This window comes from Miniopterus natalensis, chromosome 11 (assembly GCF_054644295.1).
Source record: "Miniopterus natalensis isolate mMinNat1 chromosome 11, mMinNat1.hap1, whole genome shotgun sequence".
Classification (NCBI taxonomy): domain Eukaryota; kingdom Metazoa; phylum Chordata; class Mammalia; order Chiroptera; family Miniopteridae; genus Miniopterus; species Miniopterus natalensis.
In genome coordinates, this window is record NC_142091.1 from 4,934,786 (window position 1) to 5,004,932 (window position 70,147).

Sequence of the window (70,147 nt, forward strand, 5' to 3'; positions counted from 1 at the left end):
CTTCCTTCCTTCGCGGGAGTGAGAGGACTGCAAAGTGGGGCGCATGCCTCTGTCACTCTCACTAAGGGGAAATGTTTGGGTTTGGGAGCTGGGATATCTGCTTCACTGATTAATCGTTGAGTGACTGAGGGCAAGTTGCTCAACTTAGTCTAAATTTCTTCATCAGTAAGATGAGGGTGATGCTGTCTGACTGGTTTGTATTGAGGTCTGGATGGCATAGATGGACTGCCCAGGGCTGAGTCCCAGGTCTGCTGTGTGACCTTGGGCAAGTTGCTTCACCTCTCTGGGCCTCTGCTTCCTGTTTTCCCATCTGTACCATGTACCAGGAAGAGTTGTAGAATTAGGGATAATCTATGTAATCTGTCTGGCAGAGGGTGCACCCTCAATTCAGAATAGTGGTTGCAATTGTTATCCCTGTGATGACGATGGTGATCATGGGGAAGATGCTCAGGAGCGCGGCCGTCTGCATGCGCCTTGGAAGAGAGCACCAGCTACTGTAGCCTCAGGGCAGGATGTGCATCTTATGTTTCTTACTGTCTTCCTGCGATGTAAGCACAACCTGAACCTGGGCAGGGTTCATGATCGATCTTTGGAGGGGGTGGGGAAGGAAGGCGCCTTCTGAAGTTTTAAGAGCAAGCCGAGAGCAAGGCCTGCTCTCCGTGAGGCAGCCCACCTCACCCTGCCACCCTGTGGCTCAAGCTTATCCACCCTGGTGACTGCCGCACCCCCCCCCCCCATCTACTCTCAGTTGCTTTCTCTTTCCCCCTAGTTTTCTGGGGAAAATAGTTTCTAGAATTCAAACAGCAGAGAGGAAAGCCGGGGGTGGTCTGATTCATTCCTACTACCTGGCAGGCCTGTAAACCACCCCCATGTTCTCTAAAGGAGTAGGTGTTATCTCACGTGGGACAGATGCCCCCATCTAACTTCAGTCCCCCTGGCTGCACTTTAGTGGGTTCACTCCTGTTGGGAGCAGGGGCTTAGGCCTGTAGACAGGTAACCCTGCCAAGAGGAAGAGTGTCTCCGGGCCAAATAACCCCAGTGCCTTTAACTCTTTCCTCTCAGGTTTTGTTTTCCAAGTCTCTAATTATTTTCATGGCCTTCTCTATATTTTAGGATGCAACCCTATAATCATAGAATTTCAGAGCTGGAAGGTACTGGAGCTGCGTGGAGCGGAGGAGAGCCAGAGGCCCAGGGCTGAGGCCGCCCCACCCGCTCCAGAAGGCGGGGCTGTCAGGGGCGTCCCGCCCTCCCGCTCCCCTTCCAGCAGAGGCAGGCGCGTTCTTCCTAAAGCGAAGCAGGAAACAAGCTCCTACTGAGCTGTTCTTGTGAGCCGTGTGCTGTCTAGGGATTTTCACCATCCTTACCTCCTTAATCCCTCAATAGTCCTGCCAGGGAGCTAGGATTAGCCTCATTTTGTAGGCAAGGAAACTGGATCTGAGAGATTAAGAAACTTGCCCAAATTTACACACCAAGAAAGTACCAGGGTTCTTCCTCCCAAATTCTCCTTACTCACTACGCTCACCCCAGTTCCAGCTGTACCCACAGAAAGCCAGTCCCCACAGGTCCTAGGGAAGGTCCCCTCTCACTGAGGAAGTCTGCCGGAGGTCCAGGGGGCCAGAGCTGGGCTGCGGAGGAATCAATCAGGATTTCATAGAGAAACAGAACCAAAAGCACATATGACTTATATAAAAGAATTGGCTCGTGCAGTTGTGGGGGCTGTTAAGTTTGAAATCCGACGGCAGGCTGCCAGTTTGGGAGCTCAGGCAGGCATCGATGGTACAGTTTTGAGGCAGAATTGTCTTCTCCAGGAAACCTCAGCTGTCAGTCTTCAGGCCCTTCAGCTGACTCGACAAGGCCCACCCACACCACAGAGGGTTCTCCTCTACCTACAGGCCAGTATGCGATGCTTCCCATATCCCAGAGCACCTCACAGCACCACCTGGGTTAGTATCTGATTGAATCTCGAGGTGCTGCAGCACTGCCTGACACACAAAGCTACCATCACACGTCCCTTATGGGTGCTGACGGGTAGCCCCAGGAGTCAGCCTGACCTACTGGATATGTTCCCCAGAGGCCTAGGTCAGGGTCAGGAAAGTGCCAGGCCAGGGGCTGCAGAGCCTCTGCTGACCTCTCCTAGAAGATGTCCTGGGTCAGGGTTGTCCCACCAGATCCAGATCTGATTACTGTTCGCTGGGGAGGCTCCACCTTTCTTCTGTTTACTGAGAGTTAGGGTTCAGACCTCATGCCTTTCCGGAGGCAGGAAGCTTGGAGAGATCAGAGGGCACCCATTAGAAGAAGCGTATGAGAACTGTTGCTTGAATCTGGAGGGACCCAGGAGGATGAGAGCCCTTGAGGGTGGAGACTGTGTCTATCTTCTCTGTAGCCAAGGGCTGGGACTGTGGCCCACTGGAGATTTGCTAAAAATGTTTGTTCCTCTCCTTTCCATTGCCCTCCCAGGCAGGTGCCTAAAACCTTCTAGGCAGGTAGAAATCAGTCCTGTTTTAAAAGTTCTTCCAAGAAGGGAATTTAGCAGGAACAGAACTTCTCAATTTAGAGAGTTCTTTTTAATATGTAATTGAAACCCCTCTAATTTCAGGATAAACTCTGTAATATTAGAATAACAGAAATGAGAAAATTGGACTTCAGAAATTTTATTATTGCTATAAGGTTTTGAACCACCATGGCCTTCTTGCTGCTGTCCATATCTAGAAGCACATCAAATAGGCAAAAATACCCAGAAGTCAAAAGAACCATTTAAGTGTTAAGATTGGGCCAGAGCCCTCGCCTCCCCTTTGCAGGACCAAAGCCTCAGTTCCCCAACTCCAGCTCCATCATTTACAGTGTTTAACTCAGACCCAAAGAAGACCTTACTGCAGTGAAGTGTCCTAAAGCTTAAACTGGAGAAGGGGGGGGGAGGGGAGGGATCTTTTTCTTTACAAGTATTTTATTTAAGCTTTAAAAATACATTTTGCTGAATCTTAAAAGTAAGGAAAGATTCCTTTTTTTTTTTAAGGCTGAGAAAGATTTCATTGTATACCACTTCTTTTTTATCCAATTGTTTATTGATGGACACTGAGGTTGCTTCTGTATCTTGGATATTGTAAACAATGCTGCAATGAACATAGGGTGCATATATCTTTTTGATGTAGTGTTTTGGGTTTCTTTGGATAAATACCCAAAAGTAGGGTTGCTGGGTCATATGCAGTTGTATTTTTAATTTTTTGAGGAAACTGTATACTGTTTTCCACAGTGGCTGCACCAATCTGCAATCCCACCAATGGCGCACAGGAATATAACCCGGGTTTTGAACCCTGCACCTGGTAGGTCGCTTGTCTCCATTTTGTACAATTCCTTTCCTGGAGTTTTGTCCTGTCTTTCCTTTGGGACTTGCTTCTTTGTCTCCTCATTTTGGCAGCCTCCCTGTGTGTTTCTGTGTATTAGGTAGAGCTGCCACACCTCCCAGGATTGGCGGGGTGGTCGTGCGGGCCCAGCGGTGCAGTTTCCCTGGTCACCCGAGCTGGATGCTCCAGGGATATCCCTTATGTGGGTTGTGTGCCCTTCTGTTATAGTTGAGCCTTGATTGCTGTTGGCACATCAGTGGGTGGGACTGACCCTCATATTGACTGGCTGTGAGGATTGCCTGTGGACAAGCTATTGTGTGTGGGCTGACCCCACAGAGCAGGATTTGCTTCAGCGGGCTCTCGTGCCTGCCAAATCCATCCTTTGTGAGTAGCATTTGTGGAGCTAATTTGGTGGTTGTATTGGTTCTGAGGCCTGTTGGGAGGGTCTCTGATGCAGGCCCAGGTCAGCCTCTGCCTGTGCCTTACCTAGGGGCCCCTGGTAGGAGCTATGAAGTGGTTGGTAGCTGCTGTGCTGGCCTTGGAGGGCCCTGGGAAAGGCTATGCTAGGAACTGAGGCTGGCTGACACTAGTGCCAGGCTTGAGGACACTTAGCAAGGGGTATGGGTCATGCCAAGGCCAGCTGCTGCTTGTTGGGGGTTTGTGGACCTTTGAGAGATTTTAGGAAAGACCACAGTGCAGGCAAGATCTGTGGCTTATGTGGAACAGCCACTGAAAATGCTTGGACCAGGCAGGTGAGTTGGGTGGAGCCAGGTCTTAAGGGATCAGCAGGGCGGGGGTGAGCGGCGTTAACCAGGTTAATGGAGACTCAGGTTTGGCCCCTGCCTGCACCTGCTGGCTGTGTGGGGGAGGGCTCAACAAAGGGACAAGGGTGCCAGCCAGCCAGGACTTCAGTCCTGCCCCTCCAGCCCTTGCCCTGAAGCCAGAGGATTTGGTTTCTGTCCATGTGTCCCTGGCACTTTTTGAGCTGCTGCCCCTTCACTGGAGCCTATGGCCAGTGTTTGGGAGCGAGTGAGCCTATGCTCGGGCCCTTTAAGAGAGGCCGGGGTCGACTGCAGCCCTCCCATCACCTGGGAGGAATCCCCATGGTTTTCACAGCCAGGTAATGTGGAACTCCCCCTCTCGGCTCCGGTGCTCCAGGCTGGGGAGCCTGGTGTGGTGTGGGGCTGGAGCCTTGCTCTGAAGTGGAGACATCCCTCCTGATTCCTAGCTGCCAGGGGTGGAGCGGTTTCCAGCCTCCATCCCTCCTGCCAGTCTCGACATGGTGTCTTTTGTGTATCCTTAGTTTGGGGAACTCTGTCCAGTTAGACAGTGGGTGGTTCTCAGTGATGGTTGTTCTATAATTTAGTTGAAATTTGATGTGGGCATGGAGGAGGTAAGCACTGCACTTACTCTGCCGTCTTCACCCCAAGTCTAACCTCTTTGCAAGTCTTTTAAAAGACATTTGTAAATGTAGTCCAGCTAGGAGGCACGGGGCGGACTGGCAGCTGTGCCCCCAACCCTAGATTCCAAGGAAGCTAAGGCGTTTTCTCTTTTCAAGGGGTTTCCTCTTTCCTCTGAAGGTGATTGCTGGGAGAATCACCAGGCCACAGCAGAGGGTGGGTGAGGCTACTGCACCTGCCGGGTCAGGAGGGAACTGCTTTCAGGTGCTTCAGGAGAGAAGCCTGGGAGGAGGCTTGAGGTTGGCTGACAGGTGGGCGGCTAGCCAGCAGGCAAGCCTCATCTAAAGAGGAAGAATTCACCCAGATCCATAAGGATCCTTCTCTTCACTCACACTGCCAGATCTCCTCACCTCCTAAACCTTGCAAGGGATGGGGCAGGGACTACAGTAAGTCAAACCCACCATCACCTCGGGTAGGGAGCAGTGCTGCAGGAGGAAGGCTTAAAGCTGCACTAGGAGAACAGGATGAGATAGAAGGTGAGTGACTGAGAGGTCCCTGGGATCCCTTTCTTTCAAGGCCTTTAAAATTGACGAGGTTCCTCTGCTTCCAGGCACCATCCCCCTCCCAGCCACAGTGCTGGATGGATGGCCTTTGGGGTCTTTTTGCCAGTTAGTGTGTGACACATAGGCTCTGCAGATCATCAGGGAATGTCCTTTTGTGGAACCTGTGCAACTGGATTTGGGGTTGGAGAGGGCCAGGCCCAAGTTGATGGGATTAAGCATAGTTAGGCCCTTGGATGGCCACAAGTGGCAGGGCTGGAGCAAGCTGCCTGGAGGAGCCCTTGGAGCAATCACTTTCCCATAGATGGTCCTCAGTGCCCTCAGTATTAGAGCAGGTAGAAACCTTGCTCTTCGGTTCAGCCCCAGGGCTGTGAGGCTGCAGCCATCCTCAAAGAACAATTATTCTGTGGCTTCCCCTGAGAGGGTCTTCTCAGGCCTTGCGCTCTGAGGATCCCTAGGAGCTCTACCATCCACCGGGCATTTGGAAGGATCAGTGTGCCCCCAAGGGAGGAAGGGGTCTGGGACCCCTGCCCTGGAAGATCAAAGACCAGTGAACCAGCATTCAACCAAATAAATATCTGCTGAGTCAAATCCCAGGTCACCTTTGTCTGGCTGGGGAGGATGCTTCTGTGCCTGGGAAGGGAGCCCTGCTCAGCCTGGTTGAAGGGAGAGGCCTCTCTCAGCCTGCCCCGGGCTCTTTCTCCTCTAGGCAGCCCAAGCCCCTCACATAGGGGTCTCTCCTTCACTGTTCACGCCAAATTCAAATAATTGACTCACTGGTTTGTTTTCCCACTGGACTGTGAGCTCTCCAGCTCATTCATGCCTGTGCGATCTGTCCCTTGTTTAGAGCCTGGCACACAGTATGATGCTGAAGAAATCTGTGTCAGCAAGTAATCACACAACAATATTGAGTGGTCTGAGCTCAACGCCTCTGAGTGGGACAGGCAGGGATGCTAGAGGGGTTCAAAGGAAGGTGCCCTCACGGCCGGCTTGGGTCAGAGGGACAGCCTTGTGGAAGACAAAGATTCGCCTTGATTTTGCTGCCTTGAAATCACTTAAACCTGTTTTCCTCCCTCAGGACAACTGAGGGCAGCGTTCTCCAGAATCCATATGTCTGTTCTCCCCCTATAATCTATTAATCTACCTCAGTTACCCGCCAGTCTTCTGTGATATGCTGGAGCTGGCTCCCAGTGGCTCCAGAGAGCCAATTGTGTGCATCTCTTCCCCACACATCTTGCATTGGTAGCTTGAAGTTGGCACGCTACAAACCAGTGCTTTTTCACCCTGGAAGAGCCAGTTGCTAAACTTGTATCAGCACACTCACCTCCTGCTACCTATTCATCTCCTTCCATCCTTTCTCTTCCCTCCTCTTAACCCTCACCTTCCCACTTATTTCTTCCTCTCTCCATTCTTGCCTTTTCTCGTCCTTTTTTCAGTTATTTTTCCATTTGCCAACTATGTACTCACCATCCATCCATCCATCCATCCATCCATCCGTCCATCCGTCCATTTGTCCATCTATCATTTCTCATGTCTATTATCTATCCATTTCCCCACTCAGATTCATCTACCTTTTATTTATTTCTCCCACCCACCCTTCCACCCATCCACAAGTGTTTCCTGAGTATCTGCTCTGTGTCGGCCTACTCCCAAGGCTCAGACTCGTTCCCCAGACCTCTGGAAGACAGGTGCATGATCTCTGAGGATTTGCAGAGGCCCCCCAGTGCAGCACCTCGGGCTCAGCCAGCATTGACACTGGATCCATAACCAGGATCCTTTGGTTTCCCTCTTCTGCTCCTCCTTGGCTTCCCTGCTCTTTTCTCCTTATAGCCTGTTCTCACAGGTTTGGGGAGACACTATCAGAAGAGGGGGCATACCCCTACCCAGCAGACCAGCACAGCACTGCTCTTCCTCTCCCTCTCCCTCCATGCCCAGTGGAGCTGTGCCTGGGTTTTGGAGAAAGTGTTCCCCACCCTAGGAGGCCCCATGAGCTCTTGGCCAACTTACCAGTAAGTTCAAACAAGAGGTGGCTCCTGTGGGGTCTGAGAACAGAGGCATCAGGTAAGAGGGAATTCCCATTATTAAGCCAGCACTCTCCACCCCAACACCACCCCACACCTCTTAAAACTCTGGCTGGTTTGTGAACTGCTTGTCTCTGCTGTTGTTCCCAAGGATGTTATTGCAAAAGATTAGCTGCTTAGCCTGGTGAGCCAAAGGGGTGGAGACTCGAGCTTGACCTGGATTCAAGGGGAGGGAGGGAAACCCACTTTCCTCCATGCACACCACCCAGAACCTGCCACCCCAGCCATACCCATCTTCTGTCTGTCCCACCCAGCCCAGCCTGGGAGAGGCACAGTTATGTACTCGATGGGGGAGGCTCCCAGGACCATGGCCATGGGTCATGGCTTTGAAATGACCAGGTGGCATATCCTGGTAAGTGTTCCTGCAGGTGGTCCAAAAGGGGCCTTGGCTGGAGTAGTTTTTCTCACTTTCTTCCTGAACTCTGTACTTAATGATAATCACACTTGAACACTCACTTCTGAAATAATCTTATTTCCACACTTCACTGGCCTCCTTTTGGAGGCCTGGCTCAGAGAAGGTGGGCAGATTTTTCTTTCAGTCATGAGCAAACCTACTGTGGAGACAGATGAGAATTAAGTATTTGGGCCCAGCCACCTGGCCTGGCATTGCTTGCATTCCCCTCATTACTGTTTTTCTGTCTTTTAGATCCAAGCAAGTTCTGACCTGCTCTTATAGAAATAATGTAAGGTCTGTATGCATCTTGTTAGGGCCACTGGGACAGCCATGATTTTCAGAAGCCATATCCCATTGAGATATTTAGGTGGCTCTATGACACCTTAGCTGGAGAAAGAACTTGAGCATCTCAAAGGCCTCGGGTTCAAATGTCGGTTCTCTCAGTTGGCTTAGGTCAGTGAGTTATCTTCTTAGAGCTTCAGTTTTCTTATCTATTAAATGGGGATCGTCGAACAGGTTGTTGTATTGATGATTACGGAGGACAGAGCCTGGAAGTTGGCAAGGTGAGTTAAATAATTGGTAGCTGCTTTGTTCCAAATCCTAAAATCCCTGGAACCCATTCCTTAAGATGAGAAACTTCACTGTCCCAGGCAGGGAGTCTCTCTCCTGAAACTCAGGCCCACAGATCACAAGGCTGTTTGGCTTGTACGACCCAATTAATAGCCCTCTATCCTGTGGGCCTCTTTGGACACCTAAGCTTTTGCCCCACCTGTGAGGACAAAGGCTCCCCACTTTCCTGATGAGAAAAAAGGTGCATCAAAAGGAAGCAGCCCAACTGGTTGCTGAGCTGTAGAAAATTATTAAACTGGGGGAGAAAAAAACGCTTCTTTAAAAAATGAGGTTAGGTATGAATGTGCAGGGTGTGGCCCCGTATAATTAGCGGCTCTGCTGGGAAGGCTGCCTAGTGTCAGGCTCGCGCCGGCTGTCCCTCCCCTCTGCGCCGCCTCCTCCCTGCGCCCACAGGTGTGTCCCAGGCCGGCAGCTGCCTGTCCCACTCCTAGCTCAGACGGCCACCAGAGAGGTCACCACCCTGCAGCCCAGGGAGCCGAGACAGCCAGCCCAGTGCCTGCCATGGAAGCCGCAGATGCCCCCCAGAGCAACGGGGCTGGCCCTGAAGCCAGGGAAGCTGGTAGCCCTCCAGGCCCCGCAAGCAGCCTGGAGAACGGGGCCAAGGCTGACGGCAGAGAGGCCCAGGCCACCAACGGGCATGCTGGGGAGGTAGCTGAGGGCAAGAGCCTGGGCGGCGGCGCGAAACTGGCTGAGGGGAAGAGCTCCCTGTTCCTGGGGGGCGACTGGCGGCGGCCCATCATCCAGTTTGTGGAGTCCGTGGACGACAAGGGCCCCAACTACTTCAGCATGGACTCCGGGGAAGGCAGGAGGTCCCCCTACGCCGGCCTCCAGCTGGGGGCTGCCAAGAAGCCACCCGTCACCTTTGCGGAGAAGGGGGAGCTGCGCAAGACCGTCTTCTCGGAGCCCCGGAGGCCCGCCGCGCCCTTGCCCGCGCCCGCTCCGGAGCCCGGCGACAGCCGCAGGGCCAGCTACCCCCGGGCGGACCTGGGCCCCCTCCTGCGGGCCAGGCCAGGCTCTGAGGAGGTCCTGTGCGACTCCTGCATCGGCAACAAGCAGAAGGCTGTCAAGTCCTGCCTGGTGTGCCAGGCCTCCTTCTGCGAGCTGCACCTCAAGCCCCACCTGGAGGGCGCTGCCTTCCGTGATCACCAGCTGCTGGAGCCCATCGGGGACTTCGAGGCCCGCAAGTGCCCCCTGCATGGCAAGACGATGGAGCTCTTCTGCCAGACGGACCAGACCTGCATCTGCTACCTTTGCATGTTCCAGGAGCACAAGAATCACAGCACCGTGACCGTGGAGGAGGCCAAGGCGGAGAAGGAGGTAACTTACGGGGCCTCTGCAGGCCCCCAGGCCTTCCCGCCCTCACGGGTGTCGCCCCACCTGATCTCCACTGGGGGTTTCTAAGATTTGGGGCTTAAATCTCCTCTGTCTCTGACTCTCCTTTGCCCCTGCACACCTCCAGGCTGGGGGTCAGAAGCAGCTCCCCAATCCTACAAGGCCTCAGGAGATGAGCAAATAGAGGCTCAGAAAAGACTGGGAGCTTTGCAGGGATCTGGGGATAAATTCAAGTCAGATCAGAGAATCAGCTGGGCTCTGTGACTGGGCTGTTTCTTCTTTTTTTATTTAAGGGAGAGAGAATTCTTAAATTCTCTCTAAGCAGGACTGGCCCCTGGGGAATGGGTCATGGGTGAGGAGGGAATTTGGACCTTTAAATGTCCTTTATTTCTGGCTTTAGAGTTTACATTTGCAGACGGTGACTTCTTGGTGCTCTGCCTGATCCCCTCAGCCCATCTCTTGCCTCCCTCGCTGGCCTCCCTTACTTCCTCCCAGTTGGGCCTGTGCGCCCTGTGTGGTTGCATGTGTAACGTGCCCGTGCCTATAGGTGGACTGGTAGTAAGGGTTGGCGTCTGTGTGTGGGTAGGTATCCATACATGTGTGCATGTTTTATGTGCATGCGGGTGCCTGTGTGCATACGTGGGTGTTTGCATACATTGGTGTATGTGATGTGTGCATGTGTTTGCATGAGTTCCGCTTGTGATTGCACCTGTGCTTCTATGGGCAGAGCAGAGGCGTGTGAGGCTTGTGAGTGTGTAAACTTAGAGAAGGTTCTCTGGTTTAAGGCTCAGCTTCAGCAGGGGCTCCTTGCCCCGCAGATGCTGGGCCTGCTCTGCAGCAGCCACACAGCTTCCTGCCATGGGCGCCTCCTGCTGGGGGCACCTCCTGGTGGTCACAGCAGGGGCTGGCTCTCCTCAGAGCTCCTTCACCCCTTAGGACCCCTCCATGCCCAGCCTTCCTGGCCAGCTTGACTACTCTCTCCCCACACCCCTTGCCCATACCCCTGGGCAGGGAGGGACACACGAGATGGGAAATCCTCAAAGATGCTTTCCAGAAGCCTCATTTGGCCCAGGAAGAAAGTGTTCCCAGTCCCCCCTACTTTCCCACCCCAGCCTGACTTCAAGCTTCACATGGGAGACAGAGATGGGACAGGGCCATGGAACCCATCTTCAGGCTCTTACTTGGGAAATAGAACAGAATAAGGGGCTTCATCTTCATCCAGGGCAACCAAAATATTGCACAACCTCTGACTGGGGTTAGGAGACCTGACTGAGTTCTGTTCTGGTTTTGACTCTAATCAGCTGTGGCCGGCTCCCTTCCACTCTCTCAGTCTTGGTTTTCCTATATGTGAAACCAAGGGCTTGGACTAGATTGGTTTTCAAATTACCCCATGGAGTCCTAGGAGTGTTGAAAATGTCTTCAGGCCTTGGGACAAGGAGGGAGGAAGGTGCTGCCAAGAAGCCAAGGCTCCAGGCTCCCCCCACATCTACTACACGCAGCACACACTCTTATTGATCAGTTTTATATGCAGGGCTTGGCCCTAAATCTCATCTGAAACAAAGGTGTCACCACTGAAGAAAAGCCCTGGCGCCCTGAGGACAGAATGGTCCCAGGCAGCTCTCCCTGGAAGCACCAGGAGCTCAGAGTTCACGTTCTGGTCCTGGGGCCTCTGGAGCACTCAGAGGTGCAGTCTTGGTCCTGGAGGGCTCACGGTGTAGGTCAGGAGGCAGAGCTCAAACACACCAACAAGTCTGGGGAGCATCTGCCCAGCTACACAGCAGCTGCTGTAGGTGAACATCAAGTTACAGATCACAGAGTGAGTGCCAATCTCGTCCTCTCCTCTTCTCCTTGCAGGTGAGGAACAGGCCAGAGAAAGGAGGGGGTCTGTCCAAGCCTGTAGAGTTTGGGGAACAATCCCCATAAGTTCTCTTCCAGGATTTGAAAGCAACTTAGAAGAAAAGCTTTGCGGGGGTAGGATTCAGGCTACGTGTGCTTCATGGGAGCTTCAGGGAAAATGTCTAATCCCCTGAAGTGACTTTGATGGTGTGAGCTTCATGTAGCGTGTGTGCAGTCAAGTCATGTGTGTGTGTGGTGTGCCAGCAGGCATAGGGTAGGCAGGAAGGCATGCTGGCCACCAGCCAGGAGACTGAGGGGGAGCAGAGCAGCTTGTCTAGGCCTGACTCTGCTGAAACCTCAGACGGGGGGGACATTGGCACAGAGTGGAGTTAATGAATCAAAATGAAGCACATCAATCCTGGCATCTTTCGGAAGCATCCCCTTCGGACCCAAACACCAGCCCCCACACAGCTTTTTACAAGGACTCTGCCCAGAACCTGTTATACAGGCTGGCTGGTGAAAGCCCAGGTGAGGTCATCTCAGACTGATCTTGGCTAGCCCCAGGAGGCTGTAGACAGCACAGCTGTGGGCGTTCACAGGCTGGGCCTCAGCTCTATCCACAGACTCCGAGCAGAGGCAGTGCTGGGCAGGCACACTTGGTATGGCAACATGACAGTCCTGGGGGACCAGAGTCAGAATGCTTTCAGTTCCACTCTAAATGTCATAGGGGGTCACACAGATACCCACCACCTCTGCCTCTGGACACTCCCAGGCTAGGTGGGGCTGATGGGATTACAGTGTGCATGTGCATCTTTCCTGTGTCTCAATGCCCTTCCTTCTGTCTATCCCAAGTCCCACTGGCTCTGGGACAGCCTACCTGGCTTCTGCACCCACCTGTTTTGGGCCCGGTGGGGCTCTGGGTTGGCAGCACAGTGGGCTTGTGCAGAGGAGCACTCAGCTGGCGTCACTCTGGAGGCATGAGCTCCAAGGTCCTCAGTGCAGACCAGACTCCGCATCTCAGGGCCTCAGCACCTTGGCCACTCTTCCAACTCAGTCATTCGGCTCAGTTTGTTTCCCTCACCATGCCTCATAGCTTTGCTTCTCACCTCATTGCCCAATTCTTATGTGAAGGCTGAGCTGCCAGGCTGCTAGGCATGGGCAGTCACAGGTCTCAGCCGGGAACACTGAGGTGGAGGCGAGAGCTCTCTGGGTAGGTAATGGTGACTGGGCTTCAGGAAGAGAAGCCAGGCTCAAGGCCTGGGGCGTGATGGAGGGGCTGGGACCACTGTCCAGGAGATCTTGGGGGAACTCCTGCTCTGGGACAGGGTGGGTAAGAAAAGGAGGTAGGGTAATCTCTGTGGGTGCTGAGGGGGAAACTACAAAATAAAAGAGGTTTAGAGACAGGAGGCAGGGAGGAAAGTAACAGGCAAAAGGGCAGGGACACACCAGTCTTTATGGAGCACATCTACGTGCCAGGCACCGGCCTTGGCACTTACATGGTTACTCCTGACAACAGTCCCACCTGGTGGGGGTTACTGCACTGATTTTATAGACAAAGAAATAGGCTTGCCTTGGCCAGTGTGGCTCAGTGGTAGAGCATCAGCACACACACCTAAGGGTCCTGTGTTCAATTCCTGGGCATGTGTGGGAATTGGTGTGTCCCTCTCACATCAATGTTTTTCCCTCTCTCTTTCCCCCTCCCTCTCTTCCACACTCTCTAAAAATCAATGGAAAATATATCCTCCAGTGAGGATCAACAAAACAAAACAAAAAAGAAATAGGCCCAGAGATGTCAAGAGACTTGCCCAGTGCTACAGTCCTGGGGAGTGGCAGTGCTGGGCCTGACCCCAGTGGGCTGCAGCCCAGGCTGCTTCCTCCCCACTTTAAGCTTTGTTTTTGTAGGACTGGTGGGCTCTCCTCGGAGTCGGGAGTCCAGTGGCTTCTAAATGCCGGCCTCTGACCTGAATTGCCTGAGGAGTCGTTAAGACAGATTCCTGGGCTTTGCCTCAAGAGGTTCTGAGTCAGGGGGTCAGAGCCTGGGGTCTTTATTTTTAAGATTCCCATAAGCATTCTAATATGTTGCCAGGCTGGGAATCAGGGATCTAGTTCAATTTTGCCAGGAGGAAACCAAGGCCCGGGGAAGTGGGGTGACTTGCTCAAGGACCAAAGCTGGTCATCTAGAGATGACCTGGGGGGTGTTTTTCCCACCCCACCTGCACCCTCCCCTGTCCTAACACTGAGGAAGCAGAGGGAAGGGTGAGCCCCAGTCAAGAAGACTAATGATGGGCCATTGACACGTGAGTGGAAATGGGGAGCTCTATCTAGCATTTCAGATTCTTATCCAGATAATTAACCATTTGTCTGACAGTTCAAATTTGGCAATTAACTGGTTCATTTGGCAAATGTCACAGCCAATGTCCCGTGTGGTTAATTTGGCCAGAGGAAGACTATGGCCTGATCTCCACTCTCCCTTCCCTGAGGGCAGTGTTCAGGTGTGCCTGCTCCTGGAGGCCCCATCCAGGCTGAGGTGCCACCAGCTGCTGTGCCACTCTGCTCTCAAGGGAACCTCTGCTCCCCAGGCTGGGAAGATTTCAAGGCCAGGTGGCCTCTGCAGGCCCATCCCAGGCATCAGAGCAAGAGGCAGCTGGAGGGTGTGGAAGGGGGAACGAAGGAGGCCTCGAGGGCAGGCCTGGGCAGGGCAGAGGAGGAAAGGGGTAGGAGGGAGTCGGGGGAGGGGTACGGGGAGCCCTGGGGAGAGGGGCCGCAGGCGGCTGGGACTTTGATCACCTACCGAGGGGCGAGGGAGGGAGGAGAGAGAAAGCCGGGCCTTGGCAACAGGAGGGGAGAAAAGGGCGGGCAGGAGAGAGCAGGGCCACCCCTGAGGCGCAGACGCCTGGTGGGCTGAGGTAGCAGGGGTGAGGGGAGACCACGCCCTCGAAGACGCGGACACTAGCCTAGAGGTTAAGAGGTCTCGCAATAGCCACCGGCCTGGCTCAGTGGTTGAGCATCGACCCATAAACCAGGAGATCACAGTTCGATTCTGTCCGGGCTCGATCCCCAGCAGGGAGCGTGCAGGAGGCAGCCGATCAATGGCTCTCATCATTGGTGTTTCTCTCTCGCTTTCCCTTTCCTTTCCTCTCTCTGAAATCAATAAAAACTTTTTTTTTAAGAGACCACAGGACGGACTCTGAGTGTTGTTGCCTCTTGGCTTTGCCACTTTCCAGCTGTGAGAACCCAGGCGAACTGCACCAGCTTTCTAGGCCTTGGTTTCTGCATCTTTAAAATGGAGACGACACCACTTGCCTTCATGACGGGCTTGCAGATTAAGGAAGGGAGAGATGCCTGGCATGCAGTAGGTGCTCAGTAATACATTTAGGGCCCCTTCTTCCCAGTGTCGCAGGAGAACCCAGTGTCTTTGGAGCCTCCTATGTTATACTGTTTTCCACATCCTGCCTTTCACAGAAGGGGTATTGACAAGAGGTAAACAGATCTGAATACATCTCCAGAGGTCTCACGAACCCTCCTCATCCCAGAGGTGTGAAAGGATCGTTCTAGCAGCAGTTTGCAGTAAGGGAGCAGTAAGGTCCCTTCCAAGGTCCCACTGTGTCCTGCGAGTCTGCCCTTCCAGGATGTGCTGGGAGCAAAGCCCTCCCAGCCCATGTCCAAAGAAACAGGACTAGTCCTACACAACGGATTCTCTGCCCACTGCTGCAGACCATATGTCCCTACCTTTGACTCTGCCCTCACATGGTTCTGGCCCCTCTCCTCCTCCCCTGGTCACTGGCAGACGCCTCTCCACCCCTCAGCTAGCTGCGCAGTCCTCCTGTCTCCCTTGTTCACAGATGGGCTCCCAGGGGCTGACTCCCTCTGCCCTTGGCCTAGGCTTTCTAAAAATTTTCTAAGCCTCATTGGATTCTCCTTCTCTGTGCTCAGTGCCTTTTTCCTTCCTCTTGGCCAGTGGATCCTGCTCATCTAGGTAAGACCTTTCCTTCACCTGCAGGCTCATCCCCCATCACTCCCAGGAGGCCCCCCGAGCACCTCTGCTTACTCCAGACACTGGACTCCGGGCCTTTACCTTCTCTGGTCAAATCTCCCACTCACAGGTGGTTAGTCCACCCTCACCCCCCTTTCCTACCTCCACTCTGGTTTCCCCAATACCCTCCAAGCTTCAATTATCCACGATGAGAGCCTCTATTTTGCATCTTTCATCTAGTCTTGACCTCCCCGGCCTTTCTGTGCACACTTCACTATGTATCCTGTGTACACACTATAGCCGGACCCCAAACAACGATACACACTGTGCTCACCACTAAATGAGATTTGAGCTGCTCTCACTGGCCCACTCTCCTCTCTTGCCTGTGCCCTGCTGGCTTGCCTGGCACTCTGCACTCACCCGCCAAGCCTGGTCCATGGAAGGTGCCGCAGTAGTGACACCGCGACCACCAGCCAGCTCTTTCTCTGTGCCAAGCACCTTCTGAAAGCTTCACTTTCCTGGTCCCAGCTAATCCAATGACCTCCCTGAGAGGCAGGTGGAGTGAATGAGGCACAGAGAATCGCGGAGGCCACCTGCCTGGAGGAGATGGTGACAGGATGGTGATTAGATTCCCTGTCCTGTGCTCTGGGCGGGCTCCTGGATCCCCCACTCATTTTGTTGAAGGGCTATCCTTCCCTTACCCCCCAGGCGCGAGGGGGAGTGTGCACTGCATGCGCTTTTACCCTCCGCTTTCCTCTCTGTCAGACCTTCTTTGGGGGATGGTAGGTGGGGGGAGAAACTCAAGTGCTGGTTCTTCCATTCCGCAGCCAGGTGAGGAAGTCACAGCTGCAGCGGGGGAGGCCTCAGCTGTCCCATCAAACTGAGGCCAAGCAAGAGATCTCTAGGGGTGGAGAGGCTGGGACAGACCCACTGTCCAGCCTCTGGTCCCTTCCTCACAGCTCAGAGCTACCTTTCAGGCCCAGACTTCTTGGGGCCTCACAGGCCACTGGCTCTGCCAGCCTCTGTTCTGGGCCCCCGAGCTCCGCGTGCTCAGAGCGTGGGAGGGCTGGGCCTCTGCTGCCCACTGTGGGCTCTGTCTCCCACTGCGGAGCCTGCTGGCAGCTGGCCTCTCCTCCGCCCTTCCCCAGGGACCAGGCCAACCCCGCCCCCCTTTGTTCTCTTCTCCCAATGCCCATTTTCTACCGCTGGTGACACCGCTTTCCGTGGTGTGGGGTTCCTGGCCCATTGCTGGTAGGTGGTGAGGGCGATGCTTTCTGAGAAGAACCTAGTCTCCTGGCTGGAAAGCCCAGAAGTGTGGGTGGGGCAGGGGAGGGGAAGCAGGGGCTCCTGTTGGGGGCTCTGCAGCCCCTGCCCCAGCTCGTGCCCACCTTCTCCACTCGCTCCACAGCTCTCCGGGCACCTTTCCCAGACAATCCAGGGCCACTCTCTCCACCATCAAGCCACTTCCCTGGGTGTCTGCAGCAGCTCCCCAGCAGCACCCGCCAGGCTAGGTGAAGTGGTGAGAAGGTGTGACGTGTGGTGAGGTGTGTGCCCAGCTGCCCAGCACCCCTTGCCAACCGAGCTTTCGTTCCTGGTTGTGGCTTCCTCAGCCTGACTTTTGTGGGTTCCTAGCAGAGATGGCTGGTGAAAGGACTGGGCTCTGCATTTAAAGCCCCATGTAGCAGGGAGATCGGTCGCCCCAAGGCTCTCTCAGATGCCTGCTCTCTCTGCCTGCCAGGTGGAGACCACCCACCTGTCTTCCAAGCTGGAAGGTGCTTTGAGAGCATCAATGGGGAGCCCAGCAGAACCAAAGAGATACCCCTTTGTTTGCCTGAATTGGATTGGCCTTAACTCATGCCTCCCCGGCCTTCCTGTGTACACTTTGACTCTGTTGTAGCTGCTTTTCAGAGTAAGACATTTTTCCAAAGGGAAGGCAAGTATGGGTATGAGAGTTCATGCCCCAGCACATTCCTGACAATTCCTCTCCCCAACTCGCCCAGACCTCAACAGCCTGTGCTCTCCCCCTGGTCAGGGGTTCCTAGCCTGCCTGTCCTTCTCTCATCCACCCATCACTGCCTCATTCGCTAACTTCTTTCCTGCCCTGAATCAAGTTTCTGTCCTGTCCAAACTTCAGACTACATTCCCCCCTTTTTAAAATATATCTTTATCGATTTGAGAGAAAGGAAGGGAGAGAGAGAAACATCAATGATAAGAGAGTCATTGATTGACTGCCTCCTGCATGCCCCCGGCTGGGGATGGAGCCCGCCACCCGGGCATGTGCCCTGACCAGGAATCGAACCACAATCTCCTGGATCTTAGGCTGACGCTCAACCGCTGAGCCACGCCCGGCTGGGCTACATTCCCTTTTCCATAAACAGGTTTACAGCTGTGCCTGCCCAGACAGAGTCCCCGCCAGCAGCAAGCCTGGCTCCAACTTGCAATGCAGCCCTGTGTCATGCCATAGAAATGTTCCACACTGTTTCTGCCAGGGGACACTCCCTGGGCTGGGCTGGGCCGGGCTGGGCTGGGTCCCCTCCCTCCCCTTAGCAAGAAAGGGCAGGAGCTTTCGTCCCCCTTCCCAATGGCCCCAGGTAAGGAGTGGGAACTCGGTAAATGGGCCTCCCTCCTGCTCACAGTGGGTGGAAGGGCCTTGCAGAGGTTGAGCCTTGGAAATATGTGGCTGGGATGTCCAACCCCAGGGGTCCAAGTTTACAGTGAGATGGTGTTTTTGGGTCCTTGGCAACTGGCGTGGTGCCTGTCCTGTCTGAGGTCCCGACGAGTGCTTGTCGAATGAAGGACTGAATGGGAGAGTGAGCCCTGTCAAGCTTGCTCCCCGGATGGGCTCCCTGATTCTTCCCCTCCTTCCCCGATTTCTCCAACCCCGGTCTCTTCCCTGCAGACCGAGCTGTCACTGCAGAAGGAGCAGCTGCAGCTCAAGATCATTGAGATTGAGGATGAAGCTGAGAAGTGGCAGAAGGAGAAGGACCGCATCAAGGTAGGCGGCCCCTTCCTGGGGCCCTGCGTGAGGTCTCAGGCACACACTTAGATCCCACACTTGTCTTTTTCTGGGTTGTCCCACTCGCTTTGGCAGTCTTACCAATTCCTCTTCTAAGTCAGCCAGGCATCCAGGTGGGATCTCATTTTACGTCCCGCCAGGACATAAAGGCTCTAGGACAGCCTGCCTCCCAGGGTCCTCATTGTCTGCTCGGCACACCCGACACCCAGCCACTGAACACTCGCCATTTCCCCTTGACTTTGCCAGTGTGGCCAGGTGCATGTCTGCATGGCTTATCATTGCAAACCATGATCTGAAGTTATTGACCTATGACTCTGGCCACATAATCACACATCGGTTCACTTTCTGAGTGATGTTTGGTCCTGGTTGAGGTCTCGGTGAGCACCCTGACTTCTGAGCAGCAGAGTTGCCCAAGGGTAGGGTGACGGCGGGAGGGGCCACAGACAAGTAGGGAAAGGTGGGCTGTAAAACACCTGGTTATCTCTATCAAAAATGGCATTTCCCAAGGATTCCCTGAGTGGGATTCTTGGCCGCACCGGCTTTCTGGGCTGGAAAAGCCTGACTCTGTGTTGGAAACTAAAGGTACAAAGGGCATAATCCAAAAACGCGAGGAGGTTTCCACATTACCGACCCCCCTTCCCCTGTCCCCTCGCTCCGGACCTAGAGTTTCACCACCAACGAGAAGGCCATCTTGGAGCAGAGCTTCCGCGACCTGGTGCGGGACCTGGAGAAGCAGAAGGAGGAGGTGCGGGCCGGCCTGGAGCAGCGGGAGCAGGACGCTGTGGGCCAGGTGAAGGTGATTGTGGATGCCCTGGAGCAGAGGGCCAAGGTGCTGCACGAGGACAAGCAGACCCGGGAGCAGCTGCACAGCATCAGCGACTCGGTGCTGTTTCTACAGGTGGCAGCCCTCTCTCGGTCCTCGGTCCTCTTGCCCCTTTCTCAGCCCCTCACCCTGCACCCTTCCTCCCATGCATCTGTCGTTCACCCATCCACGCCCCACTCCCTCTCTCCATGCAATGTTTCTATCCAAGCCATTCCTGCCCAGTGCAGAGATGGCACACAAATGTCACCTGGCACCAACTCCAAGAGAGGCACTGAAGTGCTCCAGGCACAGCAGGAAGGGTTCTGTGGTTGATCAGTGGTGCCTGTGTGGCTAAGGGATGGTGGCAGATAAGGGTGCATATTTGTTCTCCTCTGTCTTGTCCGTTTGTCTATCTATCCTTCTGTCTGCTAGAGGGTTTTGGATACTGCTGTATGCCTCGTACTCTTATTGGGTGTCATGGTTTTTGTCCCCATGGTGCTGCATGTAACTGGGAAGATGAGACCTGCACAAGCAGAGAATAGTATACACACGTCTGATTAAGTGTCAGGACGTGGTTTGGGAGATGAGTGCCTGTGGAGGCTCTGAGAAGGACAAGCAGGCTGGAGTGACAGCCCCCACAGAGAAGGATCCCCAGAACTTCTAAAGACCCCAGAGATGAATGCCTTCTTTCCTTTCTTGGTAGGAATTTGGTGCATTGATGAGCAATTACTCCCTCCCCCCGCCCCTGCCCACCTATCACGTTCTGCTGGAGGGGGAGGGCCTAGGGCAGTCGCTCGGCAACTTCAAGGATGACCTCCTCAACGTGTGCATGCGTCACGTTGAGAAAATGTGCCAGGCAGACCTGAGCCGCAGCTTCATCGAAAGGAGCCACGTGGAGAACGGTAGGCCCCTTTGTCGGGTGGGGAGAGCCTGAGGCATGGGCATTTGTCTCTGGGTCAGTCCTCGCTGCCTGGTGTGGGCTGTCATTGTTCCCAGCCGCCCGTTGCACCTCAGGTGCTGGTAGTAGGATTCAGAGACTGTAGCCCCTCACTGAGCTTGCTGCCAACGTTAGGCAGCCTTTACAAGGGGCCTCCAGGGCAGGGGCATCTGGGCAGGCGGTGCCCAGGTGTCTCTTCTCTGTGGCCACCCATCAAACTCAGGGATTGGTCTCATTCAGATCTGCATCTGATTACCAGGCCCAATCCAGCAGCTGTGTGGATGCTGCCACTTGTAAGGGCCAGGTTCCAAGCTGGTGGCTTTGCAGACTCCAGTAGGTGTGACCTCAACTGCATTTGTGCTTGGAGAGAGAGCTTGCCTGCCAGCAGGACTTTGCTGAGTGGAGTTGAGCTCAGAGGCTCGTTCTGGCTTGGTGGGCCAGGCTGGGGACCGTGGAACACAGCATGGCTTGGTGACTCACCAGCTCTCCTGAAGTCAGCTTCCCTTCTGAGTCATGCTCCACCCAACAGAGGCTAGCTGAATAATCTCACAGAAAGCCTCTGAACCTGAGAAACTACCCTCTTGAGTCCTTTCCCACCAATCCCAGCCCTGCCCCTTTAGGTCCTGAAGCCTGGACACTTTCCCCAAAGCCCCACCCGCTGCCTAAGCCCAACACAAGCCTGATTAGTGAATTCTGGCTCCAAACACACCAAAGGAGGTGAGCCCTGTCTTTGGTCTCCAGGGGAAGCATAGGACTCATTGGGGATAAAAGTGTGCGAAAGTGCCAGGGTTCAGCAGGGCATCTGTATATCTTGGTGATGGTGACATCACACAGTGTCCCTGTGAAACTGGGGGACATTCAGTCACACCTGAGGACTGATAAGCTGTTGCAGCAAGACAAGCACTTGGCTTAAGCAGTAGTCGGGTCCTGAAATCCTCCTTCTAATGACAGTGATGACGATGCCAATGGTGAGGGTGAGGTGCTGGCTCTGTGTGAGCTCTCCACTCAGTGTCTTGTGTTCCCTGTGCGTTGTGTTGCATTCTACAGACCAGGAGGCTGAGGCTCAGAGAAGCAGCTTTTCAAAGGACACACAGCTAAACAGGGCAGCAGTTGGGTTTCACACTCTGCTACTCAGTCTCCCATCTCATCTCATCTCATCTCATCTGAGAAGTGCTGCTGATGGCCATGCAGACGGGTGGGGAGTGTGATGATTGCCGCCCCTGGGGTACAAACCTAGTGGAGGAGCCTCTCAGCTGAGGGTGGCCCTGACTGGGTCCAGGTGGCCTGTGAGGCTTCCAGTGCCCCCGCCTGCCATCCTCCCACTGCCCCTTTCTAGGCCACGACTGTGTTGGCTGTGGCCTCTGCAGGTGCGGCCCTGTGCCCTACACACTGTGCGTAGGAGGTGCTTCCAGGAGCAGGGATGGGCGCTTCTGACGTTAGCGGCCCATACCCGTGCCTGGGGCCCTGCGCCTCCACGTTGGTTTTGTTGCTGCTACATTGTTGTTGGGCATGTGTTTGGCTGTAGGAAGCAGGAGACCTTGGGGTGACCGTCCCCTCCTCTCTGAGGCCAGCCCGCCCACCAGGCCAGGGTCTTCTCATTCTACCGTCAAACGCCCGGGGGCTGCGGACACCAGGCCATCTTCTTCCTGGGTTTGGGAAAGGGAAGGAAGGGGCTGAGCCAACACCTAGGGGCACATTTATTTCTCAAGGAGTGCCTACTGTGTGCCAGGCCTGCTGGGCACAGGTGATGGAGCTGAAGGATGAGGGCCTGAGCCACCCATTCCTCCTCTTGCCCAGGACAGAGGTGGAGAGAGGGCAGTGGAAAAGCAGGAGATGGGGAAGCAGTGCGAGAAGGGAATGGGGAGGAGGGCGGCCGGGAAGGGAAGCACTGAGCCTGCACTTGTTTGGGTTTTGAGGTCTGATGGGGGTAGGGAGGGGAGGAGTCAGTGCTCATTCTGAGCAGCTCACTCCTCTCCACACACCTCTGCTCAACCCCTGGCCCTGGGGACCAACGCCAGGATATCGTTCCATCCCTGCGAGCTGCCAGCAGTGTCTGGGACAGAGCTAGGAGGTGGGGCTGGGCTCAAACCCACCTCTGTCACATTGGGCTAGGCCTTAGTTCCCTCAGCTAACGCATGGGGAAGGACTTTTGCAGCAGTGCAGGGGCTGACATACATACCAAATAAGAAATGGATACAGGAGCACCTTATAAACTGCAAGTGCTGTGCACATGACCTTACTTACAAGGTCTGTCCAAGGGAGGGTGGAGGCTCACCCAGAGCTCAGGAGCAGAGGGGATGCTGGGCAGGTTGTTGCTTCCTCTGAGGCCAGGGGCCCTGCCTCTCCCTGGGACAGGGGTGGCTGGGGGCTGACTCAGCAAAGCCCAGGGTGCCCCCAGGGGCCAGCTTCTCCTCCCCACAGCCCCTGCTGACCGACTTTGCTCCCCCGACCCAGGGGCCGACCATCGCTACATGAACAGCTACACCAACAGCTACGCGAGCGGGCACGAGTGGAGCACGCCCGACGCGATGAAGCGGTACTCCATGTACCTCACACCCAAGGGTAAGGAGGTGCCTTGCTGTCCTGTGGGAAGATGGGCAGGTCCCCCAGGTGAGGTGACTGCTCAGCTTGCCTGGGATGGTCCCAGCCCGCACCAGCAGTCCTGCCCTGAGCACTTACAGGGCCTCCTCCCTCTGAGAGCACCCTGGCTTAGGCGACATGCTCCGCAGGGGCTTCCTTCCCCTGGACACAGTCGCCCCCACCCTCCCTCTTCTCCAGCCCATACCCTTCCTTCGCCTTTCCAGCAGGTCTCCTGGCTGCTAGTGTCACCCACTCCCACCTGCCAGACCCAGCTGTGTCTGGCACCTGCTTAGGTTTTGTAGTCTTGTGAGAGGGTTGACCCCCCAGGGCAGAGACTGAGGGCTGCTCTCCTGTTTCCTCGCCACCCCCTCCCTGTGTGGGCAGGCACCATGCAGCCTGCCCTTGCCCTCGTCCTCGCCCTGCAGCCTTCCTGCAGGCCCTGGGGAGGCCCAGTCTGCAGGGGAGGCAGCCTGGGTGAGGTACAGACCAGTTCTGGCCTGTCTTTGCCCTGTGGTAGCCTGTCACATTCTTTGGCAGCAACAACAAACCCCAACAATGCCCTTTACATAAGGTGGGCGTACCTGGCCTCCAGCCTCAGACGGCGGGGGTGTGCAGGCTTGTGAGAGGAGGGGAGTCTGGAGAAGAATTCTGCATGGGGAGAGGGCGGAGAGGAGCCTGGAGAAGGCGCAGGGGCCTGGGAGAGGAAAGCCTCAGGGCTCAGCACTGACTCACACACCTGGGACACTGGCACAATGGGTGGGGCGTAGGGGCTTGGGAGGGATGAGCTCAGTGGACAGGAACCTCTGCTGCCCTGCCCAGTCTGAAAACAATACCTAGATTTCTGGTGGAGGCCTGGCTGGCAGCAGGCACCTGATCCCCCACCCCCACGTTCCTGGTGTGGGTCTGCCAGTCCTGCCCTCTGCCCTCTGCAAGTGCTGGCCTTCGGACTTAGTTCTGTGAGACCTACACTGAGCAGCCACCTCAGCAACCCTCGGGAGGCCCTCTCTCTTCTAGCTCAGTCCTCTGAGGACCATCCCCAGATGGGGCATCAAGCCCCCAGAGTTGTCCCTGCTTTGCTCCTGGTTCTGTGGGTGTTGAGGAGAGTGCAGCTCCATGCAGACTGGGAGGAAGGTGGATAGTGATGAGGGCTGGAGGGAAGAGCGGGGGCTCACCAGGATGCCACCCTGAGAACCTTGGACTGTCACTGCCCCTCAGTACCCCTGTCTGAGAAGAGAGGAGGTTGGCTCCAATGCCGGGAGGGCTTCCAGCTCTGCCACTGTGAGTCAGGCAGTGACATTTGTAGGCGGAAGAAACAGGCTCCTGCAGTGTCCCTGCCCCTGCACTGGGGGCAGGGAGGCGGAGGGAATTTGCCCTCCAGGAGGTCCCAGGCTCAAGGTAGAGGCAAAGGAAGGGCCAAGGAGAGTCAGCAAAACCAGGAAACAAGGCCACCAAGGGGCCGCCAGCTTGAGTCTGGGAACTTTGGGGCAGTGGGATTGGTCAGTAAGGCTTCCTAGGAGAGCTGAGCCTCCAGGAGCCCAGAGAGAGGGCACTGTGCTCAGCTCAGGGGTATGGCTGCACTGGCAGAGAGTGCTGGGGGGGGAATGAGGAGCTGCAGATGCAAAGGTCTAGAGAAAGGACTGGCCAGTGCTGGGCCAGGTGGGCTGAACTGGGAGGGCACTGGTCTGCTGGAGGAAGGAGCCCACAGAAGGACCCTGACATGCATGGGGTATGTGTTTCCTGGTCTATGAAGTGGGGGTATGTGTCCCCCCCACTCTGCCATCCTCTCAAGATTGATATAAGAGACCAAATTTGGGGGTGACAGGCACATCTGCAGTTAAGGCTCCTGTCCCTGGGGGGAAGCCACTGGGTCATGTCCATGTGCCAGCTCATCAAGGCCCTCCCTGGGCCAAGGGCCCAACGCCTGTGTCTGGTGCCTCATGGTCTCCATGGCCCTCCTTCCTCACAGGAGCCCACTGCCCAGACTCGGGGACTCAGTCACATGGGCCTGGCTGGGGAGAGTGACAGCATAGGCTCTGGTGACCCTCCGAACCCCAGGTGAGGTAGTGACATGCGTCAGTCTGTCCCGGACTGTCCAGGGTTATACCTGGTGCTCTTGGCATAATTATAAGCAGCACCCTTAGCTCTCAAAAGCATCCCGACTTGGGTGGTAAATTAAGTGATCACCTTATTCTAGACCCAAATGAGCTGTCACAGTGGTGGAATATGGGTCCTGGGACAGGCACTGGGAGCCCCTTCAAGTCAGAGGCCCCAGGCTTCCGACTGAGGCAGGCCCACCTTCTGCACTGATACCCACACCTCCTTTGCTTCACAGTGGGAACCAGGACGTCATACCAGCCAGTGTCCCCTGGCCGCCTCTCCAAGGAGATCAACCAGAAGAACTTCAATAATCTCTATGGCACCAAAGGTAGGGGGTGGCTCAGCTTCAGGTGGGCAGTGCCGTGTGGCAGGAGGAGGGAGCTGGGCCATGGGCAGGGGGCTGGGCTTCCCAGGGTGGGGTGAATGTGGGGATCTGGGGTGGTCTGTAAGCTCAGAGATGGATGGGGGGTCCTACTGAGCTTAAAGGGTGTGTGTACGTGTGCACGTGTGCGACACTGTTGATCGGTCTGCAGGAAAGGCAGAGGGCACTGCAGAAACCCCTGAGTCCAGGGGACCCTCTCCTTGAGGGAGGAGTGGGGAACTGGAGCCTGGGGCTAGGTGTGGAGATTCCTTTGGCAGGTACAGGGGTGAGGAGCCATTACTGACCTGTGTCCTTCCGCTTCACAAAGTTGTCTAGTGCTCAAGACAAACGAGTGTAGCTGTAGAGGGAAAAGGTGGCAGGACATGGAACGGGCCCACCCCTGGAAATCAGGGAGGTGTTACTGCCATGTGAGGCAAGTGAGGGACAAGCCCGAAGACTCAGAAGAGATGAAATGGGAGCGGAGACCTGTCTTCCCCAGCGAGAGCTGCCATGTGCAGTCTCTGCCCCGCGTACAGGGTTTCCATCATGCCCAGGGCAGGCCATGTGCTCAGTGAGCCCAGGCTCCGGGGGGCCCTGGTCCCACCCTGGGGGCTCCTTGGTGCTAACCAGCCATGTGCGGAGAGGGAGGAGACTGAGCCAGCTCCACCAGAGCCCCCACCTCGGACACAGAACTGGAAGGTCTGAAGAGGCAAAGAAGGGAGTGATGGGGGTACCCTTCAGTGAGGACAAGGCCTGGAGATCTGGAAGGTCAGGGGCACCCATGTGCAGGGCAATGCCAGGCCTGTGTCCAGGATTAGATTCACATTGTACCATCATATGCATGGCAGACTGATCTGTGTGAGGCAAAGCTGGGCCTGTCCTACTCACTGCTGCGGCCCCAGGCCCAGAAGAAGGGGCTTAGGAAACATTTGTTGAAAGGAGTGGACAAATGGGTGAGGGAATGAAAAGGCAGGCACAGGGGCCCTCAGAGCCTTGGGGGCATGTGCTCGCTGAGGTCCATGCTGCAGAGACTTCCTGGGGACCCTGTGGGAGGGGCTTCACCCTGGAGCAGGTGGGCAGCCCCAGCCGCCCCTGACTGTGGAGCCCCAACGTCAGCCCCAGCCCACCCTGCAGACGCCTGTGGGAGAAGCTGTTCAGGACTGGGGACTCTACATGAAGTGAGCTTCATAAGGCCTCCTGGGCCTGGTGGAGGGAAGGGCCCGAGAAAGGTGAAGCATCCATGGGACCCTGAGTGCCACCCCCCACTGCTCGAATGCCCTAGTGGTGACCTCACACCCTCCCCACTGCCTCCTTTCCTCAAGACCTAGGGACCTTGGTGAACAGAATTCCAGGGGTTGTATCAGCTGCCCTGTCCTCAAGTTCATCACGTGTTTATATTTATTTGTTCTCTTGCTCATTCATTCATCTGTCAACCATACAACAAACACCTCTGGGCACCAGACTCTGAGCCAGGCACAGGTGTGAGAGCCCCACGGAGCCCAGTGTGGGAGGCAATCGAGCATGCAGCTGCAGCCCAGGGCAGGCGTGTGGGTGAGGTGGGCGTGGGCTGAAGTACACACAGACTTGCGGAAATGACAGGGAAGCTGACACCTGAAGACCCAACACATGAAATTGCTAAGGGTGTGGGTGCATTTAGAATATCCTGGGCAGAAGACCTGGTCCATGCAAAAAGCCCAGGGCAAGAGAGAGTGTGCTGTGTGCAAGGGACTCAGAGGGGGCAGCCTGGCGGGCCGCTGAGCGATGGAGGGAGAGGAAAGAGGGGACGCAGGGAGTGGAGCCTGTGGCCAGGGTGGTGGCAGCAGCCCCCGAAAGGCTATGGGCCATGCTTTATTGGCTTTGGACCTTCATCTGAGAACAGTGCACCTTTAGGTAGGTCAGGGACATGGCAACATTTTATAGTTCGGAAGGACAGCTTCCCTGGCAAGAGGCGTTATCCTGCTTGCGACCCCGAGGGATGACGCCTGTCCTCTGCCTGGCCAGGTAACTACACGTCCCGGGTGTGGGAGTTCTCCTCCACTGTGCAGAGCCCCGACGACCTGCCCGCGGTCCAAGGCAGCTCCTCCTTCTCCCTGAAAGGTGAGCTCTGCAACCCTCGCCCATCTTTGCCTTTCCTGTCACCCACCAAGCCCCGCATCTGTCCCTGCCCCTTCACTCACAAGTTCCTCACCTTCAAGGGAACAGAGCCCTGACTGAGAGCTGGAGAGCTGCCACCATCCATGTCTTCACTGTCAAGGCCACAGCATTTTCAGAACCTGTGTAATCACACTGCTCCCTAGGGACACGCTGTGATAACTGGCCCCCATGTCAGGGAGATGGGGACATGCCACGCTCTCTACAACCCCTACCCCAGACATCCCCAGGGTGCTGTGGCCAGGCTGGCTCCCGGTGGTCCTACTGCAGAAAGCCTATCTAACTTTGCTCACTCAGTGACTCCAGCCTCAGCGGACTCCCTAGAGTCCTGCATCAACATTTCAAAGAGCCAGAGTCCAGTGAGCTCCTTGGGGAAAAGTGGCCCGAGGTGATCTCTAGGGCCTCCACGTCGGATTCTGTTCCCCAGAACTCTCAGACAAGGCTGAGGAGTCAATGCCTCCTGTCTCCTGGGGTTGAGCCATTTTGAGGGGGAGGCTTGAGCCAAACCCCAGCTCACATTTGGACCCAGGACCTCATGTCTCTTTGGAAATGTCCAGGTGACAGCCCCGGTGAGCTGTGTGGGATTAACCCAGCCTGTCTTCTGGCACCCAAGCTGTCTGGCCTGGAAGAAAAGACGGGCATCTGGGTGGGCTTAGGGAGGGGACGAGGCATTGCAGGGCAGACAGGCACCCAAGCAGCAGCCCCTGAAGGTGGCTTTATCACCCAGCTGTCCCTTCCCAGTGGGATCCCAGCCTATGCCTGGGGCAGAGAGTTTTGGAATGATCAGCAAGGTGCAGGAGAAGGGAATAGGATTCGGGGTCCCAGCCTACAGGAACCCCTGGGAAACTCTGGGATCTCCTGTGGCCACTCTGGCTCCTAACAGGCCCCTCCCTGCTCTATGGTCAAGCCCAAATCAAGGCCACCCAGCAGGTGTGATACGTTAGTGCTCCTCAGTGTCTCGCCATCAATCTGCAGAGCCTCTGCTGTGGGCTTTACCTTAGGAGAACCCCTCCTCAAATATGCCATGTCCTTCAGGAATAGCCCAGGGACATCTGCAGTCACTGTCATGCAGATCAGCTCACCAGACCCACTGGGAGTGGCCTTGGTGGGGTTCTGGGCAGGGCTGCATGGGTGCAAGGAGCACACCACCTGTGAGGACCACCCCCACCTATTCCCCCAGCTCTAGGGGATGCAGAGGACATGCTCTGAGTGCCCAGCTAGGGCTGGGCAAGGGCTGTGGAATGGCAGGGTGAGATGTGACTCCCCTTGGCCCCTCCTGAAACCAACACCCTGCTGCTAATGCCTTTCTCTCTCCCAGCAGGTGCTGGGAGATTCCCCTCTCAGTTCACCACCTTGGGACAGGCCACCACAGAGCTTCCCAAACCATTGGACACCAATGGGCTGTTTAAAAATAATTCTGGTACCTGTTAATTTCCCATCCCTCCCCTTTCTCCCCCCACTGGGGCAGGTGGAACAGCCTGTGGGGCCTCTCCTAGGGTATCCTGGCCCCTCCTCCCAGAGCTCTCTGGAAGAGAGGTGAATGCCCCATTGTCATCCTTGCTGCCCCTGCCCTTTACTTCTACCTGCTGCATAAGGCTGGCCTCCCAGACCCTCCACACAGCCCCATCCTTACCTCTCTTGTGGCTTGTGTGGTTGTCTTCCTGGGAATGGAGAAGTGAGACCTGAATTCCCTCCTGCTTAGGGTCAGTAGGAACCTCTCTTTCCAAGGCTGTCCCATCGCCAGTTACAGGAAGAGACCTGGGTTTTCTGCTTTGTTTCTGCCCCCTTGCCAAGTGACAAGCCAGGGAAGGGCCAGCTGGCTGGCATCCTGGCAGTGCTGCAGGTGTCTGCGTCTGACCAGCTTAAAGTTCCTAGAGCAGGCCAGGCCAGGGCTCTAGGTGGCCCCAGCCAGGGACAGATCCTGTTGATTGATTTATTTTTTTAAAACTTGTTTTGACCTTGGATCCCACACTTTTTTAAAAAAATCCTCACCTGAGGATATGTTTATTGATTTTTAGACAGAGGGGAAGAGAGAGAAAAAGAGAGACGTTGATCAGCTGCCTCCCGCATGTGCCCCAGCCAGGAATCGAACCTGCCACCCTTAGGTGCATGGGACAATGCTCCAATCAGCTGAGCCACCATCAGACCCTATTGATTTCTTGAGTTCCTCGGCATCAAGGTTGCAGCCTTTTCTTTCCAAGGCGCCACTCCTGTCCCCGCAGGTGGATGGCTGACACTGAGTGCTCTGCACAGTCCTGTGGACACAGACCTCCCTGGGGAGCCCCACCCTGCACCAGTGCCCAGTGCTCCAGGCCCCTGGGCCACAGCCACATGCAGATCACTGGCCCTTGCGGAGCCCATCCTCCTGCTCTGAAGTGGGGGAGAGGTAGCAGAACTGGGCAGGAGGAACGTGAGGGTGGGGTTTGGAGTCCAGCAAAACCTGGGTTCAAATCCTGTTGATTAGCTGTGCAGCTCGGGGCAAACTGCTGAGCTCACAGAAACAGTGTGGAGGCCCAGTGAGACATGTGCTAAGTCCCAGCACAGTGCTCGGCACGACCTGGATTTGGGGGTGACACTCCCCTGCTGCCTGGCCCAGCCCACCTCGCCTGCTCCTCCTCTTTCTGTCTGCCTTGGGCCACCTCCCTTTGTCCGGCCTCCCCAGATTTCCCATGGAGGGACCTGGGTGCTGCATGCCTCTTCAGGGTGGCAATACTTGGTAATGGGATGGATGGAGCTTGGTGATCACTTTGGGGATGGCAGCTACACCCTGGGGGCCCTGAGCACCTGCCATGCTTTCTCTGACCAGAGCCTCCTATCTCCTCAGGATATCCCTCCCTCATGAGGAGTCAGAATCCCAAGGTCCAGCCCCAGACTTGGAAATCCGGCAAGCAGAATCTGCTGGTGAGTGAGGAGTCACTCGGAGAGCCTGCCTGGGCACGGGCATGTCCAGATGGGGTGCTAAATGGGGCTCCCCAGGGACAACCAGCCATCACGTGCCCAGAGCCTACTGGAGGACGGTGACATCTCTGGGATGTGGGGCAGCAGGAGGAGGCAGCAGTGGCCTGAATACCTGCACACAGCAAAGGGCAGTAGAAACCCAGGGCTAACAGGCAGGGGGCCTGGGTCAGCATGTCCTTCTGAGCCTCAGTTTTCTAACCTATAAAATGGGCAGCCCTGGTTTTTTATTTGGCAGATGGTAGCAGGGCACCTATGCTTGTTGAATGGTGGCTTGGTTGCTGCCAGCCCTGGGAGTGGGAAATGCTCAGTCCAGGACAGGCATCCTAGAGACGAGCCCCATATCCTCGGGGGCAGTGCAGGGGTGAGGGGTGGTAGTGTGCTGAGGCAGAGTCTACAAAGTGAGGAATAGATGTATTTGGGTTTTGGTAGCCAATGACGCTGAGCCAGGGCCACTGCGGAGCCAGAAGCATAGCCGGGAAGTTCAGCCTCCTGCTGCCTAAGGGCTCCTCCGGGGCTCTGCTTCCTCATGTTTATAATGTGGTGCCAAGAGGGGTTGTCCTAGCACCTGGTTGTCCTGCCACTGCGGACCCTGCCTGGCCCCAGCGGCAGGGCTGCCTTCACCGCTGGGCCTCCACCTCCGCGAAGGCTTCTCTCACGAAGGCCAGGCCAGGCCTGCTGACGGAGGCCAGCCAGCTGCCCCGGGATGTGGGCGGCGTCCGCTGCGGACCAGGCTCCAACCCCTGCCTTTGCGTTTGGAGCTGAGCCCAGGGAGGGCTTTGATCTGGGCCATAAGGAGTGACTGAGGCTGGTTCGGTCGGAGATCTTCAACTTTCTGGCAACTGAAACCACGTGAATGTGTATGTGATTTAGAACTGGGCCCAGGGTCACTGCAGCAGCAGGACTGCAAAAAGAAGGCATTTGGAGAAAATAGCAGCTTTCTGTTGCTGGGCTGCCCCCATACTCTCCCACATCCCAGAGCCTGCATCTCATGGAGAAGACTCGGCACTGCCTGAGATACCTGGTACAGCAGGGCTCTGGTGTCTGCAGCTGGGGGAAGAGAGGCAGATAGTAACATGCCAAGAGGCCAGTGGGAGTCAGTCTGCCTGGGGTCTGACCCAATCCTCTCACCAACTTGCTATGTGACCCCATGTGCCTCAGTTTCCCCATCTGTAACACGAGTCAGAAGGCTGGGATAATTTCACAGCTCTTCCCACATCTCTCATACTGTGACTGTGAACCAGGGAGGGAACAGGGATGGGTGGGGCAGAGGGAGAGCACCCTGCCAGATGCCATGGGGCTCTCTGTTTCTGCCCAACCACCACTCAGACTCCTAAAAAGACAGCACTGTTCAGTGACTTGCAATCCGTTTTATTGACCTGGCATTCCTGAGAAAGACTGTGGCTTTTGCCAGCCAGTTCTGTTCCCTTTGCTTTATTAAATGCTTTGGGGTCCAGGCTGGTACCTGGGGTCAGGGGACCTGGTTCAGACTCTGCCACTAAGTAGCTGTGTGACTTTGCCTGTGTTATTCCTGCCCTGGGCCTCCCTTTCTTCCTGTGTTTATTAGGTAATGCCACTAAGGTCTAAGCTAAGGACACAGCCCTGCTTTCCACAGGCCCCCAGCCCTGCTGTGGACCAGACATAGGCAAGAGCTACTAGTAGATACAAGTTTCTAGGCCAGCAAGGCCAGGGACAAGGGCTGGCACCCTTGGTGTCTCCTGCATCAGGATCAGTGGGGTGTTTGCTGGCTCAGTCTCTGACCCCACTTAGGGACAAAGCCACTCCTGGGGACTCTCTGGGGCCCACAGTGCTTGCTTGGGCCGTCAGCAGCTAACTCGGGCTTTTCCATCCCAGCCTGGAGGGCAGCTTCTCAGGGCTGTGGCGCAGTGCCTGGGAGAGAGGGGAGTGCTGATCTGTGAGACTGCTGTAGAATGTAACACGGAGCTGGCAGGAGAGTTGCCACTCGCTCTGCCCTGAGAGGCACTCCCTGAATCCTGATGAGGAGCCAGGATGAGGGAGGAGGAAGGGCTGAGAGGAGGCCCATGGTTTGTGTTGGGCAGGACAGCTGCATTCCTTCTCTTCACCCCTCTGTCAGGGAGATTTATACAAGAGAGCAGAAGCAAATGCTTGAAGACCTTGAGACCCAGAAGCTGTTTGGAGAAATGCGTGGGGACGGTGGGTAGACTCTGGAACCCAACCTCTGGGCCTGGAGTCCAGGCTCCTCTGCTTACCAGCTGAGTGGCCTCGGGCAAGTTGCTTGGCCTCTCTGGGCCTTGGTCTGTTCATCTATAAAGTGGGTATAATAGCAGTAACCCACTTAATTAGGTGGTTGTAGAGTCCACCTGCATGAGCAGCGCTGCGTAGGAGAAGGTGCTGTGTGAGTGGGAGCTGATGGTGCTGGCAGGGCCTTCCTGGGTCTCGGAGAGAAACTTTGATGAGGGGGCTGAGGCTCAAGCTGACCAACCAAATGACAGAAACAAACTCTAATTAGGATTTGGACCTGGAGGCTCTGATAACATTAGGGCCCAATCCTGATCACAGGGTAGATAAAGCTGGCAGGTTAGGCCACAGGCCTGTAGAATTGTTGGGGTTCAGACCACTGCTGCTTCCCGGAGGAGGTTAGGGTAGGGTGGGTCTAGCTAGTAAGCTCCACTGCCCTCCCTAACTCCTCTTGTTCCCTACAGTCTCACTACCGGCCATTCTACGTCAACAAAGGCAGTGGGATTGGGTCCAACGAGGCCCCGTGAGTCCCAGGCAGGCGGGAATGAGGCGGTGCTGTCCCTGCCCTCCCAGCTGACCCTGCTGCTCTTGCTACTGTTCTCATCTGCGTTGGAGGAAGACTGGTCCTGTGCCTGCTGTCCCCCAGCCCTCTGCAGCCTCTCAGGGCTGCCCTGGCCTCGCCCCACCTTCCCCATTAGCCACTCCATCCAGGCCACTCTCCTGTGAGAAGCTTCTAATGGTCACTATCTCTGCTGTGCTCAGAAGCCAAGCATTACAGGGGTGGGAGACCAAGGGCTTCTCTCCCCCAACCCACTACCTTTCTCTTCAGTGGGACCACTGGGGCTAGCAAGGGATGCCCACCTCTCTTGCCCACGTCCTTGCTGTCTTCAGGCCTGTTGGCCATTTCTCTCCAAGGACCCTTAGCCCGTGCTGCAGTCAGTAGGTGCCCGGCCACGACAGCTGCTCATTTCCCATCTTCATGAGCCCATAAGGGAGCCTGGCTGTTTGTGCTCTGCCCTGGGCTGCCTACCAATGCCCAGCCTGCAGCCCACGGCCTCCACAGGGAAGCTTCCCAGTGTCTTGGAAGCATCCTTCCCAGTCTTGGGTCTCACCACATCCACCGAATCCGCAGCCCCTGAGGACTGCCCTCCTGCTGGCGGGTGCCTTAGCAAAACGTCACTTCCTCTCCCTGCTGAGATGAGAAGTTCCCGTGGCACCAGTGAAAGTCCTACTGGTCCAGCTGCCCTGAGGGAAATATCACTTACCTATAGCATCTCACTCGTTTTATGATTTTGAATTCCCCTGAAAGTGAGCATGGCAGTGAGAGTGTGGCTGGGCTGGTAACCACAGTGCTATTTAATGAGGTGCCTTTTGCACTGCCCCACCTCCACCCCTGCCCAGCACAGCCCCCCTCTGCCTGCCCTCTGTAGCGTGTTGTCATGGGGCTCAGGGCCTGGAGAGGAGACCACGCCAGGAGCAGCAAGGTGGGGCATTCTTCTCAGCCCCTCCAGGCCATGGGGCTGTGAGAGCTGGGCCTCCATGCAGGGGAGGGAGAGGGAGGTTCTCCTCAGCTCCCCAATAAACCGCCGATCACCTGCTTCTCTCTCACTGAACGTGTGTTGTCCCTCCGAGTCACCAGGGGGACCGGCTGCAGCTCCTCCAAATACACTTTCCACACAGACGAGGTGGAAAGCGGCGACCATCTTCCCTCTTTCCTCCAAAAGAGGCTCCTTTGGGTCTCCATTCTACCCCTCCCACCCCCACCCGAGTCCCTGGGGAGCAGTGCAGGAGAGTGGACCTTTCTGAGGCAGGCCTTGGTTAACTGAGCAGAAGGGTGGACAGTGGCGGGGGTCCTGGGGTTTCCTGACTACCCCAAGGGCTGTGAGTGCTCAGACCCCCTGGCCAACCTACTCCCGTCTCCAGAAAGGAACAGGGTCCAGTAGTGTCCACTCAGGCTAGAGAGCAGACTAACCAGAGGCTTCAGACCTAAGAGCCTTCTCAGTATTGGGGGGACTCCCTGGCCCCAGGGCTGGCAGGAGAGCCGGGATCCCGAGGGCAGCGTCATACTGGGCTTGGGGCATGGAGGAAGAAAATGAGAAATTCCAGTCCCTGGGAGCCCAGAGAGGCCTGGAGGGACAGTCAGGGAAGGCTTCCTGGAAGAGGTAAGCAAGACAGGAGGAATATGACTGAATAGGGAGGGAAGAAAGTGCAGGAAAACCATACCCTTCCCCCTGGTGTGGCCAGTACCCTCCAGGCCCCTCCATTCTCATGTCCTTCCTTGCTCTGCTCCCTGGCAGAGGCCAGACGACACCAGGGAGCAGTCTCTCTATCTCCCTCATGTCCTACATGGTTTCACTGCTGGCTCCTCGTGGAGGGGAAACACCTTCTCTCCTCCCTTACCTGCCCCGCCCCCTTCCCAGAAAGAGGAGGGAGGAATGGATAAGAGAGGAAGACAGAGGGGAAAGAAGCAGGAGTGAAGAGAGGAAGGCGAGGGGCTGTCTGTGGATGACCTAAGGTACTGTCAGGAAGGAGGGACGCCCCCGGTGGGACTGGGATGCTTTGCCACCCCAGTGCCCTCCCTTGGGAGCTGGGAGCACAATGTTTCTGGGGTTCATTGCTCTCTGAAGCCCCTGCCGCAGTGCTGGTTCCAAGAACGATGCCCTCTGAGGAGTGCTCCCCACCCAGCAGGCCCAACTCCGTGGGCACCCAGTGTCCTGCAGCCTTCCCGAGCTGCTGTGGGGCCTGCAGTCCCTGTGGCTATGATGGTGAGGAGGGCCACACTCCAGGCTTCCAGGGATGCCCAGATTTTCTGAAAGGGGTCCTGGCTGCGCATATTTTGGGTCCTTTCACAAGTCCATCAGCTCCAGAGGAGGAGAAATGGACGGTGACCCAGGTTTGGCTGAGTTCCTCAGGCTGAAAGCCCTGGGGCATCCCGATCCCTGCCTGCCCCAGGCCTGGACCTCCCCAGGAGTGCCCATCTGCGGCGTGGAGGCAGGAAGGTAAAAAGACAAAGCAGCAGCACCCGGAGGCCCTGGGCCCTCTGCTGGGGCCCCCATGCAGGCGTCCGCAAGCATCCCTTTCTGCCTGTCAGTTCCCATCAGTTCGGTTAACGCTGGAGCTGTGATTATAAAGCAGTCGGGGAATCCTTTGTTTCCACTTTTTAGAATGCCCCCTCCTCAGCGTGAGTGAAACGTCAGGGAAGGGGCACGGCGGGGGCGAGAGGCACCTTTCCCCTGGTGGGGGGAAGGAGAGGAGCACACTCCACGCCCATCGCATCCCCTTCAGCCCAGCAAAGCCTGGTCCGTGCTTACCTGCGTCATGGCCTCACCCAGCTCCGGGCTGTAGGTGATTCCAGGAGTGCTCTGGACAGCCCGCTGGCAGATGGGAGGAGACCCACTGGGGTCAGGTTGGAGGAGGGAAGCAGAGCTGAGGCTCAGCAGGGGGCCCTGGCCAGGTAGTTGGCAACTCTCTTTCTGGCTCTGTCACTTGGGCTGTGTGAGCTGGACAAGCTGCTCGCCCTCTCTGAGCCTGACCTGCCCCATCTACAAAGTGACGTGTTCTCCCTGGGTCACCCCCAAGGCCCTTTCCCAGCTCTAGCAGTCTGTGGGGTAAAGACTACAGTGAGGGTGGTTGGAAGGGACTAGAAAATTGAGCTTGGTCGCAGGTTGGGGCTCCCTGATCAGGACGGGATTGAGAGCCAGGTGGATTGGACTCCCAAGTCTCTGAGGTCCCACCTACCCAGCCCCACTGCCTCACTCACTGTCGGGAGCCTGGGCCCTCTCCAAGCTCTGCTCTGGACCTGGGTCATCAAGGCCACCACGAGATGGACTCTGTATCAGCAGTTATTCCATCTAGTTTCTTAGAACTGTGCAGGAATGTGGACAGGGCTGCAGGCTAGAAGCAGTTAACTTGGGGAAAGATGGTGGAAGCAGAGGCTGAAATAAGCGAAGGGGACCTGGGGAGATACCCAATGAGGGCATCTAGGGTACTTCATCCTCTGGGCTTCCCAGGTGGAGTGCAGAGCTCGGAGCGTGGCTGCCTGAGCTGGAACCCTGACTGGATCACTCACAGGCATGTGACCCTGGGCAGGCTCCTCGGCCTGTCAGAGGGTAACAGCATCTCGAAGGAAGACTGGGAAAAACAAGTGTGTGCCAAGTACCTGGCACAGGAAGCACTCCAAAGCTGAGGTATGGCAATATAAACCCTGTTTTCCAATCGTCGTCAACAACGACAACGTCTCTACCTGGGACCAAGTCTGGCTCTTCCATCTTGTTAACCTTCTGCACTGGACAGGAGGGACCCGGCGGGGCAGCGGGGTAGTTTCCCATCTCTTTTCCAGCCGGAACAGCCCTGGGGCTCCCTGCAGTTCTGAGATGTGGCCAGAAGGTGACAGAATTTCCCTGCAGTTATCAGGCACTAAGCCTCCCCTTGCCCCTGGTCAGGACCGGCCACACGCCTTCCACAGGGACGGCCTTCTTCCCTCCTCCTGCACGGACTCAGTGGGCCTTGCTGTCCTAAGCCGTGGGCCGTGTGGCTACAGGATGACAGGTCCCCGGTTGAGCAGGAACAAGGGGCTTGCTGCTCACCTCAAACTCTGCCCAACCTGGCATGGAGGCTGCGGGGCAGCTGCGGGGCGAGTCCCCTCCAGGCTGGCACTGCTGCCCCTGAGCTCCCTCTGTGGGCCAGAAGGTGGGCCCGAGGGAGAAGGCTGAGTGGGCATGGCAGGCTCCTCCTGCAGCCTCTGAAGGCAGGGGGCTCTGGACAAGGCCGACGCAAGCCAGGGGTGAGATGGACAGGCAGGGTCCGGAGCCCAAGGTACTGAGGCGCTGAAAACTGCAGAGTCCCTTGACTTCTGTTATACTCAGAGCTCCTACCTGGGGAACAGGGACGTTTGTACCTTCCTTCTGATTGGCATAGTACAGAGCACAGAACGGTAACTGGGCCCGAGGAAGGGGTGGGTGCCTGAAGGCAGAGGTGTGGGCCCAGTGCCTGCCCCGACCTCATTTTCCCACCAAACCCTCTGATCGCCTCCCAAGAGTGGCCCAGCAGTTTTATGCTTCTGAGTACTGACTATTCAGTTTAAAAGTAAACTGCATCCCAGCCACAGAAATGAGAGATAAACACTAACTGCTGGGTGGATGTGCCAACTCCTGTTTCCTAACCCATCACCTCACCAAGGCTGAGGCTGCGAAGGGGCAGGGAAAGAAAAAGGAGCTGGGTCAGGACTCTGGGAACCACTAGAGCCTCTTACAAGAGGATGTGGCGGTACAGGGTGGGCAGAAAGCCTCCCTAGGGGTGAGAGTGATATACTGAGTCCCCAAGGCTCTCCATGAGGACAGGAGCCAGGGCAGGAAAAGGGGGAGGAGGTCTTTGGCTGCTCATGGTAATTAAAAAATTAATCCCAAGTGGGCTGATAATTTGCCCCCCCCCCCGATCTCTGAGGTTGGTTCCATCCTCATGTTAAGACCCTTCATGGGGCTGAATTGATGGGCTGCAGACCTCGTGACTGATTGGCAACTGGCAGAAGGTGGATCTAGCAGCAGAAGGCATGGCCTTGCAGAGCCCCCCACTGCGAGGAATCAGGATTATTCCCTGGGGTGGGGGTCTGTGGTGGAGAACTGCCTGGAGGGGACTGGGTGAGAAGGCCTGAAGCCCAAGGCTGGGTCCATGGTGCAGGCTCGGGTGAGACGAGGAGCAGGGTTCATGGAAGGGCAGGACCGGAGAGGGCTTTTCATTCATTCCCAAACATTCGTGTCCTGCATGCCAGGATCCAGGCATGTGGAACTCGGGAGGCACAGGCTGCTGCTTTCCACGGGACTTGTAGGCGGTCCGGAAGCGGAGGCCAAAGTCACCAGCGAGCCCCTGGGCTAGTCTAGATGAAGAGAGGATGTTCAGAGCAGGGCGACGGTGCGAGAAAAAGGGGGTGGGGTGGGGTGTCTCCCAGGTGTGTTGAAGTGGTGGGATTTGGGGTGAGGAGGCCCGAGCAGAGGGGCCTGCCCTGGAGAGGGGGAGGCAGACAGCAGCGAGTTGGGGCCTGGTCACAGCCGCTCCTAAGGGCTTCACTGTAAAGGCAGCAGCCGCCCTGCAGGGCGTGTGATGATGGGCGTTGAGGCGGGGGCTCTGGGCTGGCGACAGGGGAGGGCACCAGAAGAGAAGTGGTGATGGAAGGGGCTGGACTGGGCGTGGTGAGCACACAACACAGGGCACAGACGATGTGTTACGGGATGTACACCTGAAACCTGTATAATTTTATTAAGCAACGTCACCCAATAAAGCCAATAAATAATAATAATTATTTTTTTAATGAATTGGGTGAAGGAGAGTGAAAGTCCAGGAGGAAACACTGCAGACATGGACCATATGGGCAGCCGTGGCGAGTGAACTGCCGGCCAGGTCCCTGGTGGAGGGCAAGCAAACACCCAAGGAGAGGAGCTGGGCCACGTGGCACTTTGGGAAACTGCTAAGAGCAGAAGGTCCACAGGCAGGGGAGAGGAGGGAGAGGAAGGGGGCGCTGACCTGCCAGACTGGAGGAGGGACTTCTGTCAGGGGCGGGGCGTGAGAGCGGGGAGGGCTCGGCTGGATGGCACAACCCCAGAGACTGCGCCTGGCTGTCCGCCCCCATTGGAGGCAGAGCCCTGACTCGGCCAGTTAGCAGCTGGGTTGATAGAATTTATGTATTCTTCCTGGTCCTTGGTTTTCTCATATGTGAAATGGGGCTATTAACAAAGATCACTTGGATTAAATAAAAGGAAGCAAATAAAGTGCCGGGCACCTTGTGTCACTGGATAAATAGGTGCTCAGTGAATGGTGTAGAGACCAGGACAGAGCGTGGCCCTTTACCTCCCTTTGCCCTTCTGTTCTGACCCCTGCTTTTGCTGCTGATGGTGGCAGAGCCTGGGGAAGGGCCTGCTCATCCCTCAAGACTACCTGGCTTCAGCTCCTGGCGGTCGGCTGAGCCTGGGCCCTCCTTCCCTTCACGAGCACACAGCCTCAGATTGTCCAGGCTGCGTCTGCAAGGGAGCCAAGCTCAATGCAGATGGAGGCCCATGTTCCTTCCAGCACGTAGCGCGGTCGGTCGGGATAATTAAGTTACACATTCCATCCTGCTTAAAACAATAAACTTCTATGCCCTTTCTCCACTGAGCCCGAGTCTTCCTGCTGGCCCAGCCAGAGATGTCATCTTGGCCCAGGGAAGGCGGTGATGGTCCTCATTGCTGTCCTGTGGGTTTGGCCCAAGGCTTTGAGGCCCTGTGTCCACAGTTCTGAGCATGTTGGTCCAGTTCAGCCACAGAGGCCATCTCAAGATGCCCAAATAACCTCACACCCCTCTGGGGCAAAGGGGCACCTGGGAGTCCATTCTTACAACCCCAGACCCACAGGCTCCCTGCTCTGAAGCTGCAGGCCTGGGCACATGAGGACATCCTCTGTGCAGCGATAAGATACCATCTCCAAGAAAGTGGTGAAGCAAAGACGGTGAGGGGAGAATACGTGAATTGTGTTCTGCTGCTTTAAGAAGGAAGGGAGCTCAGCCAGCGTGGCTCAGCAGTTGAGCATCGACTTAGGATCCAGGTGATTGGGGTTCAATTCCCGGTCAGGGCACATGCCCGGGTTGCGGGCTCGATCCCCAGTCCGGGGCATGCAGGAGGCAGCCGATCAATGACTCTCATCATTGATGTTTCTCCCTCTTTCCCCCTCTCCCTTCCTGTCTCTGAAATCAATAAGACATATTTATTTAAAAAAAGGGGGGAAAAAGAAAATGCCAGGTGTCCATTTTCCCCGTGCCATTGGCAGAAGTCGTGCTCAGTCCCCTGTGATTTACTCTTGCCGTAATTAAACTGCATCACACTGCTGTCCCTGACACACCCGAAATGCTCCCAGGTGAATGAGGCACGGCAGGGACCCGAGCTGGCTAATCCCGGAGCTGCAAGGTCGGTCCTGTGCCTGTCTGTGCCTGTCCCAAGTTTCTCTTGCTTTAAGCCCACTTTATTTCATGACAGGCCCACAGTTCACTTGCTGTTGTGGTCACTCACTCACTCACTCACTCATTCACTCGTCACCCAAGGGTGCATCTATGAGGCACAAGTGGTAGGCACAGAAATAAAAGATGCTAAACACACAGTGAGGCTCTTTTAACTCCCCTCTGCCCACCTGCCTTGAGAGCTTTCTGTGGTGCTGACCGCAGACCACCCCACTCACGGCGGAGCTGGGCTGGGAGCAAGAGGGCTGGTCTCAGTCGTTACCAGACGTAGAATAACGCTCTTTTTAAATTTCTTTTTTCAATTACAGTTCACATTCAATATTATTTTGTACCAGTTTCAGGTGTACAGCATAGTGGTTAGACAAACATCTACTTTACAAAGTGGTCCCCCTGATATTTTCAGCACCCACCTGGTGGGTGAAGGGGACCAGGGGCTATGCTTCCTGGGGACAGAAGTGGGGCTCCCACCTCGTCTGGAAGGCTGGCAGCGGGACTCAGGTGCGCTCCCCTCACACGGGGGTGGGAGAAGGCTCATGCATGGAGTTCCCCACCCCATAAGGCTGTCCAGGCCTCACAGCCTGAGAGTGAGTTTCATGGCCTCTGGTTCGGCCATCCTTGGGTCAGTTCCAAACAATATCACTTGAAGAGCAAACCACACACGGAGTGCTCAGGTTACTAGAATGAGCATCTCCCCATGTGTATGCCCATCCGTCAGCCAACTGCAGGCCTTCCAGCTTTTGCCTGGGTCCTGTTCCTGCATTAACCTGACCTGGTAGCTGCCAGGGTTTGTAAAGCTGGTATCCATGGCTCCCACATCACCATCAGCATCTCCCTCTGAAGACCTCAGTCCCTGATCCCTCTGCCCCTACTGATAAACTCATGCACAAGCCCCGCCCTGCCTATGAGCCCCAAGGCCAAGTCTGGGATAGTCCACCCTCCACTGGTATATCCAGCCCTTTTACTGGATGTAGGGGACCTGCTGTGTACCAGGGTGGGAGTCAGCAGTGCTACCCAAGTGCCTTGGCATCAGGAGCCTGTAGGGGGCAGAACCAGGGCAGGGATTATGATGAGGGGTAGGCAATTTTTACTCAATGAAAGAATTTTGCAGTAACTAGAAGTATCCAGCAGGAGATCAGACTGCTTTGTGAGATACTGAGGTCCTCGTCAGTGAAGGCATTCATTCATTTATTCACTTAACACATTAACCATCTGCCTTGGGAAGAGATCACACCCCTGTGGGTCAGCTCCAGAGCCCTGCGGAGGTGGGGTCACTCCCATCTCTGCCACAGGACCCACTTCAGCATGCCCCTGTGCCTCGGCTGCAAAACAGGAACACTGACAGCTTCCTACTTACCTTGGTTGGAAAGTCGTATGGATGCTGGGCCTCATGCTGGCACCAGCTGGACACAGGGAACCTGCATGTGTTATTTCCCAGGCACTATTACTTGTATTCTTTAATGAGTCAAGTCAGTCCTCCACTACTCAGTGTCTGAGTGGGGGTTGAACCCAAGTTGGTCTCATTCCAGAGCCCTGGTCCTCTGCCTGGACCATAAGGCTAGGCCCAGTTAGGTGTTCAAATCTGAGGCTGAGGGACTAGTATCTAGAATATATAAAGAACACTTACAACTCAATAATAAAAAGACAATTCATTATAAAAATGGGCAAAGAATCTGGATATATATTTCTCCAAGGAAGATATACACATAACCAATAAGCAAATAAGATTCTTAACATCATTAGTCATCAGAGAAATTCAAATCAAAACCATAATGATATTCAATGTCACGCCAAGTAGGACAGTGACAAGCAAAGAGACAGACAATAGCAAGTGTTGTCGATGATGTGGGGAAGTTGGAACCCGCACACATTTCTGGTAGGAATATAAAATGGTTCAACACTTTGCAAAACAGTCTGGCATTTCCTCAAATGGAATTACCATACAACCCAGCAATTCCACTCATAAGTAAATACGCAAAAGAAGCGAAAGCATATGCTCCTGTTGCAGAACTGGAGACGTTCGCCTTACGGAAAGACCAAGCGGCACTCAGAGGCTGGGGGTTCAGGAGGTTTATTTTATACCAGTGGGCCCAGAGGAGTCCAGCTCCAAAGTCTGAGCCCCTTCTACAGGAAAGTTTACAGTTTATAAAGGTTCAGAGTTTAAAACAGAACAAAGAGCCTTTCTGAACTCAGTCACAACAGGCTAGTCTTGTCTCTACTCGGATACTCTTAGTTGAACCTGCCTGAGCACACAGGATGGGGTTGGTGCACAGGGGGTGACCTGAAAGCAACTGAAAGACAACAGAGAGGAGGAAGGAGGGGGAGGAACAATGCAGTTTTAACTCATTCCACTCTTTGAACAGAGAAACCAGCAGCCGGGTGCTTCTCAGAAACAGAGCTAAAGGGGGGGTTTTAATTTTATTCTCTGTCATTCCCCACTTTGATGCCCCTGAGATTATATGCTTCAGAGGGCATCATCAATACTGCCCAGGGGCCGGTATCCCCGCAAGGCTAAGATTTTAGCCACAGTCAGGGGGGGACTGTATTCTCGATGAACCTCACCAGGAGGTTGAGGAGGCAGGTATTAGTGTGCCCATTTTACAGATTAAGACACAGAGAGGCCATGTGTCTTAGTGAGAGACATTGCTGAGAGGGTGGGGCCGGGCTCTGCCTCCAGTGATGCCTCCTCCCCTCCTCCCCTCCTGCCTGGCACCTGGCGGTGCCCCGGCTGGCACTCTGCATGGCACCATCAACTCTACTTTCACTTTACCTCCGGGACAAGCATCAGCATGAGGAGGAAGCATGTCACCTGCCTCATCCCACAGGTTAGAAAACCGAGACTCAGGAACAGGTTTCTGAATGTCACTCAGAGCATTCAACCTCCTGCTGGCGTTAGCGCAGCCACACCACGGTCCTGGGCCTTCTGGACTAAGACACAGCAGGTCAAAGGCCTCTCGGTGGGTAGGTGCTGAGGATGGAAGATGCAGTGCAGGCTGGGGGATGGCTCTGTGCCAGGCAGAATGTGGGCGCTCCTGGCATCCCCTTCAGTGGACCCTTGCTCAAGACTGGAGGTTTCTCCACCCACGGAATATAAATAGGAAGAGCTAACAGGATTAACTGCACGCGGACTCAGCTGGACAAAACCAAATCACAGAACCCAGGCTAAATTCTACCACCCTGCAGGGGTGAGCACGGCAGGAGGAGACTTTGCATGATCCCCACGTGGGCAAGAATGTCTAGGGGACCTTGGAAGAGGGTTGGGGACCAGGGCACTGGGAAGCTGTCAGGGAGATAGGCAGTCTCTAAGGCCTATTGTAGCAGGTAGGTGGGTATATTTTGAAAGGCTGAGGCAGCTGCTATGCCCTGAGGAAGAGGGAGAGGCCCCCAAATACTCCTGTGACAGCACCCCCACGGCCAGCCCTGCCTGAGGAGAAGGTATTATTCCAGGAGACTCGACCCCAGGACAGTTACACAGAGAAGAAAAGCTGGGTCTTCGGGTAGGTCTGCCTCTTGATCTGGCATCTGGGCCTGATTCTGGCACCCATGGTGAAGGAAAGGAGGGGAACACTTGACCAGATAACCACATTCAGTCCGCACTCTGACTATTATAACCCCACTTTACAACTGAGGAAACTGAGGCAAAGTTAGTTTTCACATCAGTCGGAATGCAGAGCCCACGCTCTTGCACTGCGTCAGCTTCCTCCAATTCATAGCTTTGGCGAGAAGCGAATCTTCTGTCCTGGGCCTGCTTTGGGTTCAGGTCAGCTCCAAGCCCAAGGTCAGATCAAAAGCCTCTTAACTTCCCAGGGTCTAGATTCCTGCTTTCCCCACCTCCACCCATGGCACCCATCACCTTGGTGATGTCCTCTGACTGGGGATGTTAGTAGCTTTGGGCTTGGAAGTACTTGAAAGGGGATTCTGTCCCTGGAGCAGGCATGTTCCAGAACTCCCTGTGATTTTTTAATTAGTACTGTTAGAAATGACAATAACTATCCTACTGTTTATCTAGGCACCTTTGCCTGGGTCCTTGGTGCCCCTGGGGACACAACCAGTCTCCATACAGGACCTAAGAGAAGGGGACAGTGCTCCCCATTTAGCAGTGGAGTAAACTGAGGCCCTCAGCAGAACCAAGGGCTGCTCGAGTCCCCCAGCCCAGGGGAAGGTTCTGGGCTTAAATCTGGGATTTCGGAGTCTTCGCCCTTCCCTGTGAGGGCTCCCAGGCCACTCATGAGAGTGATTGATTTACGGGAGGAATTTGTAGAGTGAGTTCTGTGTCAGCGCCCCTCCCCTCCTGCCTTCCCCCGGGTCCCAGCCACCCTCTCTCTGTGCTTCTCACCCCTCTTCCTCCCAAGGCTTTTACTCACCTTCCACTGGTTCCCTCCCCAGCCTACCCAAAGCCAGGCTGGGCCTGGTTGTGGTTCCTTTCTTTGAATGAAGCAGCTAACACTGAGCTGTCACTAGCAGCTGGGAAACTGATGGTGGGGCAGGTAGGGTGGGGAAAGCGCAGAAGGAGGAGCTCCCCCAGGCCCAGGTGATCCCCGGAGTGAGGCCCTGAATGGAAAAGGCAGAGAGGGGACCTGGAGGCAGCTAAGTTACTTGCTTGTGCTCAGTGACCTGTTCAATGGCAGAACCAACTCTGAGCCTCAGGCTGAGGGACTCCGAGGACCCTGTGTGCCCCACCCCAGGTGGTTAGAGTCCGGACACCAGGGCAGAGGGCAGAGCTGCCTCACTTGGGCCACACAGGCCCTGGTGCTTTGCACCAGTTGAGGTGTGAGCTGCAGCCACACAGATTCTAAGTCCTGCTGGGAAGGAAAGTTTGGGGGAGAGCTTCTGGACTGGGAGTGGGGGTTCAGGAGGCTGGAAGCAGACACTGGAGCCTTCTTGCCAAGCTTTAATCAGGGCCAGTGAGGCAGGAGACCAAACAGGACCTGAGGGGGTGTTGCCCAAACAAAGGGGCAGGTCATGAAATTGTTAACAACAACAACAAACAGCCAAATATTAAAGAAAATGGAAACTCAGAGAGGCTCTTTAACTTGCCCAATGGATTCAAAAAAGACAGCTCTGAGCTGGGTGGGCTGTCACTCCAACTACTCCCTGGCTTCTCCTCCTGCTGCGCGGGCCCCTCCCAGCATCTGGAACCTCAGGAGACCTGCTCTGCCCTCAGCTGCTGAGTTAGGCCAAGTTCAGAGTGAGCACACCAAGGCCACCACTCGGCAGCTCCCTGCCTGTCTGGGACCAGGGTGGGCCTGGGGAGGCTGGGAGGGCCTGCCACAGCCACCATAACTCATTTCTGGGACCCAGGGAGTCAGCTGCGCCCTTTGGATGCAGTAGAAGAAGGAACTTGGGGAGCTGAAACAGGACTCTGGGGACTTAAGGGGCAAAGTAACTTTCCTAAGAAAGCGCAGATACCAAGTGTGAGATGCACCTGTGACCGTGGGGCTCCCAGCTCCTGCCTCTCAGCCCCTCCCTTGGCTCTTTCCTGAGTTCTGAGATGATAAAACACCACTGCCCTTGGCCAGCAGGGCCAGGCACGCACCTGACTCCCTGTGACCGGAATCACCGTACGACAACTAACAAGCCTGGTGGGGAAGCTGCACTGACAGTTCCTCCATCCCACAAGCGAGCTTGTTATTTGCATTAATTGGTGCGTGATTTGCATCTAATTTGTTAATCAGCCGCAGCCTCTGCAGCCTGATGTGGCCGCTCTCTGTAGCCCTCATTGTGAAAGGCGGGCCCAGGGTTGGGGGCACCGGTGGCGGGGATGCGGGTGTGGGCGTGAGTGTCCCTCGCACACAACCTCTCCACCCCCACTGCCCTCGGATGAAACTTCGCTGGCTCTCTGGAATTTCCATAACCCTCCCCTCACTCATACCAGACACGCTCCCCTGAGGCCGTCCTTGTTCTAGGGCATCAGCTGTCTAAGCCTCAGTTTCCCCATTTTTTGGTGGAGTTGGAAAGTGTGTGGTCTCTGTGCAAGTGCTGAGTTCAGTGGTGCTAGAGCTGGCTGGTGCTGGCCCACAGGAGTCGGTTGTTAAATTTTCAGTGGTTTTGCAAGCTTGTTGATAAACCCAGTATTTTAAAAATTAAATTATATAAACTTACAATTAAATAAGTTATATTAACCTCGAAGGTAAGACAATCTCAAAACTTATTACTTCCTAATTATTTCACTATTACCCATGCTCTTGAGGTTATTTGCATGGATTGCGTCTGTATGTTAGAAATACTATTTGATGGCTCACTGCTAAGCATCTCTTCCCAAACCCACACTCGGTGATGTCACCTTAAAGCCATTAGGGTGAGGGCATTCACAGCATGAAAACTAGCAAATGCTGAAAGTCAGGACTTTATTTATGGTTTTGTTATTTGTTTAGACTTAAAATATGATGGAGAACATCTTAATAAGGCAGATTAAACTTAAAGGTATATTTTATGCGTAGTTATTACGTTGTAAATAGCACAAAATTTGAGGAAACACTCTCGCAGTAACTGAAAACTATTATCTGATGCAGCAAAGGAGTTGCTCACATCATTGACGGGCAGAAGACGTTCCAACAAACATCTCTTGTTTCATGTTCTTCTGACCAGTTGATGTAAATGCAAATGTTAACCAACATTCGAGTGGGAACTACACTCATTTGTCAATTGCAACTGTAGGTTGACAACAGATATAAGAGTTCTGCAAAACTCAACAGAATAATTATTCTGTTAGAACCAATTAGCTACCCACAATTTATAATAAAGGATAGTGTATATTTTATCATTATTCACAAAATATATGCAACATGGCCTTTATGTCAGTAAATTACACACACACACGTTTTTCTGGAGAGCCAGTTGTTAAACATTTACTAGCACATCACTTACTATACTTACGGGAGAGACTGTGACTCCCTTTCTTTGTGCCCCCCACCCCAGCTCTAGCATTTATAGGGTGTCATCACCCTTAAATGGCAGCTCCAGGTGGTGGGGAAAGTGACAGAAGCTGGATTCCTCCTCCTCAGCCGGTCTGTAGGGCCTGGCACCTTTAGGAGGTGTCCCGGGCAGAGGGAAGAACCAAAGGCCCTGAGAGCTGCCTGCCCTGCTCCCCGGGGGTTTCTTCACTGATCGCTTGACTCCGTCTGGAATCTGACCACCCTCATCTCTGGCCTGGATTCCGACGGGAGCCTCTCAACTGGTCTCCAGGTTTCTATCCCTGGCCCCTCTGCAGTCTCTTCTTAATAGAAAGCCACAGAAATCCTTTTTGAACCTAAATCAGATCACACCATTCCTGCCGAGAGTCCCCCTGGCTTGCCTTTCAAGCCTCTGCAGGGCCCTCCAGGGACATAGCCTCCCGCAGCCTCGCTTCCAGCGCCTGCTGCCCTTTCTTCACTCTTGCCGCCCAACCACCCTGTCTCTTTGCAGTTCCTTGTGCTCACCAGACATCTCTCCTTTTAAGGCCTTTGCATGAGCTGTTTCCTGTCTGGATACTGTCCCTCCAGACACCTGATAGGCTCTCCACTTCACCTCCTCCAAGTCCGCGCGAACCTCCGCTCCCCACCGAGGCGTCCGGTTCGCCTGTTCCACACGGTTACTTCCCGCCCACCTTCATACTCCTGGTCTTCCTTACCCTGATCAGTTTCTTTTTTCCCCATAGTATTTCTCATCTTATAAGATACTATCTAATTTCCTTATTACATTTGCAATAGAAATTGAGTGTCATGAGGGCAGGGATCTTGGTTTCATTCACTGCTATACCCATATTGTAAAAAGCGTCCACCGTATCCCCACTATCCCCCCACCCCTTCCACGTCTCCACAAGGTAGGTGTCAATATATATTTTATTTTGAAGACATGCTTTGTGAGAGAAAGGAGAACTGAGGAGGAGTCAGTGCAAAAGAGCAGAAAACACATTCTTTCTGCACTGACGCCAGGCTGGGAGGGGCGCCTGCCTCAGCTAGGCCTGGCTTTCCACTATTCCCCCCAGCCAGGGCCTGTCTGGGGCCCTAGGTTAGTCAGCATTCCCCAGAGACGCAGAACTAGTAGGTATAAACATAGACAAGTAGGTATACAACAAGGGTTATTCGAAGGCTCACATGATTATGGAGGCGGACAAGTCCCAAGGTCTGCAGTGGGCACGCTGGGGACACAGGACAGCCCGCGGAGCAGCGCAGCCCGAGTCCAGAGGCAGCAGACACAGGTCCCAGCTCAGCAGCCAGGCAGCAGGAGTTTGCTCTTGCTCAGCCTTTTAATTTCCTGAGCTTTCCAGTGTAAAGATGCCCCCCCCAAAGAGGGCGGTCTGTTTAACTGGTGCCCCGATTCAGATTTACTCCGTCCAGAAACTCCCTTCCAGACGCACCCAGAACATGTTCAACCAAATGTCTGGGCACCTTGTTGCCCCATGAAGTCGACACATAAAATAAATTACCTTCGGGGGCTGGCTGTTGACCTGTCCCTGCCCTCACGGTGCAGGGGGAGAGCAGGACACTCAGCCACAAGCTTCCCCAAGAGGGCAGTGCTGTCGCGAAGGCCTGTGAGCGCCACCCTCTCACGCTCCTCGGGGACTAGAACACGGGTAACGAGGAGAGGGAAGGTGGCTCAGCACAGGCTTTGCGGCCTTGGCCAGCCTCTGTTTCCTCATCTGTATATGCACCTGATGCAGTATCACTCATCCCGCAGCCGGGAGCTAGGTGAAGAATTGCTTTGTCAAGTAGAAGGCGTTTCGCAAGCCCAAGGTCCTCGCTGGGTACGACATCTCACTCCCACTCAACCCTGCACGTTCCCATCCCTGCCGAGGGAGAAGTTAAAGTTGCCTTCTTAGATACTCGGTTTCTCGTGCCCAAGGAAAAGGCACAGACAGGGTGAGGGTGGCAGCAGACACGCCTGAGGCAGGCCCCCAGCTAAGGCCTGCACCCCGAGCCCTGGGAGAACCGCCGGGCTGCTGGTTTCTCTACTCAACGGCATTGCCCGTGGGGAGGGCGCAGGTCACAGTTCCGAATGTGGCAGATCAGATGTAATGTCAGGGAAGCTTCCTGTCTGGGGACCGTGAATGAAGAGGTGTGCCCCAGGTGCGCTTTGGACAGGTGTGTCTGGAAGCAGGTGGGTGAGTGGGAGACAGCGCCTGTCTTCCCAAAGAATGGGTGCCCTCTGTGTTCTCACTGGTGTTTCCACCACCCTCAGCAGATGCCTTTCCCCTGCCCTGTATGCTGGGACCTGAAACAAGAAGGCACTTTCCTTTGCCCAGGCTTTCTTTTTGGCTCCTCCATTCAGTTACTAGCAGAGCCAAAGTTCAGGTAGAAAACTGACCGGCTGGATTGTTGTTCTCCAACTCTGACATCTATTCGGCAAGGTGGAGTGTGGGTGCCTTTGTGATGATAATGGGTGCAGAGAGGCCCCAGCATCCCCAGTGCAGGGGCCTATCAGGGAGACAGAGGGCTGATGGGAAACTTGCATTGGGTGGGGAAAAGTAAATGCCCAGGAGAAAGGCAGGCAGGCAGCCTCTGCCCTCCTGTACTCTACCGACAGCAGGGAGTGAGACACGCTTGCTCATGCCCTCTGGGACTGCCACACGCTGATGCCCATCCTTGGTTACTCTCTGCAATGTAGCTTCAGGTCAGGGGGTGAATGTGGAGCTGTTTGGTTTCATGACACAGTGGTGGCGGAACTGGCTCATCCATTCATCGTTCATTCATTCACTCATCCACTAGATACTTACTGAGTGCCTGCTCTGTGCTCCGTGCTGGCACTCGTTCAGATGTGGGGGTCCAGGGACACACAGCGTGGGCTGGGTCTCCTCTGCCACCGAGTGTGCAGTCTGGTTGGGGAGACAACTGCATACATGTGAGCGAGTGCAAACAGAAAAGTCAGACAGAACTGGGCCTAGGCCTTGGATATGTCACCTATTAGCTCTGTGACCTTGGGCAAGTTACTTAACTGCTCTGAATCTCAGATTCTCACCTTTAAAGTCAGGATAATAATAATAGTGATTTCATAGGGTTGTATTACTTTAAAAAAGTACATAAAGTACACAGTAGAGTTCTTGGCTCATAGTAGATATACCCATGTTCACAAGTGTGCATCTTTGGTATTGTTACTGTTAATATTACATATCCAGAAACGGAAGCAGGAAAAACCCCTGGTTTTAGTAAAGTGACACCCTGGAAGAGGCGGCTATTCCGCATCACAACGTTTAGTTGGGAAAGCAACATTTCAGTGAAGTCCTTGAGTGTTTATCAACAAAGGCTCTAAAGACTGACTTGTTTTTTCCATTCCTAGGATCAGGTAGTTATTTGAGTTGGATGAACAACTGGTTGTTCTGATTAGATGAATCACTTGTTCTGGGGATATAATGACCTAACCTAAGAAGGGTCATAATTTTATCCAAAGTCCTGGGTGCTTTCTCTTTCATGATGAGCCATCTGGCCTAGTTTCATCTTAATTTTGTAACTGTTAAAAATACGTGACCGAGTAGTGAAAACACACATGCACACACCCACACACATCACACCACACATCACACACATATCACACACACATCACACACACACACATCACACACACACATCACACACACATCACACACAGACATCACACACACACACATCACACCACACACACATCACACATAGACATCACACACACACACATCATACCACACACACATCACACACACCACACACGCACACACCACACACACAGAAGCCAAGCCAATTCATGATTATCTTTGCTGAGTTGGGACCAAGAGAACCCAAACTTTATGTTTTGCCAACAGCTTTTACCTCTTCTGAACCATTTTTTCCCCTCACAGCAGAAGCCAAAGAGCCCAATGGCATAGCCTGAGTTTGGTCCCTTTCCTTCCCGCCATCGGGCAAGGCTCTGGCTGTGGGCACACCGCTCCGCTGACCAGGAGAGACAGCCCCACCTCGCCTGGCCTAGAGAAAGAGGATCCAGTAGGTGCTGCGGGAGGAGGCAGAGGGTGCCAGCTGCTGGTGGCTTTGGCTCTCTCTCCAGATAGAGAATCAGTTGGAGAATTAGCACAGCAGTGCCAGTCTGGCTTCTTGGTGCTGCCCACAGAAACATATTTCTTTCTAGGCAGAGAACTTGGCACGTCTCAGAGGCAAGTTTATGTGAAGTGGGGTAAAGAGAAAGAGACCCCCAGCATGATGATCAGCCCATCATCTGGGGGTCCCTTATATTCTTTCTGCCTGATATGTGGGAAACCCACATTCCCTGAGTGCTATCTGCAGGCGTAATAAATGACACTTCTGAGCTCTTGGAAATTGGTAAGCTGGTGAAATCTTGGGGATTTCTCTTCATGCTCTGTGAGCCTGGTCTCCCACACTCACCCCTAGCCCTTGACAAAGTCCATAAGGACCTTGGTTCCCTTGTCCAGGAGACAGACTGCTGAGCCGGGCTCCTCTGATCCATGGGCTGACAGATGAACGGCACATGTGGAGCCAGAGACCAGGGCTACAGGGTCAGAACTGCGTTGTACAAGCCATGGGACACTGACAAGTTGCCTCACTTCCCCGAGTGTCGGTATCCAATGGCCCCACCTACTGTTGTGAGGACTGAATGCAGTCATGCAGAGAAAGCAAAGGACCTGATGGACCTGGACCACGTGTGAGGCCTTGGGTGGGGCTCTCACACAGTCCTCCCTCCAGGCTGACTCCCTGCAGCAATCCCCACCTCCCATCTTATTAGAAAGCTACTAACCTGTCAGGAACAGCAAGATGTCCATCCTGGGGGAACCCCACTCTCTCCTGCATATTGACACTCTCAGCTGCTCCAAAGCCTATCCCCAGGCAGGCACAGGCTCCATGAGAAGGGAGAGCGGGGCCAACCACAGAAAAAGATTAGGGATTCTATATTTCTTTCTTCGTTTCCTGTTCTGAGATGAGCAAAGCAGCCTGATTTATTTATTTTTATTTTTTAAACATTTATTTATTGAATTTACTGGGGTCACATTGGTTAATAAAATTCTATAGGTTTCAGGTGTACAATTCTATAATACATCACTTGTATATTGTATTGTGCTCACTCATTTATTTTCAACAAGTGCATCTACATTATGAATTGTATTGGGGATGAAACTGTTACATTAAATCAAAGCTAATTCTGACTTCTGTTCAGGGCACCATAAATAATCAACTCCAAGGTAACATGATAAACTGAAGTTGCCCAAGTTAGGCTAATAAGGATGATTAAACTCTTTTATTTAAAAAAAAACACATGTCTTTATTGATGTCAGAGAGAGGAAGGGAGAGGGAGAGAGAGATGGAAACATCAATGATGAGAGAGTCATTGATCGGCTGCCCCCGCATGTCCCTGACTGGGGATCGAGCCCGCAACTGAGGCATGTGCCCTGACCGGGAATCAAACAGGACCTCCTGGATCCTAGGTCGATGCTCAACTTCTGAGCCACGCCAGCTGGACAGAGTGATTAAACTCTGAATTCTACCTTCCTAGAGGAAAACAACCGGTTATCATTTACATGTCTGTTGAACCCTGGGATTTGCAGTTTTCAGAAGCTGCGATTAAATATAATAACACCAGTTTTTAAAGCCATGTGAGCCCTTTGGAGCACATTCCATTCTCTTTTCTGGGGCTCAGCCCCTGTGGTTGCAGTTCAGGCTTGGTGCCCCAGGCAGCAGAGATGGAAGGATGGGTGGGACGCCACAGGCCTGTGCATTTGCATTTGCCCTGGAAATGCAAAGGGGTTTTCTAGTTCTAACAAAGACAATTAATCAATTTTGCATTGGCCTTCCTGGTAAGGGTGCCAGGAAGCCCTGCTGAGCTTTAGAAGTGTGTGTCCCTCCATCCCCCAGCAATGACTTGGGAGGAATTGGAATTTAGGTTTGAGTCCCAGTTCTCCACCTTTTCTGCTGGCATGCTGTGGGTCTGAGTCCATTGCATTACATTCCTGTGCTTTGTTGTCCCTCCACAGGCTCAGGGACCTTTCATAGGATGCCACTCCATTCCCTAGTTTAGCTCAAGAAGGGGCAAAAAGACCCCGGTGGTTTTCTGCTCCATGTTTAGCCACCTCCTGCTGGAGAGATGCTCACTTCCTGATGTCTGCTGAGGCCCGGGCAGTCGTGATCAACCTGACAGGTCCGCTCAGAGGTTATGCTGCTGGCTGAGGGGCCGTTGTTGATCCCAGTTTCAATTTCATCGTCATGACAACCCGCACAGGTCTGTGTCGAAGCCAACGCCTGGTCCGGTTCACCCTGCCTAGCAGGTGAGGGTGCATCTCTCCGCTCTCGCTCGGGCTGTTCCTTTCTCTCCTCCATGGTTCAGGGTGTTCTGATTTTCTCTACCACTTACCCAGGAAGTGTCTTTGGAAAGTGTCTTATTTCAAGAGAATTTGGCCCAGAGTAAACGTAACATTGCTCAGCCAGGATTTGCTTCCCCTTGTCGGCATTCTTGCAGCCTCCTCACCTCAGTGGGATCCTGGGACTGCCTTGACTCCAGTGGGCTGGGCTGGGGGTCCCAGGGAAGCCTCCCGAGAGTTCTGCTCCCACAGGGTGCTGCGCTGTGCCTCAGATGCACAACCCGCCTTAATGTGTCTTCCCAGCTAAGGGGTTCCCCCCGCCTTGAAAATTTCAAGAGCCAGATGGTGGTGTTTATGTTTTGCTCTAGTGCTCTGAGAAGTCCTTGTGTCTGTGCGCGGCTCTGTAGACACCAGCTCTGGATGTTAACGTCAGCGAGACCTGAAAGAACTGCCTTGGCAGACAGTGGGTCTGTGTCTGTTGAATTCATCTTTCGGGCCTCTCCTGCCTCGTGATTCTGGAAGCTTGCATTCCTCTGGCTTGGGGAACAGGCTCGGCTCTAACGGGGGCTGCTCTTCCGCTGCCTGGCGAGGAGGCTGTGAGGGGCTGGGGAGCTCACTGGGTAACTGGGTAAGAGGCTCCAGAGGAAAGCTGTTCCGAAGGCTAGAGACCCACTGCTGCGGCAACGCTGAGGTTGGCCCACGTGTCTTGGCTCCTCGTTGCCATGTGTGTGGGTGAAGTTGAGCTTGTCAGTGGGAGAGGGTGGGAGGCAGGTAGGGAAGTCAGGAGCCAGGTGCTGAGCCAAGCAAGCTGGGGAGAGGCGTCCTCAGGTGAGGTAACTGGATTTGGGGCCCGGGCGGATAGCTTTTTGACCTAGGAGCCGGTACTCTGACCTCCATCATCTTTATTCATCCCACAAGTTGTTTTGGAGTGTTTGCTATGTGCCAGGCACTATTCTAGGGCCTCACAAGTGAGTAGTGGGTGAAACAGAAAAACAACCCAACCCTAATAGACTTTACTTTCCATTGTTGGTCAAGGGAAGGGCGGGCAGATAACAAGCTGGTCATTTAAACGCTTAGAGTGTCCAGCGGTGGACTTTATATAAAGTCCACATCAGGGACAGGGCGTCGGACTGTGGGGGTGTTGCAATTTAAAACTGGGTGGTCAGAGCAGAACTTCCTGAGAAGATGATGCTTCCTACAAGAACTAAGGGAACGTGGGCTGAAACCATGCGACACCAGGAGGCCAGGCCCAGGGGCAGGAGGCGGCCGCAGGGCCGGGACGGTGACCTCAGGGTGTGAGACCCAGGAAGGAGCAGGGAGTCAGGCCATGCTGGGCTCGGCAGTCACCGTAGGGCTTTCTTGGTGTGATGGGGCCATATGGAGACTCGACAGTGGAGGGATATACTCTGTAGGCCCTTGTGAGATCCTTCTGGCTGTTGTGTTGAGAGCATATTGAATTTTAGACCTTGTCCACTTAGAGCAGGTCCTCTTTCTGTCCTCTGCTGGACTGGAGAAGGTGTATGTTATTAGCAGATTATCTAAACTCTACTAGGGTTGAAATGTTTCTAGGAAACATTGAGTTGAATGTGTTACAAATTTGTACCAATGAGCAAAGTTACAGAGAGGCCAACTTGAACCAGTCTAGGTATGAGCTCTACTTCATCTGCTCATGCTGGGGTTGGGGCACCAGCCATGGCCAGTTCTGACCCCAGGATCCTGCCCTGGTCATATTCTCCTGAGCCCCTGCGACTGTGCTTTGTGCCTCGTGCCCCAGCTGTCTCCTGTAGCTGGCAGAGCGCCTCCACTGCACCACGCTCAGGGCTGCCACTCACCAGGCAGGCCGATGCTACTGCTCCTCTTCTGAATTTGAAGAATCGGACTGAAATCACCTTTGTCCAACTCAGATCTGCTCCAAGTACAGGCACCCTTTGACTTTATTTTTTTATTTTTAAATACGTTTTTATTGATTTTAGAGAGAGAGAAAGGGAGAGGGAGAGAGAGAAAAACATTGATGAGAGAGATGCATTGATCAGTTGCTTCCTGTTGAACCAGCAATCTTGGCACGTGCACTGACCAGAAATGGAACTGGTGACCTTTTGGTGGTGCATGGGGTGACACCCAACCAACTGAACCACACCGGCCAAGGCTAGCTCTTTGACTTTAGACTGACTTCCATGCCCACTTGGAGCATCTCAACCCCAGAAAGTGTCAACATCTATTGTCTCCCTGGTTCCCTTCATAGTTTAAACCTGAGTCTTGGGACCTACGCATCAGAGCAATGAGTGCTCTCATCACTTCTCCATGATCCAGAAAAACAGGACTATTCAGCATCCTACTTTCTAAGAGAAAGGACTGGTCAGCCACATGAGGTAGAACATTTCAGTCTCCATGGGTGGCCCAGCACCTTGGCCTTGTGGATCTCAGTGCTGTGAGAGGGTCAAGCCCATCCTTCTCTAACATTTAGTGCATCTGTGTGCCATCATCTGTTGGTGTCCAGGGAATGGGCATTCACTCCTGCTGCACAGAGAGGGTCTAGAGATGTCCCTAGGGATGTTCCACAGCACTGACAACAGGGCTTTGTAAGTTATTGAACGAAGGGAGATCTGAGCTTGCACAGTAAAGGAAGTGGGTTAGGAAAGGACCTAAATTACACAGAGGAAGACCCCACTGCTGTCCCAAGTGACCAAATACCTCCTCCTGATTGGATAGGCTTCTTATTAAAAAATGGAATTGGAAGCAATTCCCTTCAAACAAGATTTCAAGTGCAGGAGTGCATTTGGAAGCTCCCTCTTCTCGCCCTGTACAGGTTACACCCCCACGTGGCGGCAGGGGAGGTAGGTCGCGACCAGCCTCCCGACAGGGTGTACAATGCCCCTTCCTCAGCGACTTTCTAGGCTACTTCCTTGGGGACATGGTCACCTAAACTGTGTAAAATGGGGCTCCACCAAAATTCTCATTTTTCCGTGGGCTGAACCCTGAATTGACATGGAACCCGGGACTCCTCAGACTTCTGCTCTTCTGTTCCATCCCCTAAACTTGAGCCCTGCTGTGCTCCCTACGCATTGACCAGCCTGCGGCCCTCCTTTCTAGACCACTTTCCACAGGAAGCTGCTTTCACTGTTAGGAAACCCCAGCACGCTGTCTGCCTGCGCCCCTGCTCTCCCCAAGTCTGCTTCCCCTGGAAGAAGGAGAGGTGCCCCAGCCAGGACAGTGCTAACTTTAATCCTATTAAAGCCAATTCCACAATGCAAGCCTCCTTTTGAGACTTGATTGAGGTGAGTTTAGGTCAAAAAAGAGAAGGTTTTGTTCTACCCCACAGTCAGTACTCATCCGCACAGCTTGGGGTTGGGGTCAGAGGAGCAACACCTGGCCCCGCCCTTCAGGAAACAAATAGAAAATAAAGACAAAATGTGTGGCCCGCCCTGAAGCAAATGTGTGCACTAGTGTCTGGGACAAAGGAGGGGCCCCTTTAACTCAGGGGGGGAGCAGGGTCACGGAGGCCGGGGATTGGGGAAGAAACGGACTCTCGATCTGGGCTTCAAAGGCTGAGTAATAAACCCATGGGAATAAAATTGTGGAAATAAAAAAAATCTCTTAGAGAGATTACTCTCAGGAATTGCAAATAGATTGTGATAGTAATTACAGAATGTATGGAAATACCATGGGGAGATGCTTGGACTTGGCATCTGCGTGTGGCTGGGGGGCAAGCAATGTCTGCTTTCGACGAAAGACCACAACCTTGTTAGATCAACTAAAAGGGACCTCTGGGGTCTCCTCTCTCTTATGCACAAACCCTTTCCCAGTGTGCAAATGAATCAAGACACATGGATCCGGTTTCCCTCAGAAACTATGCTGGCTTAGAATCCAGAGAGGAAAACCCCCAAGGGTCCGCTTGTTTTCACCTCTGCCCGCACGCTCCCAGAAGCTGGTTCTAGCTCCTTCACCCTCTGGAGAGGGATGTTTGCATGTTTGGGTGGGAGGAGGGAGAGAAGTCCTCAGGATGAACTGATCAAGCCCAGGCCCAGCGAACTCCAGGAAAAACTGGGATTGGGCATTTTAACCACTGAAAAGGGCCCGTGTCTTGCTCCCCAGACACAAAGATGTAGCCTGGGTGGGAAACAGATGCTACAGATGCTGGGATCCTTGATGTGCAAAGAAAATGGGAGAGGACCTTGGTTCCCCTTTTGTCTCTTCAGGTCTTTCGTTTGGGGCCCAATTACCAAGGTGGTGTGCAGGATGGGGCTAGCCTAGAAAACGCCCCCCAAAGGGACCCGGGCTCTGCGGGGGCCCGCAGGTGTACATTGGGGGGATCTTTGAGAAATCCAAGCTCAGCCCATACTTAATCTTCCAATGAAGGTCTGCAGAGTGACACTGCAAGCGGCCTGTGGTACAACAAAAAAGGAGCCTGTGGTCTTTGTTGCTGATTCCTGGCAAAGAGCTCCTAAAACCCTTGGAACCTGCTGACTGTTAAGTGTCTTTTGCTTGCTAATTGATGACTGTTGTGTGGGGTGCGGTGGGGGAGCTAGATAGCTTCAGATAGGGGCTCGTTGACAGAAAGATAAAACCATAATTATTAACAGCTTAGGGTTTTCAGCCCCATCCTGATGCCCCCAGGGAGGAGGGGCTAGAGACTGAGTTCAATCACCAATGACCAATGATTTAATCAATTGTGTCTATGTAACAAAACCTCCATAAGAACCCCTAACTCATCAGGCTTAGGCAGTCGATTGATGTGTCGGGAAGGTGGCACACTGGAGCGGGCATTGAAGCTCTGCCACTGCTCACCCCATGCATACCTATGCATCTTTCATTTGGCAGTTGCTCAGTTGTATCCTTTATACTGAATTTGTAAACATAAATAAAGTGTTTTTATGAGTTCTGTGAGTTGCTCTATGGAATTATTGCACCTGAAAGGGCTTTGCTAGTTTGTAGTCTATCAGAGGTACAGGTGGCCCCAGGACTTACTCCTAGCCTCTGACGTGCGGCAGTTTTGTGGGACTGAGCCCTTAAACCTGTGGGGTCTGATAATAACTCTGGGTAGTTAGTGTCAGAACAGGACTGAACACAGCTGGTGTCAGAGAATTGGAGAGCAAGTTGTGCTATGGCAAAGCCACACACATTCGGTATCAGAAAGAAGACACTGCATTGTCAGAGGCCCAGCTTTCCCAGGCCCTGTGTGCCCAGACTGATATGACATGGGATAATAGTTAAGAAAACGACTGGTCAGGGTCACAGGAAGGGTGTCCAGGAGAGGCCCTCTGATGTGGTGACAGTCGAAGTAAACCATCGCAGAGAAGAAGCCATCGCATGCAGAGCCAGGCTGAAAAGGCCACAGGCAATGGGACAGCGAGAGCAAAAGCTCCGAGGAAGACATGAGCTTGGTTTGAGGAACACACACATTAGGCCACGATGCCTGGGATTCTGTGAGTTGGGGGATGGTGGGGCTGTGTTGGAGAGGTGGCTTCATCAGTCATGGGTGAGCTTACAGTGTGCTGGAGTAGACTCTGGGAGACAGGCTGGCGGGTAAGACATTTGAGAGGTAAGACAGACAGGCTTACTGAAGGACTGAAGATGAAGGCTGAGGAAGGTGGACAATTATGGGTGACATGGATATCTCAGACCAGTTGGAACATTTGGGTAAATGGAATTATCCCTGATTTAAAGGAAGAGACAGAGGGTCGGAGGAGCTAACTTGCCACAGTCATATCCTTACGTGGTAAGCAGAGTAACACCTTCCCTCCAAAGACGTCCAAACCCTAAGTGCCAGAGACTGTGGATCAGCTGGCCTTGAGAATCGAGTGATCCTGGATTCCTGAGTGGCCCAGGGTCATTACAAGAATCCTCATAAGTGAAAATATGAGTCAGGAGAGTTAGGGTCAGACTCAGAGAGATATTTGAAGAGGCCGTGCTGCTAGCTTTGGAGATGGAGAAAGGGACCAAAGACAAGGAATGCAGGCAGCTTCTACAAAGTGGAAAGGAAGGAAACTTTCCTCTAGAGCCTCCCGCTCCTCTCCAAAAATCCAGCCCTGCCAAAACCTTGAGCTTAGCTTGGGAGACCCATTTTGGACTTCTGATCTCCAGAGCTGTAATATGATACAACTATTACTTCAAACCACTTGATTTGTAATAATTTGTTACAGCAGCAATAGGAAATTAATACATATATTTGTTCCAATAAAGCATTCAATAAATATTTATTGAGGGTAGCATGTCAGCTTGGAGATGGGTTCTTGCCCAGGCAGATGGGCCCCTGCCTCATGGAATTCAGGGGCTGTCTTACTTCCCCAGTTAGCACCCTTGGGAGGCAAGATCAGCATCTTATCTTCTTTCTTGCCTCCTGCAGCGACGGCAAGTGGCTGAGTGCAGAAGCTGCTCAGTGCGCGCTTCCGCGCTGCGGGAGCCGCGAGCTCTGCGAAAGCGGGAACAGTGCTGCTTTATTAGCTGCACCACCCTGAGCAAGTTGCTTCTTGTCTTCTGCCTCAGTTTCCTCATCTGTATAACAAAGGTGATACTGGTGTGCACACTGGGGATTGTCGGGGGAATCGAACGTGTTAGTTAATGCTGAAGTGCCTGGTTCCCGGTGAGTTCTGGTTAAATGCTGCCCTTGTTATTCCTTCCTGTCTCTCCCCAAAGTGCTCAGGACAATCACGGAAACTCTCCTTCATGCTCCCTTCCTGACCTGTGCTGGGGGCAGTGTCGGAAGCCGACGTGCTGCGAGCGGGCTCTAACAGCCTGTCCTTGCTCTGCAGGAGCTGAGAAGGCTCGGCGAACACCCTCCGTCGGCCCAGAGTTCGTGCCATAACCTTTCCTTATTTATCAACAACACCCTGGAAGCTGTCAGAGCGGGCGTTGGTTTGGTCTCATCTCCCTTTTCAGTCGAGAAAACTGGCACTCAGAGGAGTCCATCAGGGCGTTTCAGGTGGCACTGATGGAGCCTGGCCTGAGCCCTCAGTGCTGTTTCCACATGCCTGACGTATCCCTCAAGCAGCCAGGTCCCTCGGTGATGTCCACGGGGCTGTCCGGCAGCTTAGGAGCAGCTTCTCCGGGGAGCCTGTGGTCTGCGACTGCTGGCTTTTGGTTGAGCCCAAGCTCCCTGCATCCGGGAGAGGGCTGTGTCTAGCAGAGTTGAGAGGTGGCCTCCAGCCCACCACCCTGCCCTTGCACACCTCTGAGATTCTGATGTGATTTGGAACTAATTAGCTATTTATTTCAGTGAACTAATATGTTCTCTTTGGGTTTTTGTTTTGTTTTGATTTAAATCATTTTTATTTTTGAATTGCAGTTGACATACATTATTATATTAAATTTCAAGTATACATCCCAGTGATTAGACATGATATAACTTACTGGGTGATTACCCTGATAAATCTAGTGCCCATCTGACACCTTACATAGTTATTAGAACATTATTGACTCTGTTCTCTATGCTGTACTTTACATCCCCATGACTATCACTACTAATCTGTACTTCTCAACCCCTTCACTTTTCACCCATCCCCCAACCCCCCTCCCATCTGTATCTGTGAGTCTGTTTCTGTTCTGCTTGTTCTCTTATTTTGATTTTTAGATTCAATTGTTGAAAGATATGTATTTGTTGCCATTTTATTATTCATATTTTTTATCTTTATTTTTTTCTTCTTAAAGAAGACCCTTGAACATTTCATGTAACACTTCACGCCTGTGAAGCTCTTTATCTGACCTTCAGTTCTAAATAACAGCTTTGCTGGGTAGAGCAATCTTGGTTGTAGTTCCATGTTTTTCATCACTTTGAATATTTCTTGCCACTCCCCTCTGGCCTGCAAGGTTCCTGTTGAGAATCAGTGGACAGTCACATGGGAGCTCCCTTGTAGGTAACTAACTGCTTTTCTCTTGCTGCTTTTCAGATTCTCTCTCTGTCTTTAATCTTTGGCATTTTAATTATGTTGTGTCTTGCTGTGGGCCTCTTTGGGTTCCTCTTGTTTGGGACTCTGCACTTCTTGGATTTGTAAGTCTATTTCCTCCACCAGGTTAGAGAAGTTTTCTTTTCTCTTCTCCTGGCTCTCTCTCTCCTTCTGGCACCCTCATGATGCAAATGTTTGTACGCATGAGGTTGTCCCAGTGACTCCCTACGCTACCTTCATTTTTTTAATTAAAAAATTTTAATGTTCACATTATTCCCCCTCATTCCCCCCCTTTTGCCCACCTCCACGTAGCCCTGCCTCCCTCTCTTTTGGCCTTCACCACACTATTGTCCATGTACTTTGGGACATGCATATTTGTGCTTTGGCTAATCTCTTCACCTTCTTTGTCCAATCACCCTCGAACCCTCCCCTCAGACACCCACTAGTCTGTTCCATGTGTTCATGCTTCTGGTTCCATGTTGCTCCTCAGTTTATTTTGTTTATTAGTTTCCACGTATAAGTGAGATCATGTGGTACTTGTCCTTTCCCCCCCCCCTAATTATTTACTTTTAATCCTTACCCACGGATATTTTTTCCATTGCTTTTCAGAGTGAGTAGAAGGGAGAGAGAGAGAGAAACATCTATGTGAGAGACACACATCGATTGGTTGCCTCCTGCTAGCCTTGGCTGGAACGGAACCTGGGACCCTTCAGTCCACAGGCCAACACTCTAACCTCTGAGCCAAACCAGACAGGGCTGGTACTTGTCTTTCTCTGACTGGCTTATTTCACTTAGCATATTACTTTCTAGTTCCCTCCATGCCATCCCAAAGGATAAAACATACTTCTTTTTTACAGTTGCCTAGTATTCCATGGTGTGAATGTCCCACAGGTTTTTATCCACTCATCTGCTGATGGGCACGTGGGCTGTTTCCAGATCTTAGCTATTGTAAACTGCGCTGCTATGAACATAGGGGAGCATATATTCTTTCCGGTTGGTGTTTGGGGTTTCTTAGGATATACTCCTAGAAGTGGAATCACTGGGTCAAAAGGCAGGTCAATTTTTAATCTTTTGAGGAAACTCCACACTGTTTTCCACAGTGGCTGCACCCGTCTGCATTCTCACCAGCAGGCTACTAGGGTCCCCAGCACTTGTAACCATTCTGACAGGTGTGAAGTGACACCTCATTGTGGTTTTAATTTGCATCTCTGATGATTAGCGACGTTGAGCATTTTCTCATATGTCTCTTTTCCATCTGTATGTTCTCTCTGGAGAAGTGTCTATTCAGGTCCTTTGCCCATTTTTTAATTGGATTGTTTGTCTTTCTGGTGTTGAGTTGTATAAATTTGCTAGATATTTTGGAAATTAAACCCTTGTAGGAGGTATCATTGGCATATATGTTCTCCCATTCAGTCGGTTCTCTTTTAATTTTGTTGATGGTTTCTTTTGCTGTGCAGAAGCTTTTTAGCTTGATTTAGTCTCATTTGTTTATCTTTTCCTGAGTTTTCTTAGCTCTCGGAGACATATCAGCAAAAATATTGCTATGAGAGATATTTGAGATTTTGTTTTCTTCTAGGATTTTTATGGTTTCATGACTTACATTTAAGTATTTTATCCATTCTAAGTTTATTCTTGTGTATGGTGTAAGTTGGTGGTTTGGTTTTATTTTATTTTTTTTGCATGTACCTGTCCAATTTTCCAAACATTTATTGAAGACACTACCTTTCCTCCATTTTATGCTCTTGCCTCTGTTGTCAAATATTAATTGATCATATGGTGTGGGTTGATTTCTGGGCTCTCTGTTCTGTTCCACTGATCTATATGCCCATTCTCATTTTGGTACCAGGCTGTTTTGGTTACAGTGGCCTTGTAGCATAGTTTGATGTCTGACATTGTGACACCTCCAAATTTGTTCTTCTTTCTCAAGATTACTGTAGATATTCAGGGTCCTTTGTGGTTCCAGTTAAATTTTTGGAGATTTTTTTCTAGTTCTGTGAAATATGCCATTGGTATTTTAATAGTAATTGCATTTAATCTATAGATTCATTTGGATAGTGCGGACATTTTAATGATGTTAATTCTTCCAGTCCATGAGCATGGCATCTTATTGTACTTGCTTGTACCTTCCTTAATTTCTATCTTCAGGTCTTTTAACTCCTTGGTTAAATTTATTCCCAGGTACCTTGTTTTTTTTTTTTTTTTTTCGTCGCAATAGTAAATGGGGTTGTTTTCTTAGTTTCTCTTTCTGATAGTTCATTATTGGTGCATAAAAATGCCATAGATTTCTGGATATTGATTTTATGCCCTGCAGCTTTTCTGAATTCATGTATTAGATCAAGTAGTTTTTTGGTGGAGCCTTTAGGTTTTCTATATATACTATCATGTCATCTGCAAATAATGACAGTTTTACTTCTTCCTTTCCAGTTTGGATGCCTTTTATTTCTTCTTCTCTCTGCTCACTATGGTTAGAACTTCTGGTACTATGTTGAATAACAGTGATGAGAGTGGACACCCCTGTCATGTTCCTGATCTTAAGGGAAACATTTTTAGTTTTTGACCATTGAGTATGATGGTGGCTGTAGGTCTGTCATATGTGGCCTTTATTATGTTGAGGTATGATCCCTTTATTCCCACTTTGCTGAGAGTTTTTATCAGAAATGGGTGCTGGATTTTGTCAAATGCTTTTTCTTCATCTATTGATATGATCATATGATTTTTGTCCTTCCTTTTGTTTATGTGTTGTATCACGTTTATTGATTTGTGGATATTGTGCCAACTTTGCATCCCCAGAATAAATCACACTTGGTCATGGTGTATGATCTTTTTAATATATCCCTGGATCTGATTTGCTAATATTTTGTTGAGGATTTTAGGATCTATGTTCATCAGAGATATTACCTGTAATTTTCTTTCTTAGTAGTGTCTTCATCTGGTTTTGGAATTGATGCTGGTCTCAAAAAAAAAGAGCTTGGGAGTTTTCCTTCACCTTGGATTTTTTGCAGTAGTTTGAGAAGTGTTGGTGTTAGTTCCTCTTTGAACGTTTGGTAAAACTCTTCTGTGAAACCTCTAGGTCCCAGACGTTTGTTTGTTGGGAGTTTTTTTTATTACTGCTCCAATTTCATTCATTGTTACTGGTCTACTCAGATTTTCTGATTCTTCCTGATTCAGTTTTGGAAGATTGTTTCTAGGAATTTGTCCATTTCATCCAGCTTGGTGGCAAATAGTTGTTTGTAATATTTCCTCACAACCCTTTGTATTTCTGATGGGTCAGTTGTTACTTCACCTCTTTCATTTCTGATTCTGTTTATTGGGTTCCTCTCTCTGTTTCTTTCTCTTTTTTTCGTTGCATTTCTTTTTTTTTAATATATCGTTATTGATTTCAGAGAGAGAAAAGGAGAGGGGGAGAGAGAGATAGAAACATCAATGATGAGAGAGCCATTGATTGGCTGCCTCCTGTACGCTCCCAACTGGGCTTGTGCCCTGACTGGGAATTGAACCACGATCTCCTGGATCCTAGGTCAATGCTCAATTGCTGAGCCACGCCCGGGGGGGGGATCTCCTTGTTTCTTGATGAGTCTGGTTAGTGGTTCATCAATCTTGTTTATCTTTTCAAAGAGCCAGCTTTGGCTTCATTATCTTTTGTATTTTTGTGTTTTTTTTTAGTTTCTATGTTATTTATTTCTGCTCTGATCTTTATTATTTTCTTCCTTCTGCTTATTCTAGGCTTTTCCTGTTGTTCTTTTTGCAATTCTTTAAGTTGTAGGGTTAGACTGTTTACCAGAAATTTTCTTGTTTTTTGAGGTAGACCTGTAGTGCTATGAACTTCGCTCTGAAGACTGCTTTCACTGTGTCCCATATGGCTTTGTGTGTTCATTTTCATTTGTTTGCAGGAAGTTTTAGATTTCTTCCTTGATCTCATTGGTAACCCATTCATTGTTTAATAACATGCTATTTAGTCTCCATATGTCTGAATGTTTTTTGAGATTTTTATCATTGTTGATTTCTAGTTTCATGTCATTGTGGTCGGAATAGATGCTTAATATGATTTCAATCTTCTTGAATTTGTTAAGACTTATTTTGTGTCCCAACATGTGGTCTATCTTTGAGAATGTCCCATGTACACTTGAGAAGGATGTATATTCTGAAGCTTTGGGGTAAAATGTTCTGAAAATATCAATTAAATCCATCTGACCTAATGTGTCATTTAAGGTTGCTGTTTTCTTGTTGATATTTGTTTGGAAGATCTATCAGTGATGTCAGTGGGGTGTTAAACTTTCCTACTATGACTGAATTGCTGTTGACCTCTCCCTTATAGACCTCTAAGAGGTTTTAAAAATATATATTTAGGTGCTCCTATATTGGGTACAAATATGTTTAGAAGGGTTATATCCTCTTGTTGGATCAATATCTTTAGTATTATGTAGTGACTTTCTTTGTCTCTTTTATGGACTTTATTTTGAAGTCTATTTTGTCAGATCTAAGTATTGCTACCCCAGCTTTGTTTTCATTTCCATTTTCATGGAAAAATATTTTCCGCACTTGTATGAGCATATTGGCTTTGGAAGGATAAATATAAATAAAAATAAGAAACAGCTTAGCTGGCCCAGGACCTCAGCTAGTTGGAACATTCTCCTAAAATGCCAAGGTTGCAGATTTGATCCCAGATCAGGGCACATACAAGAATCAACCAATGAATAAGAGGAAAACAAATTGATAAATAAGAGGAAAACAAATTGATCTCTCTCTCTCTCAAAATCAATCAATAAAAAATTTTTTAAAAGAAACACAGTTCAATTCATCTTGTTGAAAATAAGGGAAGAGACTTCTTTCTGCTCTCCCTTTTCTTTCACTGTCTTTTTCAAATATACATAATTTTTTAAATGACTAAATAAGTCTTTTGCCAGTCTCACAACTGTTTCTCAATAACCTGGGAGCCGTGTCTTTGAAATGTAAACATTGTCGACATAAGAAATGTCCAAACCTGTGGAGAATTTTTATGAGTTTACTTGAGACAAACTGACAACAATTTCCCAGAAGAAAAATCTCAACAGATTGGGAAATGCCCTGGAGAATGGCAGTTTGGCAGTTTATATTATATTAAAATCAAAAGAGGAGGCATGTAGAGGGTTAAATAAAATTCATCGGTGGGAGATTAGGAAAGCAGGGGAAAGTAAAGCAGGGACATCTCTGAGACTGGATGGAGACTAAAATGAAGAGAAAAATACTCCTTTTACATTAGTAGGCACAGGATAGTTAACAATTAACATTTACAGCAGCTAGAGATGGTATTTGGGAGGCAAGATAAAAATGAGGGGCTCTGGGTCTGGTGGGAGACTGTGCCCTGGGAGTCTGGAAAAGTCCACATTGACATTCCAGCAGTGAGTTATCCTAGATGCAAAAAAGACACTAGACAGGCTCAGTTACGGTAAAGATTCACCTTTGTCAAGGAAGATACCAGCCTAGGACACGACTACCCTCCATGGCTGGCTTTTCCCTAGGAAGTTTTCATTTCAGCCCTGCTGGCTTGTCTCAGCAGTTGAGCATCGATTGACCAATGATCCAGGAGACTGCAGTCTGATTCTGGGTCAGGGCACAGGCCCTGGTTTCAGACTCGACCCCCAGTAGGGGGTGTGCAGGAAGCAGCCGATCAGTGACTCTCTCATCATTGATGTTTCTCTCTCTCTCTCCCTCTCCCTTCCTCTCTCTGAAATCAATAAAGACATCTTTTTTAAAAAACATTTAATTTACGACTTTCCTGTATGGTTACTTTAGGTCTCTTGAGTTTGCAAGGCCACCATGCAGGCCTCCCCTGAGCTTGTTGGGTTTAATTGTGGCCTGTTTGTCACTCACCAAATCAAGTGAATTAAAGCCCTCTTTTCCGGCTCCTGTGACTTTGGTGGGTGCCTTACTCCCATTTGCAACACTACCTTTTGTCATAAGTTATAAGGAGTTTGCTTTTGCTCTGATAGAGCCAATAAGCTAGTGTAGATCATCACCTCGCTACCTGGCAACGGCAGGGTGAACAGCGTGTGACACCTGGTGCTCTTGAGATCTCCTGGGGGAAGTCCCTGTTTATCATGACGGATAAACAAGGGGCATGCATGCTATGGGCAAGCATCAGCATTGGCACGTGGATTATCTTGAGCAGCAGATGCAGGAAAAGCTGTAAATGCAAAGCACAGTTTCCTTTCTGTCAAAGAAATCCATACTGATAAAGGAAGTTTTATTTGTGTAAGTGCCTCCCTCTCCTGTAGCAGGAAAAGCGGACTCTTTAAACGGCGCATATGAAGGAGAAGACATTGGCCCCAGCTGGCGAGGCTCCGCTGGCTGGACACCACCCTATGAACTGGAAGGTTGCTGGCTCCTCCCGGCTGGGGCACGTACGGGAGGCAACTATGGATGTTTCTCTCTCACATCGATTCTCTCTCTCCTCCCTTCCTTTCTCTCTCAAAAAACAAATCAATAAAAAAATCTAAAAAAAAAGGACCAGGGATAGACTTAATCTGCGTAACACAATTTACTAAACAATCCTTGTTTGCCGCACTTGTACTGGTCTTGTAACCTCTCGCTTCAAGCCTTCAACGTCTCTTCCTTTGTCACGCTGGCCCTAAGAAGGTACTGTGGGGAGAAGTAACCTTCCTCTACCCTCAAGGATTTGGGGGCTGATCTAATAATCAAATAGACATGAGGCAAATCAGCAGGGAAAAATAACCCACTTAATATACACATATGTATGGGAACCCCACACATGGAGAGTCGGAGGCCCCACATGCAGGAGAAGTTCAGGGATATAAGGGGGATCTAGGTATGCAGAACAGTCTGAGCTAAAGCAAGGTGCCTTGGGGGCTTCAAAGGGTCATTGCAGGGTGATAAGAAGAGTAGATGGTTATTTATTTTGAGGCAGGAACCGCAGCCATTTTAGGAGGATTCCCCATCTCAGGTATCAGATTACCCGCCTGAATGTATATGTGACCTTATCTGACCTCTGTAATCCTGCCCACTATTTTCATGCCAAAAGCAGGCCTGACCTCTGGCCCTATAAAGCTGACCCAAGCCCTTGGTTCAGGGCCCAGAATTTGGAGATGCCTCCTCTGGTGTACGGCCTGAGTCTTTTCTGTTACAATTTATTTTTTAGAGATTAGGGAAAGGGCCTTTGGAGCTTGGGATGGAAGAAGCTAATGGTAACATGCCTGGGGGTCAGGGAGGGGAGGGGAGGGGAGGGGAAAGGGAAGGGAAAGGGGAAGGGGAAGGGGAAGGGGAAGGGGAAGGGGAAGGGGAAGGGGAAGGGGAAGGGGAAGGGGAAGAGGAAGGGGAAGGGGAAGAGGAAGGGGAAGGGGAAGGGGAAGGCCACAGTTCCCTCCTCAGAAACTTTCCTGGAAGCTTCACATTCCAAGAGCTGTGTTGATAGATTGTTTATGTCTCATTAAACGAGTCTCAGTCTTTTATAAAAGGTCAGTTTAGTTCAACAGTTGTATCTCATTTAGGAGGTGGTAGTGCTGGTGGGCTCCCAAAGTTGAGCCTATGGTGCAAAACATCAGGTATTTAATAAAAGGCATCTTTATGGAAACAAAAGAGAAACTGGTTAGTGACTGTAGCAGACAGTAATCTGAGCCTCTGAGCTCCGGAGGCAGGCAGTCGTGAAGGTTTCTAGATGTCTGTCTCAGATCGTCCCCAGGTAGAGTAAAGGCAGGAAGCTACAGCCCTAGTCCATGCTCCTGCTCTGCAGCCTGACTGCCGCAGCACAAAGATTGTCCATGAATGAGCTGCTGTATTAATTTCTTTGAGGTCTATATCAAGTTGTCCAACTTTAGTTTGCATGGCCTTTGAAAAAGGCCGTTTTGGTCCTCAATGAGTCTGTCAAAGGGCGGGAAAATGAAAGTGCTAGTTCAGAGGATTGCAGCCGAATATTTAAGGAAACTAGGAAAATTCAGAATCCAGTCCAGTTTTAGGCATAAATAAACAAAGAAACAAAAACTCAAAAGACAATGAACAATTCTGCAAACTAACATTCACAAAGTTATATTATAGCTTCTACTAAAACACAATTTTTCTCTCTTAAGTCACCGCCCCCTTTCTATGATAGATAGCCAAATTAAGACTATCATAAAATAGATAGTGGCTTGGCCTAATTATTTGTTTAAGCGAAGCAAGAATAGTAATTAACCATATACGCACTTTTAAATATGCTTCACTGGATTTTTTCACTAGGAATCTTCAGATTAAACTTAAAAGAGACTTTTTTAAAAAATTGATTTCAGAGAGAGGAAAGGAGAGGCAGAGAGATAGAAACATCAATGAGAGAGAGTCATTGATCGGCTGCTTCCTGCATGCCCTCTACTGGGGATCAGGCCTGAAACCTGGGCGTGTGCCCTGACCC

The 70,147-nt window shown here is 52.5% G+C and overlaps 1 protein-coding gene across 3 annotated transcripts; it reads left to right on the plus strand.

Annotated features, from left to right (window-relative positions):
• The first annotated feature begins 8,881 nt into the window (after positions 1-8,881).
• On the plus strand, positions 8,882-34,257 carry TRIM29 (tripartite motif containing 29). 3 transcript variants are annotated; one of them, XM_016207658.2, is made up of 10 exons: positions 8,882-9,723; positions 18,447-18,542; positions 19,228-19,461; positions 20,069-20,267; positions 22,757-22,864; positions 25,215-25,307; positions 27,342-27,437; positions 28,810-28,911; positions 30,316-30,392; positions 33,131-34,257. In XM_016207658.2, exons 1-10 carry the CDS (start codon positions 8,908-8,910, stop codon positions 33,191-33,193), a joined length of 1,884 nt encoding a protein of 627 aa, XP_016063144.2. In that variant the 5' UTR covers positions 8,882-8,907; the 3' UTR covers positions 33,194-34,257. The 3 variants fall into 3 exon arrangements, with proteins under 3 accessions (XP_016063144.2, XP_016063145.2, XP_016063146.2); XM_016207659.2 differs by having other exon boundaries at positions 28,813-28,911; XM_016207660.2 differs by lacking the exon at positions 28,810-28,911.
• The last annotated feature ends 35,890 nt before the right edge of the window (positions 34,258-70,147 follow it).

Excerpts from the sequence above, each read along its gene's own strand:
- TRIM29 (XM_016207658.2), top strand. The coding sequence starts at position 8,908 with ATGGAAGCCGCAGATGCCCCCCAGAGCAACGGGGCTGGCCCTGAAGCC. Across the intron at positions 22,865-25,214 it reads CATGTACCTCACACCCAAGG|TGGGAACCAGGACGTCATAC; the intron begins GTAAGGAGGTGC and ends TTTGCTTCACAG. Across the intron at positions 27,438-28,809 it reads CTCCTCCTTCTCCCTGAAAG|CAGGTGCTGGGAGATTCCCC; the intron begins GTGAGCTCTGCA and ends TCTCTCTCCCAG.